At 37.8% G+C, this 72,089-nt stretch overlaps 2 protein-coding genes across 3 annotated transcripts; one reads left to right on the top strand and one right to left on the bottom strand.

Moving 5' to 3' along the window:
- Positions 1 to 23,955: 23,955 nt before the first annotated feature.
- Positions 23,956 to 43,703, top strand: fancl (FA complementation group L). Of its 2 annotated transcripts, XM_056236951.1 has the most exons (14): positions 23,956 to 24,202; positions 24,358 to 24,416; positions 24,870 to 24,930; positions 25,265 to 25,321; positions 25,491 to 25,588; positions 28,592 to 28,688; positions 33,943 to 34,011; positions 39,262 to 39,412; positions 39,549 to 39,632; positions 41,162 to 41,207; positions 41,535 to 41,616; positions 43,096 to 43,212; positions 43,350 to 43,421; positions 43,566 to 43,703. In XM_056236951.1, exons 1-14 carry the CDS (start codon positions 24,116 to 24,118, stop codon positions 43,599 to 43,601), a joined length of 1,116 nt encoding a protein of 371 aa, XP_056092926.1. In that variant the 5' UTR covers positions 23,956 to 24,115; the 3' UTR covers positions 43,602 to 43,703. The 2 variants fall into 2 exon arrangements, 1 of the variants encoding a protein (XP_056092926.1); XR_008804066.1 differs by lacking the exons at positions 43,096 to 43,212; positions 43,350 to 43,421; positions 43,566 to 43,703 and having other exon boundaries at positions 39,549 to 40,304; positions 41,535 to 41,573.
- vrk2 (VRK serine/threonine kinase 2) lies at positions 43,447 to 63,634 on the bottom strand. Its single transcript, XM_056236950.1, has 13 exons — positions 63,253 to 63,634; positions 62,956 to 63,011; positions 62,804 to 62,873; positions 62,132 to 62,219; positions 61,422 to 61,530; positions 60,752 to 60,844; positions 58,865 to 58,997; positions 52,746 to 52,866; positions 52,337 to 52,395; positions 47,403 to 47,560; positions 44,851 to 44,994; positions 44,156 to 44,314; positions 43,447 to 43,958 (listed from the first exon to the last, which is right to left on the bottom strand). The coding sequence occupies exons 1-13, from the start codon at positions 63,377 to 63,379 to the stop codon at positions 43,629 to 43,631; spliced, it is 1,647 nt and encodes a 548-aa protein (XP_056092925.1). The 5' UTR covers positions 63,380 to 63,634; the 3' UTR covers positions 43,447 to 43,628.
- Between the last annotated feature and the right edge of the window lie 8,455 nt (positions 63,635 to 72,089).

Here is a 72,089-nt window from a genome sequence, read left to right as displayed (position 1 = left end):
ACAGTTTTCCTTTTTCCCAAAAGCCACACTGGTTTAATCCGTGCTTTTAACATGCTCTTGCCAAGGAATATTTTACAGTCCGCATGTTGACTTAATTAAATATAAAATCGACTTAAAAATATCTCCTCTACAAGAAAAATGCAAAACAAATCTGATTTAGGTATATGCCGACAGGGCTCAAACAACGAGCAAAAGGTTGAAGGAATAGTTTACATGTAACTTACTCACCCTCATGTTGTTCCAAACTAGAATGATCTCTCCCTCTCCCATTTCTCTCTCCCGGGAAATACAAAATGATATATTTTGTAGATTATCATGGCTGCTCTTTTCCATACAATGGAAGAGAAATTGAAATATCAGCAGTGAAAATATTTGGGTGAAACAGGCAGGAAGCATAGACCAAAACAGTGGTGTTCGCTTAACAATTCTCTGGTGATGACGCATTTGAACTGTTTATCACCTGAGAACATGCCACCTGAAAGGCATAAGTAGTCCAATTACCCATAACTCAAAATGAATTATTGAAAATGTTTTGGTGTTCGGCTAAATTTTGGTCCCTTTGTATGAGGGACAGACTGAATTTCAAGTTCATATTTATTTATTATAATGTTCCTCTCAAATCTCATTTGTGTGATTTAAATATGCACATTTAAAAAATTGGAACATCACGACGTTCAGTGGCGAGATACTTAGGAAGCAATGACATTTGGCATCATCTACATCTTGACGACATCTTGACACATCTTTTTATGTGCCCAATTTGAATATAATACGTGAATGAGATTTGAAAGCAGTTGTGAAGGGGAGTTGCGGCAGTTGCGAATCTTTTCCTCAGACAAAGCCGTCATGTGGCTAAAGAAATATTTTAATAATAATATAACACATGCACAGTATGGATTACTTTTATTATGCTTTTTTGTAATTTTTGGAGCCTGACTGGTCACCATTCACTAACATTGCATTGAAAAAAGCAGCATTCACATTCAGTTAAACTTTCCTTTTGACATGAGGATGAGTGAACAATCGCAAAATGTTAACATTTAGATGAACTATCCATTTAGCATGTCAAACCATTTGATAAATTGCAAAGCTACATCATCCTAAAGAAAGAACAGAAAGATCAGATGCGTGAGTGAGTGAGTGAGTGAGTGAGTGAGTGAGTGAGTGAGTGAGTGAGTGAGTGAGTGAGTGAGTGAGTGAGTGAGTGAGGGACAAGAGTGAGGACAAGGAGTGAGCAGAGAGAGGGAGAGAGAGAGAGGAAAGAAGAAAACTTTCATATCCCCCTCCTCTCTTCTCAGAGTCTCAGAGTGCCCTGACAGGGAAACAGATGGCAATTTAAGCAGAGAATTTATGAGCGCCACAATCTTAATGTTGCATAAAGAAAAGAAAAAGACTCGCATCAAGCCCACTGACAAATGTACTCGCTAATATTAATGCACTCCTCATTCATCCAATATGCTTCCTAATTGCTTTTCTGTACACAGTAATATGGCACCTGCTGCTCAGCCCTTGCTCCGGCGTTCAGGAACCAGGCAAGGCATGGGCCGCCACTGGCCCTCGCTCTGTGATGGATGCATGGCCGTGCATCATGCACTGAGCCTGTCAGGCAGCATAATTAAAATTTTAGACTTACAGCAGAGAGAAAGAGAGAGACAGAGAGAGAGAGAGAGAGAGAGAGAGGGGGGGGGGGGGGGGGTGGGGGGGTGGTAAACAATCAGACAGAAAACACGGCCACTGCTCAAAGGCATCTTAACAGTCAGTTCACACAGTCTGAACAGCTTTAGAATAGTGACTGACACACACAGAGAGAGAGAGAAGTTCATACAAGATTCAATACATGAACAACCACAATAATCTATCTAGATATGAAATAGCATACAGACTAGTCAATTTGATGACCAAACAATACTATTAAAGGATGTCAGCTCAAATGGATCAAAAGGGATATATTATTACTGTTGATAATCATCATTAGTTGTGAACTTCACAAAACCTGTCAAGAACATGTATTGGTCATACAACATTTCACCCCTAAATCAAAAGAAAGAAATTTAAAATAATATTTTGTTGAGAAAAAGAATACACATGATAAAAAAAAGAAGTAGGCCTGTGATATTCTAATGACAATTACGTATATATTTTTGATCATTAAATTGTATAATATAGCTTAAATTGTATACGATAGTATTTGTTGTGCTGCTCATGATTCATTTTTGTGAGATTATATCAGACCCTGTTAGCTGCTGTAGTAATTGTGTCCTAAAAATGTTTTCAATGTTTTTTGAATCAAGTATATATGATCCATTCTTGGAATCAGTTTACATCAGTTAATTGTTATTCAAGTAAAGAAATCCATGATTGCTCCCTCACTCTCTATTTTAAAATGTACACTCACTTTATACCTCATTCATGTGTTCCTGTATGCTGAATAAGTGTTTGAGTGTGGAATTACACCTTGCACAGAGTCATTTGGGATAATGTAGATCCTCCCTATAGCTCTTGTCATTAACTCTATAACAGCTGCTGTTAAATGCACTAAATTGTACTATAATGAGCAAGTGAATTGCAAGCAATTACAGAGTTAAATTGAATAAATCCTTAGAGCAATAAATTGTCCTTTCTCTTTATTTCAGATATAATTGATGCATATTCATATGGAGACCCACACATATAACTCTCAGGGAAACAATGCTGTCTTCCATTCAGACAGATTCAGTAACACTTTGATCTAGTATTAACACCAAATAGATAATGGTATATTAAAACAAATATATACACAGCACTTACTAATTTGTCATTAATATTTTAAACAAATAGGGCTTCAACACACATTCTTAAAGTAGGTAATAAAATGCATTTATTGGATTTAATATTAAAATAAAATAGTTTAGAGTTAATTCATTTTTATTTATCTTTGTAAAAATAATTTCTGCAAATATATTATATTTAACATTTTATTTTTATGTGACTAGTTTACATATGACAAATGTGCTCTGTTTCTAACTAAACTGCTAGTGTGAAAGCCATCACAATTAAATTGGAGGTTTTTTTGGCGCTTACCTCATATGACTGTGCAGGCCAAGTTTCTCAACACCGAATTTCTGTTGTTGTCCAATACTTTCAAAACAAGTATTGGTTTACAACCAACAATTCTTGCGCATTTCAAACTCTTCTTCCCAATTCATCATGTTTAAAACTCTCACACATGCGCGCACACACAGGGCTCTAACTGTGTTCCCTGGCTCTGGTTCCGTGTCAGGGACTAACTCTGTTATGTGTGTAATGGGGAGTGTTGTGCACCTGAAGGCACTTGTCAACACAGGATCCCAGGAGCTGGCAGCAGCCGGGGGCCCCAGCGCCACACATCTGCTGTACCCACTTCCCACTGTAAAAAGTGCTACACCCACAAAGTAGGTTTTATATATTTTAAATATTTGTAATCTAGTTTATTTTATTGGTTTTATACAAAAAAGTATCAAAATACTTCCTCTTTACTTAAAATATATCAGTTTTTATATAATAATATATTTTAAATAAAACCCATGCAATTTATTTGGGTAGTTATTTGTATGTGGTTGTTGTGTACAATAAATGTTATAAAAGTGAGTTGACAATGCACAATTTATTTGAGCAGCTGTCGATGTGACAGGTGTGTTCATCAAACGTAAATATTTTAAATTTTATTAGTTGGCATTATCCCTTTTTCACTGGCGGGGACTCCAGGCAGATGCAATATCTTCCTCGGCACTTCAACTGTTTGGTCGCTGCAGCGGATCTGAATTTCAGGGTCTGATTAACACGGTAAGTTGAGCAAATTTAGCCGAATGACTGGTGATGTAAACTAAAGTCACGCAAAATCGCTTACTCCACTAGGGAGCTGAGGTTAGGTTTGCTAATTGTATAGCTAGCTATCCTGCACACATGGTAAGCTAAGATGGCTGCACAGTGTGGTCGATCGGCAGACAACAGCAGTGTTTAAAAACACATACAAGTTACGTATGTAATAATTAGTTGCACAAATGTCCTCAGTTATATTTTTAGATTGCACAGATTAAATTTTGGGATCATATGCGATCGAAACGGTCGCAATTTCGAGCCTTCAGGCAATAGTTGTGCGGGCAAATAAGGGAAAGTAAGATGTGGTGTTTTATGGACAACACTTTGTTTTGTGTGTTGTGTGTCTTTGACAGGACTCCGAGATTATGTTATTATACTTTTGCATTACTAAAGCAGATGCACAGATTAGACTGTAGAGATGTATGTTTAGTAGTCTGTCTGATTTTAGAGATTTGATCCACGTTATTTTAATGCTGCATAGTCAATTAATGACAGATTTTTGGTCTAGATTTTTAAACTATTTCTAACCTATTACTTAAAGAAGTTACATTTACAACTGATTTTTTAACCTTATTTCTAACATCTAACATTTTCCTGGTCTTTAGATACCCAAGCACTTTTGTTACCTGGGGTCTTCGAGCTTCACATCCAGGTAAGACAAACTTCAGAATAGATTCAATTACAATTTGATCAGATTATACGTGTTCTGTAAGTCCAATAGACGTTCAGGGAACCTCCATACAAGGTTAAAAACTAGTTCAGATGTGGACATATTTTATGTAATTTAATGTCTCATTTAGACAATTTAAACTGTTTCTGGACCAAATAAACACTTTCAGGATGCATTAAATTAAAACTCATGTTTATTTCAACGTAATTTCTAATTGCAAAGCAACTCACAGACAGTGTGTGTTTGTCCAAAAATCATGAAATCATTACTGTCTACTTAGGGCAGGCAGCTTAAGGTCCCTGGTTCGAATCTGATTTCTCTCACGATCCAAATATATAAACTACAGATGCTAAGCTGTCTAAAGGTGTCAGTGCGTGTTTGTCCAAAAATCATGAAAAGAAACTTCACTGTCTGTGAATTGCTTTGCAATTACACATGGAAATTACATTGAAATAAATGTGAGTTTTAATTTAATATATCCTGAGAGTGTTTATTTGGTCTAGAATAAGTATAAATTGTCCAAATGAGACCTTAAATGATGTTGAAAATTGTCCACATTGTCCACATCTGAACTAGTTTCATTACAGAACACCTCAAAAAAAGTCGTAAAAACTTTCATTCTGGCTCCTCAGTGGACGTCTTTTCAATGTACGTCATTGTGACAAAGACGTTGAAAAGATGTCTTTTGGACATAATTTTGCTTAGTGGGTTTATTAATATTGTGATGATATGGGGTGATTACGTTTGCTCTTGAAAGATATTTAAACTCTGTAGCTTAATTAACAGTAATGTGATGACCAATCAGGTACAGGCAAGGACAATTGCATTTGTTTTATTGTAATGAATGCTTTGAACCAGAAAAATACAACACTAATGCTAGAGTAGATCATGATATTTTAGTACCCACACTCTATGGCATTGTCATGGTAGACTTCACTCTGGTCACATGTTCTAGTCACAGTATCCATCTTGTATCCACCACCTTTAGCAACAAAAGTACAATTTGGACTTTGTGTCTTATCTCTTCTACCTGTCTGCTATATTCATCTCATTTCCTATTTGTCTGACCAAACTCTTGTTTCTTTTTTGTCTCCACCAATAGAGTCGGGCTGAAACAGAGGTGCACGCTGAGCTTGGGAGTTGCCCACTGAAAATGTACATGTGCCATCACCCCGACACGATTGGGATTATCATATAAGGACAGCCCGTGGTCAGAGGTGTGCCAAACCTGTCGAAAGCATGCTGCCTCCTGTTTGAACTTACCTATGCTCTCGACTTCAAGTATCCCTCAAAACTGGTGTATACTTGAGATATATCAGAGGCTTTTTGTAGGATTGGACCCTGTGCGTCCTAAACCATCATCATGTCATTTTTGACATTGCAGTTCCAGTGTGATACAATGTGATGTTATGGCTCACATTTACCTTGATCCAAACATTTCAGATTGGGCAGTTTGGATATTTCACTGTACTGTTCAGAACAGGTTGAAAATACACTTCTACAGTGTTTGTTTTATATTAGAGTGTACATGTGCGGCCACATTTATCTGCTGTTTTGTAGTCACTGTTAAAAGTGACACTGGTTGACATTGAATAAATTGAATATTGTCTTCAATCTATCTTCTCATCTTTTTCTTGTTCAATTGAATTTGTAATTGTTATTGACAATTAAAAAATATATATTAAAATGTTTATTCACATATGATTAATTTAATTTTACTAAGAAAATAAAGTTCATAAAACCTAATTAAAATGAGTACAGGTTACTTGTAGCAACCCATAAATAAGTTACCTGTACCAAGAAAAGTAGGTTTATCTAACGGAGTAATACTAGTACTATTAGTTAACTCAACTTGATTTTATTGCGTTTGTATAAAGTAATGTTAAAGTGTTCAATATACTTAAAAAAGGCTGCAAGTTGAATCAACATAAAACATCCAATGCAGCCACTTGCCTCACTTTTTATAAGTTAGATCTAGGTATTACTTTTTACAGTGCAGTGGGCACACGTATCAAACACACAATTCGTTCAGACACAAAACAAGTGCACAAATAACCTCTCGTTTGGCATGAACTGCAGGTGAATTTACTCCAAAAAAAAATGGTAACACTTTAGAATACTGTTCCTTCATTTTTTGAATATCTACACAGGAACAAATGAGTAACGCACTATTAACATTCTATTAACTACTATTAACTAACAATAAACTCTAATTAACAAATTAGTAGCCTAAGTAATAGCGCTCAGTCGGATGTGGTAGTTCACTATTAGCTAATCAGTAACTAATATGTTTCATACATCACTGAAGACTACTAAGAACTACTATATACAGGTTCTAATGGTAACCTATTAGTAATGACTCTCAAGTCTTACTACATCTTTATAAAGGAACTACTAATTATTTGGATAGGTATTCTAAAGTGAAGATCATGGGAACACACTAGTAATGACTAAAGTGTTACCAAATCCATCGGAAGGAATTACTATTCAAAATCTTACAAAATCTATATTTTTGTAATAGTAGTTACTGATTAGCTAAAAGTGAACTACCACATTCGACTGAGCGCTATTACTTAGTCATTTGTTAATCAGAGTTTCTTGTTAGTTAATAGTAGTTACTAGAATGTTTATAGTGCGTTACTCATTTGTTATTGTGTAGTTATTCATTAATAAAGGAACAGTATTATAAAGTGTTACCATAATAATTACTAAACTAAAATATATATTAATATAAATGTTTTTTTTACTAAACGAAAGGTCACAAAATGATGGGAAAAAAAACACACACAAATATCACTTTATCCATAGAGTAGCAGGGTTGCTGAATAACGATTTGCATCTCATAAGCCTTCTTGTTTTTGTTTTTGCTCCGAGTGTGTAACAAGGACGTAGCTCTTTCCTCAGCCCATGCGTACAGACCACCGCACATACAGCATTTAACACAGCATGGGCACGAGTTTGCACATCTCAACACCTTACATTACCGCTCTCATCTGCAGCTGCAAGTTCCAGCCCACTTCTGCTCGTGCACATCCCAGATAACTCTCTCTCCTTCAATGTCACCACAATTACACAACACAGGCGCGGGCCCAGGTCCGGTTTTTGTAGGCGTGAGGTAATAATTGGGTTGTATTTTATGGTTTGTGTATTTTAAGATTGTGAGAAATAGCTCCGCTGAATAAATCATTCATACGTTTGGAGTGATTACCGGAGCGAGAAGAGGGGGGAAGCTGGATCGCCCAAGATAGATTACCCATAATGCATTTCAAGAAGGCAACTAATTAGCAGAAGAAAGGTCAAGTAAAACCAGAAAGTGATTAGAGAGAGGAGACAGAAAAAGAGAGAACGAGAGAGAGATGTTCGCATCTCACATACGTTTAGTCACTTTTGGAATGTGGCCAATTTTTTTTTTCCTCCGCCTCAATAACTGAAAGCAGTCGCTTCAATATTTAATGAAATGCTTATGTTGTGGCACCTGGACACATCCGCATCCACAGCGACCCGCTGCCTCCCAAGTGGGTCATTACTGTAGCCATTTGCAAAGGGCACGGGCCTCTCTCCGCTAGCAATGATGCCAGTCTTCGGGAATCTGCTGCAAAACAGCAGGGGACGTGGGGGGCGGTGCCGTGCCCATCTACCGGGAGGACAGAGTACCGCTGCAGAGAAAAAAAAAAAGCAACAACAACAGTCCAATGTTGCACCCAGAGCAAAGCTACTCCCACTGAGCCTTGCAACGCTACAGCCCGCAGCCAGGCTTCTGCTGCCTTCCACGCCCAGAGATTACAGCGCTCTGCCAGCGCAGACACGGCACACGCATTTCTTCTGGTGCATCTCTCCTGTCAACAGCGAAAACACAGCTTTGCGCTGGTACCATCCGCTAAGCGCCCCCCCTCCCCCTTAATGATCCAATGCATCAATACCTTCAGCCATCAACGGAGAGCAGATGTCCTCCGTTACCGTATCCTTGGCCGGGATTGGGAGCGCTGCTTTAAAAAGCATTAGTCTCTGGGTCCAGGATGGCTGTCTCACCGTGGCCCGCCACCCGCTTCCACTGGCAGGTGATCCCGGGGCCTAATGGAATTTAATTACTTCAGCCACATTAATCATGGCTACAGTGGAGCAGCCACTATTTCATCTACACTCTTAGGGGTTATTAGTACAAATACACTGTCAAACTGCATTGTGGAAGTGGCATTTTAGGTGTCATCGCCTGTACATTTATTAAAATCTATATCAATATCTTTCAGCGGACACTGCTCTCCCCACCCCCCCCCTCCCCGGTCGTCTCCAGTGCACATTAGGGTTTCAGACAAACTTTCTTGGCATGAAGTGACATCGGGTCTGAAAACTTTTCCTTCATTAATTCTTTCCTGCCACTCCTGCCCGTCGTTGGGCGATTGATTGGAAGTGGCTGGCAAGGACAGTGGAGCAGCGCTTCAAGACAACACTCTGAAATAGAGACTTCATGGCTTGACTCAATGGAGGTGTTTAAAACATTACTCAAATCATTATATTATTAATGGACCGATAGACACAAGTGTTTCTTTTTTTCTCACAGCAGTATGGTTAATGTTTTATAGATGACACCTGGTGATGTACTCTATACCTGGTTAAATAATCTCTTTTTACTAAACCATAGCAATACAATCAATCAAAAATTATAAAACATTACTTATTTACAACAATGGTATAGTTAATTTTTCATCTATGTTTTTAACATTTGAAATAGTATGTCTAAAAACAAACGTCTATGCATATATATGCGCATATACTGAAGTTCACACACTAAATTGTTTTCAGATAGTGTCTGGGGAAAAAAATGTTAGCCATTCTCAAAAATCGTCTACTTTTGAAGAATGAAACTCTAAAAAAAATTACTATGGCTATAGGATTAGGAAGAAAATAATCACTTTCTCCCCACAAAATTCAGTGTTTTACTACAGCTCTAAATACTGCATAGTAGCATCAACTTTACCACCTTACCACTGGTTTATATGTAACCAGTACATATTTCTTCACAAAAATAGCACTTTAAACACAAATTTATTTCTAAAACCATTCAACCAAGGACCATGTGCCGGTTTGTTCTGTCTTTAATTATTATTTCTAGCCTTGAAATAAAAATCAATAAGTTGATTCCCTGAGCCCTCATTATCCTGTTTCATGCATTTCACAGTAAAATAAAAAGCCACAATAGTAATATGTGGAATTTGAGCCCTGTTGCTCTGAGAGCTCGAAGGTCAGGGAAATTAATTTTACTGACTGTGGAGGTGAGGAAGAAAAAAAAAGGTGAAACCACAGTAAAAACTCCTGCTATACAAAACGTTTTTCAACAGCAGGTAATTCAGCATTCGCTGTTCAATACGTTTCAACATCTTCCTAATGCAAGCCTCGCATGAGGATTCGAACACGCAGTGACAGCTGAATTCGATGAGAGACCTGCAATGAGAACTTCACTTCCTTAAAAAAACTCCTTTAAAGACATACCATCTCTATTCCTGAAGAATTTTAAACTGCCTATTTTGTAGACATGCTCCAAATAATAAATATATCAATAGATATCACAGCAAAAAGTCCACTCAGGCAATTAAAATCAGGCTTGAATCAGGCAATACATTAGTTCTAAAACATGCGCGCATTCAAAGCCAATGACGAGAAACTGCCTAAAGCTCTACTTTGATGAGGATGCACCTATCAATAAAAACATAATATGATCTGGATCAGAGCGCTTGTCAGCCCGCTCGCAACCAGTCTAGAAGCCTATAGCACCACAGCAAAAGAAAGGCAGCGCTTTTAACAAAGGCATTTGAACAGTGAGCTCTGGGCTATTTAGATTACTATTCGATTACTAGAGACTATGCATGCGCATGCGTTGTTGTGTTCATGAGGCTCAGGTAGCCAGAGAGGCAGCTGGGCCGCAACAGAGGATTCTGGGTGTGAGAATGCGAGCGGTGGAACCCTCTGGATCCCTGCCACTCATCTGGCCACCTTCCTAAGCAGGGCAGAAAATCAAACAAGTAGGAAAGAATTAAATAAAAGCAAGAAGAAAAATGATTTCTTATAAATAGCAGGCTTCGCCAGAAGGCATAGGAAATGAGAGCAGCGAGGCGCAGGAGAGGAGCTTGAGCTTGACACGGGTCTTAAAATTGAGAGGGGGCGGAATCAGAGACCTATTGCGCAAAATGGCTCCAACCAAAGCAAGGATTAGTGTTCCTGCCTCCACAGCCAAGATTCTCCAGAACAACTAATCACCTTCAAGTTCTCTTCTCTTTTTTTCCCTTTTCCTTCTCACTGTCTCTCGCTCTCTTTCTCGCTCCCTCTCTATCCTCTTTAAAGTATCATTTCACCCCTCACAGCCATTATGGCTAAAATTAAGCAGAGAGTGTTCTGCCAGCGCCGATTAGACACATCCCTGGATCCGTGCTGAGGAGAAGGTGTCATGTCAGTTACAGCGAAGAGAAGAAACGTGCTTCTCCGCGACGGTCTACACGGGTGCACTGAGAAAAGCCACGTACATCTGTGGCACACAGCGAACAGGCTTGTGGCAAGAATAGCTTCGATTCAGTTCAGAGGGCTAAAATATCAGCCGGCAATTAGAAACGAGGAGGAAAGGCGTACAAAAAAGCTTGTGGAACGTTTTGTGCGAATGTGCTAATAGACTTCAGCGTGTTTTGAGTGTTATACAACTCAAAAATAAAGACAGATAATCTACTTTCAAGTGAGCTTAATTAAAGTTATCCTGCAAAGATAAAAAAAAAAAAATGTGCATGTGTTTACAGTCGATTGAATATTCTAGCAGCTGGATTTCACTTGAAGAAATTTACTACAAAGCAACGGTTTTCATATCAGTCAAAAGCATGCAGCGATCAATTAGCTTAATGCAAAGAAACAAACACGCGCTTCTTTGTTGTTGCTTTAAAAATACTAAATGCCGACATCAGCAAATCTCACATTCACACTTTAACCCAGTTACTACACACACAAAAAAACGAAGAAAAAGCTAAAGTTTCATAATTAGTTATCAGAGGGATGCGCACAGGAACACATGTTTACTCAATTTATAATCAGACAGAGTGTTTGTAAACCTGTTTAATGTGACATTCTGCGAGAGATCTGCATCTCACAAGCACGGCTGCACCCGCAAAGGGCAGCGATGATATTGATAAAACAGCCGTTTCATAATCACAGTGATCTGGAGAACTGCACTGCCACAGGAAGTTTAAATGAGGCTCAGATAGGTCACCTTCAACTTTAAGAGTTTTGTCTGACCTTTAGTTCTTTAATGTCGAGCCGCTGGTTTCAGGCTTGAAGGGAAAAGGATAGGAGTATGATTTCTCTCCAGTCCTATTCAGAGACAGATGAAATGGGCCCTGCATACTTGCAAATGACTGGGAAATATGCAAGTAATTTACCGTTAAATTCCATAACAGGAAAACCTAATTGTACAGCATGTCCAGCCTAATTGAATTGTTCTACAAGTGCATTACTGTTATGGAAATAATACTGACAGGAGCGATAAGAGATTGAACGCGAGACATTGAATGGAGAATAAAACTATTAGACTAAAATAGTAAAGAAAAAAAAGGACACAAAGTGATTTTGTAAAATGTGTAAAATGGGATTTTAATGAATAAATGTTCAAATAAAAAATAAATAATAGTAGTAACAATAATAATAATAATCTTGATTATGCATTAAAAAAAATGCATCTAAATTAGAAGCATTAAATATTACAATACAACTCATCTTATATGATGTATATTTTTTGTTTCAACTAATGTTTTTATGAGTCACATTTAATTTTTTAAATGCTATGTTTTTAATGTAAATAAATAACATGCTCATTTGTCTAAAACCAAAAAAAAGGTTTAATGCACCCACAAAAATGACCTCTTGCTTGCCCAGACTGGAAAGGCCGCCCTCTGCTGGTCAGAGACTGAAGTGCAATTGACCCCTCTGCAGTTTTCCTGCAGTTGACTGTCAACTCACATAAGAAGAAAACAGGCTGTCAATTTCTTTAAAAAAAAAAAGTGTTTGCATATGAGATGCAGGTTGCGCTGAGCAACCACATATAAAGAAAATGTGCATACATGCACCAAACACATTCAGCCCATTTATAGATGCTGCAATGTCTTTTTCACAAACAGAAAAGTACACACAGATACATGCATACGTGTACATGTGTGCATTTATACACTTACAATGCAAAAGTAAGTATTTCCTGTATTCTGTCAAAATACTCTTAGTTGGAAGCAAGAAGCAGAAAAATCTTGCCATAATAATTCTGCTGTGAATATTAGCCTTCGTTTGATTGATGCAAAGCACATGTGCAGTTATATTGAAAAAGCTCATGAGTGATAATGGCGAATCTGGAATGTAATATCACCAGCGTTTCCAAGATCTGCTAAATCTACATTAATGTTACGCTGACTTAAAAAAAAAAAACTAATTAAATCACATCACTCTTAAACACCGGAACAGCCTAAATATAATGGACCTAATGATCACAGGCTACACTATCTCTTGACAGCAGGTTGTTTCAGCAATGATAGGTTAATGTCATTTCTCTTTTGTTTTCATTCAGTCATCACAGAGGAGATGTCCTTCCGTGATGACACGCTGATGGTGAGCAACTTCATTTCAGCCCCGGAATATCTCACACATGTGACAACACCTTCCTTTGTCGCCAAGAGTGTTGAACTGCTTTGAACTGCCGACTGACAGAATAGGGAAGCCATTCCAAATGCAAATGTAAATTATTGTTACTTACACGTTTAACCCTCTAGACGCTGTTCTGTCCTAGTATGTGGAGGAATTCTGAAATCATGTTGCCCTCTTTTGGCTGGCATGTGCGACTGCAGATTCTTTCCTGACATAATTACAACTGCTTGTGAAGGATAAAGCTTCGATATCATGATACGACGCTGAAAAATGTCAAATATCAATGTGAAATATTTGAAATTTCCCTCAAATATGACAATGTTACAAATATAAAGGTATGAACTTGCGTTTATGTAGTATAGTACAAAAACATAACTGGATTTGAGTGGTAGATAAGATTCAAATGAAATGACCTGTAAAGAAACCCTGTGAATGAAAACCTGTAAAAGTCAAGCAACCCTTCAAAAAAAGCATCATGGGTAAAATAGCGACCCAAGACACACTAGGCCAAACTTCCCTGTAAAGGTCTATTAATCAATATTTCATTCTCATACTAACTCTATTCCCAACACATTTCCTCCTGTGCTTTCATTGCTACCGTCTCATATCATACTCACTCGCTTTCTCCGCCTTCTCTCTCCCTCACTCCTCCTCAGACCTGCGGGTCACTCCAGCAGGAACAGGAAGTATCCGTCCTCCTTTCCAAAGCTCACCCCTCCGTCAGTTTCCCCAGCGTTCTCCCAGCATTCCAGTCTTTGATTTCCCACTTGTCTACAAAGATAAGAAACAAACCCCAGCAATGGGAACTTTCAGTGAATATCTTTTTCAGCCTCCACACCTACTATCTGTTTTGCTTTCTCTTTTTTTTCCTCCCTCGTTCATCTCTGAGCTCGGGGAAAGTGAAGAGGTGGGTAGTTTATTCAGTAATATTCAGAATGGTTGATCTAAATAAAGATGCTTTTCTAATGGTCAATAACAGAGGGAGGATTACTGATCTGATTTAAACAGCTAAACAATGCTGAGTGGAAAGGAGGAGCAGAAAAGGGGACTTTTGTAGTGACAGATGCACTATCGAGAATTCCGGTGGCTCATATTTCAAGCTGGTGAAATAGACTTGTTTAAATGGCCTGTACTGCCCAATATATAGCGGTAAATAAACGATAAGAGCTTGCCGATAAGCAACCAGCCCCACGCTCTCTCCTCACAGTTGAATCGATACAGCCTGTGCAGCATATCATTCATCTCATAAGTATAATGAGTACTTGTGTTATTAATCTCATCTTTATACTGAGGTAATATGATAGTTAATTCAGCTCAGTTGAAATGAATGGAAATAAGATAATCACAAACGCATCGCTTAGTAAAATCAATCCGGGCGAGGTATTCTAATAACAATACGTATAGGCAACAAGCGCTAATTCCATCATGCGTAGAAACCAATATTTCACTCCGTTCATCTGACTAATGCATAAATGGAATATTTCACACTCTTTTCTTCAGTGAAAACAATATAGATTTTGATTTGCTTGCGAACAATTTTAATAAAAAGCTATTGATGGGATATTGATTGGTTAGCTCACGGCACAGCTCGTGGGCCCAGTGTGCAACAATCATTATGCGCCAAGCTTTTGGGTTCATTTCAACTCATATGGTCAATAAAGACTCCATATGCTCTCGGCCCTTTGAACATGTCGGGATGCTTTTTCTACAGCATCCTCTAAATCAGAGTCAAATTTAGCATAGTTCCAACATCTGACTGACCATGAATCAAGATATGCTAATACAAAAACATGCTGACCAAATTGATACTTTATATCAATATAATATAATACAGGAACAAAAGAGTCATTATGTATTGGCGGTACACTATGATATCCACCATCACTGAAACTTTAGAAGTACACAAGTAAATCAAATTTAAAACTGGCCAGTGTTAAGTCTTTTTTTAGCTTAAATTTTCCAGGAATCACTTTTATGCTGTAGTTTCAAAATTTGTGGCATCCCTCAAGGCTCCCTGAGTGCTCCCTCCAGTCTGTACCTTCCTTTAAGAATGTGATCTCTGAACTCCAAGATCTTATTTATCCCCGTGTCACTTTGTAAAATCTTTATTCGTGTGAACATATCTTTTAAATGTGAGAGGCACTGGAGTAACGGCAATAAAAGGCTGGAGAGGGATCAATGCTGAACGCATTACGCCTCGGCGCATAGACTTGGCTTTAATAATCAAAAAATTGATCCATTAAGCTCAACCTAATTCTTTGCCAAACCGGTAGAGGTGCTCAGTTTTTAACACATGGTTATGTGAAGAATTGCAATTTTTCACAGAGACTCTGGTCTAATGACACAATATTGAAGATGAAATGGGCTCATCACAATATATATATATATATATATATATATATATATATATATAATATTCTGTCAATCGATAAAAATAAAAAATAAAAAACAATCGCAATCAATCGTACATTTTTCTATAATTAATAATAATAAATAAATAAATAAAATATAATTAATCACACCAAACATTATAGTTTATATATATATTCCAAACTTAATCTTTAGTTATAAAGTTATTATTTCCTAACATGCAGATAAAATGCCCATATATAGGGGCCAGCATGCTGCTAGGGCATAATAGGGGTCCTATTATGCCCTTTTAGGAAGTCTTGATTTTGTTTTTGGGGTGTACTAGAATGTTTTCATGCTTGATTGTTCAAAAAACGTATTATTTTTCACATATTTTACATTATTACAGCTCCTCTCTCCCCAGTCTGGTTTGAACACGCAGATTTCGATGAAGCCCCTCCTTCCGAAATATGAAATTGTGCTGTGATTGGTTAGCTGGCCCAGTGTGTTGTGATTAGCAGCACTTAGCAAATGTTTGGGAAATGTCCAAATGGTCCAAATCTCCATTCTCCGAGTTATTCTCTAGTGTAAATATGAATAAGGATGACGTCAATTTCAAACCAATTTGAGACGAATTCAGACCCTGACAATGTTAGCGAACAAGAGGATCGTGCAGAACGGATTTCATGCACAGACTTTGCAGGCACGGATTTCACAGGACGTTTCAGACAGAGTAGTATGTTTTTTTGTAATTTTCTCATACATTATAGATACAATGTTATCCACCATTTAATCATGATATTTGTCGGAAAACTAAGGTAATACAAACTGTAATCGATCTCAAAGCATGGTTAATTTTCCAAAGGGGCGCTGAACAGCCTTTCGAAAGCAAGAGCTTACAAAAGCAATAGAAAACAAGCTGTTCTCCATAAAATGTGCAGCGCACATAAACGTTGAGGTTATAATGTCCAGGAACAGTGTTTAAAAAACGTTTTAACCATCTAAGTTTTTCAGCCTTCGGAAGGTCAAACAAATGAGTTTTGGAAATGCTGTGGAAAAAACATTGTCTCTTTGACAGTGACAACACTGTCTTTTCAAATGCAGCTCAACCAGGCCTTGTCCCCTTTTTTGCGTATAAGTCTAAGTGGAAAAGCATAATAGGACCCCTTTAAATGTTTTAAACTTCTTAAAGGTCACAAATCCTGGGTATAAAATAACTAAATAATAATACAAATTATGAAAATTGCTACTTTAAAGGATATTCAAAATAACAAAAAAATTGACTAACAACATACAGCTGATGGATAATGTAAATGAATTTTGTTTAATGACCTTGAAGGAGATATACTGTAAAGTTACAACTGAACTGCAACTGCTGAGAGCCATCATTCATGTAAAGAGCAAAGACTGTTGTTCTTGTAACTTTTTTTTTTCCTGAAGTGACCTAACATTTACCGAGCCCTTCTCACATGACTGTGATTGTTCTCCACACACACTTCAAATGTTACCGGATGTGCCCGATTCAAAGCTGTAAGTGAGAGTTCCACTTTTGACACTAGGATTTACCAAAAGAGATGAAACCATATCCATGCCACTCTGATGAGCTGCAGCATGTGTGTCTATTCCACGGTGTAGGAGCAAACAGCAAAGTTGGGCCGCTGCTGCAACTCAACACCAGTGATATCGATCGGCTTTCTAAGCCTCCGCCAACCTGGTCAAACCCGAGTCCTTTCTGATATTTACCCACCAAAGTATTCCCTTCTGCTAGCGCTGCCAACCCACAAGACATGGAGGGAGAAAAAAAGTCAATTATATACAACGTGCTTGGTTTCCCCTCAAGGATGGAATCCACCCTTTCTAATCCGATCAATTCATGTCAGACAGGAGGCTGGATTCAGCGCTATCTCTGAAGTCCTGTAATCCAGGCTAAGTCTTCACACTGCCTACCTCACCTCCACAAGAAAAGGGTTTGGTCCAGAGCGTGATACAGCAAATTAGTCATAGTGTACATTCAGACACTGCAGTGGATGGGTGCCAGTGTGCTAACAGCTAAGCATAACTAGATATGCAATTCAACTAATTCCTATTATAGTCAATACTACAGTTGGCAGAAACAATATAGGGGGGACTTGGGCTAACTGTCACACCTTTTATGAATATTTCAATATTTGTTTTATTAAATCATTTTAGAAGCCTTTAAATCATTTTTGAACGCCATTTTTTTATATAGCAGGGATTCATAAAACAGTACCACATAATAAATATATACAATCATTGTTTTAGCCACAAATACTGTAATTAATAAATTGTAAACGTACGTATTGCCTCAATTTTCCCTTAAAAATGTACCTTCACTATATACTTGACTCTTGTCTGAAGGAGTGTTTTTATGTACTTCTTTAAACAACAACTAAAGCATTTGGTTAACATTATTCACACATAAAGATAATTTAAGAGGGTTTTGAAATGTGCGACAACTAGGTCCTGTCTGCCCTTTTGTACAGTAGATATTCTTCGAGGTATAACCTTTGAAAAAAACACACGTTTGACTTATCCACTGGCGAACTATATCCAAGCAGTATATAACTTTGAAGTATTTGGCTGATGGTGAGACATGGGAAGGTGTCCCATTACAGACATGCAAAGGCTAACGGCCAGTGCACTCGGTAAATGAGCAGGAACGAGGAGAGAGTGCTGGGACACTTTCATTTCCACTGACATATTGTGCTTCATGTACAGTCTGAATGGCTCCATAAAGAAAGTGTAATGATGGTCCAGGACCCTGGCCAAATAGCTGACATGCACGGCTTCCCTGGTCAGCTCAGCACCGGGTTTGATCCGTCTCATTACACCAGTCATTCAAATAATGGGCAGCTATGGGAGCTCTGGTAAAGCTGCAACTAATACACATGCCAAAGTCTACATCATAGTGGTTCACTCTCTATGTCTGCTTAGTATGCACAGGTGTTCAAGGCTGAGAAAGTAAACATATAAATCTTTTTTTATAACATACTATAATACGATAGATATTAAAACTATTTCTAAATTATATAATTTACAAAAAAAATTACTATTTTCTCTAATATAGATTATCTAAAAAGTAAATTAAATAATGTTATATATAATACTAATAAATACTACTATACTGATAATAACACCAACAAATAAAACAAATATAATAATTTTCAAAAATGCACAAATGCTAAATAAAACAAATTCACAAACGCATTAATCATGATCTAATATGTTTTAGATCATATTTTCAAACCATTTCGTAAAAACAGCATTAAAGCTTGTCTACCGAGATCGGAACGGAACAATAGCTCCTTATTCTCTTTCAGATGAATGCATGGCAAGGAGAGAGAGGCGCGATAAATCGGCCACCCCTGCTCTTGTCTCGCTTCAAAAGAATCTGTTAGAGAGAGAGAGGGAGAGGGAGAAAAAAAGCAGGGAGCAAGACCCACACGATGTAGTTCCAGCCAATTGCATTCCAGAGAAGTGACCATGGCTGGAGATAAACAATGCACAATAGATCACGCTCCTCAAAAGGTATAAAAGAAAGGCAGATGCCGCAGCAATAAGGCAGTAGCAGGGGGAAAGAAATAATCCGCGTTTCTCCAGCAATTCCGAAAAGCATCATTGTTTAAATCCTTTTTTTCAGGATTGCCATTAACCCTGTGCAGTGTACGCTGTAACAATCTGCATGTGACGGGAAAGAGGAACACCTCTCTCTCTCTCTCTCCCTATGTGAGGTTGCCAGGCTCACCCTCTTCCAAACCACAGCCAGAGCCAAAAATCGCTTTAAATTGTTCCTCACTGTCGCAAACAAAAAAAAGCATTTAACACTCACCCATTGTGCGGGGACTGATCTCTCAACCACTCTAGCACCCCGTCAACACAAGCCCAGATATCCTTCCACAGATATGTAAACAGCCCACTAAGATTTCTTTGTTTGGATTTTGAAGCTGGGTAGGTTTGCCTTTGCTGCGCTTGCTTTTACAGCTTAGAAGCAGGTGGATGACAAAACATCAATCTCTCCAGGCACAATGTGTAGCACGTACGCTTGACACTCTACACAAGCAATATACAATCACACACTCCAATACAGGGCTCTCAGCTGTAATGATATGTGTTTGCTTAAAGGCAGCTTTACTGAATATTTGAGCATTTTTGGACAAAGAAAACACTATACTGTTTGTGCATTATACTGAAAAGTTTAATGAAAGTGGAATCTGCATCCACAATATCAGAGTATGGCAGAAAGTGACAAGGGCATGGGAAAGTTATATTTCACATTATATATATCCACACTATATTAATGAAAGATATTCTATAGTCTGTTTGAGCAAAAATATGATCAGGAGGAATGGTTGGAGTGTTGCCACAAAGGAAACCTGTCAGAAAACAACTGAAATGCAGGGGATTGAGGCTAGGTGCCACACCATTTACTCCAGTGAAAATTTCTCAGAATTAGTTTCCGTATAACACCATAATCCTGGCTACAAGTTGGAGCTAAACTCTGCAGGACAGTGGCCCTCCAGGACCGAGTTTGGACACCGCTGCCTTAGGATTTCACATGGAAGACTTTAATGTAGTTAAATTAATAATCTAACATATCTGTTTTATAGGCAAAAACACATTTATACTTTTTTTTAAATCATATTTCAGCCCCTCAGAAAAAAAAAAAAAAAAAACTATTGACCACACAGTTCTTGAAACTTTTGGAAACACAAAATGAATCGCGATTATTTTAATAAACAAACATTCCCAGTTTTTGAAAAAGAAAAGAAAACAAGCATGCGTCATATTACAGAAGAAATACATAAAATGTCTTGGGCCTTCGAAAAATGAGTCCATCAAATCAAAAAGGTTAAAAACCACTGCCTTAACCGGCGATACACTTTGCAACAGCAACATTAGTAACAGGAAATTAGCAAGTTAAAAAATGTGAAATACAAAACTGTTCATGAATCAGCAAAATGCAAAAGGTAACATACAAAAACATCGAATGATTTCCACAAATATAGTAATTACTACAGTACTACAGGTCCTTCTCAAAAAATTAGCATATTGTGATAAAGTTCATTATTTTCCATAATGTAATGATAAAAAATAAACTTTCACATATTTTAGATTCATTGCACACCAACTGAAATATTTCAGGTCTTTTATTGTTTTAATACTGGTGATTTTGGCATACAGCTCATGAAAACCCAAAATTCCTGTCTCAAAAAATTAGCATATTTCATCCGACCAATAAAAGAAGTGTTTTTAATACCAAAAAAAAAAAGTCAACCTTCAAATAATTATGTTCAGTTATGCACTCAATAGTCAATACTTGGTCGGGAATCCTTTTGCAGAAATGACTGCTTCAATGCGGCGTGGCATGGAGGCAATCAGCCTGTGGCACTGCTGAGGTGTTATGGAGGCCCAGGATGCTTCGATAGCGGCCTTAAAGCTCATCCAGAGTGTTGGGTCTTGCATCTCTGAACTTTCTCTTCACAATATCCCACAGATTCTCTATGGGGTTCAGGTCAGGAGAGCTGGCAGGCCAATTGTGCACAGTAATACCATGGTCAGTAAACCATTTACCAGTGGTTTTGGCACTGTGAGCAGGTGCCAGGTCGTGCTGAAAAATGAAATCTTCATCTCCATAAAGCTTTTCAGCAGATGGAAGCATGAAGTGCTCCAAAATCTCCTGATAGCTAGCTGCATTGACCCTGCCCTTGATAAAACACAGTGCACCAACACCAGCAGCTGACATGGCACCCCAGACCATCACTGACTGTGGGTACTTGACACTGAACTTCAGGCATTTTGGCATTTCCTTCTCCCCAGTCTTCCTCCAGACTCTGGCACCTTGATTTCCGAATGACATGCAAAACTGAGCAACAGTCCAGTGCTGCTTCTGTGTAGCCCAGGTCAGGCGCTTCTGCCGCTGTTTCTGGTTCAAAAGTGGCTTGACCTGGGGAATGCGGCACCTGTAGCCCATTTCCTGCACACGCCTGTGCACGGTGGCTCTGGATGTTTCTACTCCAGACTCAGTCCACTGCTTCCGCAGGTCCCCCAAGGTCTGGAATCGGTCCTTCTCCACAATCTTCCTCAGGGTCCGGTCACCTCTTCTCGTTGTGCAGCGTATTTTGCCACACTTATTCCTTCCCACAGACTTCCCACTGAGGTGCCTTGATACAGCACTCTGGGAACAGCCTATTTGTTCAGAAATGTCTTTCTGTCTGTCTTACCCTCTTGCTTGAGGGTGTCAATGATGGCCTTCAGGTCGGCAGTCTTACCCATGATTGCGGTGTTGAGTAATGAAACAGGCTGGGAGTTTTTAAAAGCCTCAGGAATCTTTTGCAGGTGTTTAGAGTTAATTAGTTGATTCAGATGATTAGGTTAATAGCTCGTTTAGAGACCCTTTTCATGATATGCTAATTTTTTGAGATAGGAATTTTGGGTTTTCATGAGCTGTATGCCAAAATCATCAGTATTAAAACAATAAAAGACCTGAAATATTTCAGTTGGTGTGCAATGAATCTAAAATATATGAAAGTTTAATTTTTATCATTACATTATGGAAAATAATGAACTTTATCACAATATGCTAATTTTTTGAGAAGGACCTGTATATGACTTTATAGCATTTAAAACATGTGACAACCTGCCCCTACCTGAAAATATAATTGTCAAGAAGCAGGGCACCTACAGAGGAAACCACTGGAGCTCCGAGCATCACTTTGAGCACAGAGTAAGTCATGATCTCCTGTTTTAATGTTACAACAAATTCACAACTTGTTTGACACAAACAATGACAACTTGACTGCTGTTAGAGAATGTTTCCCAGATAGGCTAATCAGCATCAGTTTTTCACGTGTCTGTAGCCTAACTAGTTTTACAGCCTGTTCACTGACAACACCTGCTCAGAACAAGTAGCAGTGTTGCCAACTTAGCGCCTTTTCGCTATTTTTAGCGACTTTTCAGACCCCTTTAGCGACATTTTTTCAAAAAAGCGACTAGCGACAATTTTAGCGACTTTTTGGACAAACCTCAGTAACCTCCAAATGTTGCCAGTACTGTCCTGCGAGCGCGAGGTCTTGCTTTCTCCCTGTCGTCACTCTCTCTCGCTGCGTCTCCCCTGTTCAGTGAATGGCTGAGAGGAGCGCACGGCCGCTGACAGACGCGAATGAGCAGTGTTTTTCCATGGACTTATCACTTATCTGCTTTTCTTTTGTTATATTTAAAGAATTTAGTTTGACCATTTTAATTTTTATTTATTTTCTTGTGCTTATTACTTGTAACACTCACTATCACAGAGCTTAGTTCATCCGGTTCCCTAACTCTCTCAATTCAGATAATGTTCCACATAGGCCAATAAAAAATGTAATCATTCACTATATTATAGCTACTCGTTCTATTGTCTGACAAAAAAAAAAGGAAATGAAAACAGCTTTATTTGACATTCGGCTATATTATGTTAAATAGAGCAATAATTTAGAGAGAAAACGCACTAGGCTGACAGAACGCAAGTACGACGCGATGACGTCATTAATATGCTAATTGACGTATGACGTCATCTAGCGACATTTAGCGACTTTTAGGGAAGGCCTTAGCTACTTTCCTTTGAAAATAGTTGGCAACACTGACAAGTAGTCTAGGCCAGAGTCAAAAAATGTTTTCATAGTCATATTTTCGTTATCACACGATGACATTATAAACAGTTAAAAAATACCTTCATTAGTGCACTCTCGTCTAATGTATGCCAATGGGGTTTATTGTGTTGTTCTTTTTTTTTTTCTTTTTTTTTTATTGAATACAAAATTAGGCCTATACATACAACCAAGGCAAATGTAGGCCTATTCTTTCTACAGTGCATAAGAATATCGAATGAAAGGCTCAACACAGTTTAACAAAACATACAAATTTGAAAGCATATCTTTTGTGTTCACTTGTTCCAACAGATAGGCTACAACAAAATGACGATACTGGAATTGTAGTTGAGAGAAAGAAAAGTCATTTAAAAAAAAGTGTTTTACTGCGGCAAAATGCTGCTACTACAATGACGATGCGTCAGGCAAGTGTACAAAAGTTTTGACCTACCTGTTACGCTTTCACTCGTTTGGCCGCTCTCTTTAATTGAAGGAAGCTAATATAAACATCCATCAAGTGATTAAGTAATCCTAAACTTCCTAGGCTACAGTGGGCAATACAACTTTTACTTTACAAGATGTTGAGAAATTCTGTACGTGTACATAGCAGAAAATGTAACACTGATTTGTTTTTTTTCAAATCCTAACTGTTCAAAGACAAAAAGCCTTATTTGGTTAAATTCGTTTGCAAATGTGTTCAAATAAAGTTTGGTCATTCAAACTTTTATGACGTCATTGACGTTTGAGTTTTTTTGCGGGAAGTTACTTTCGCTTTGCCTGCAGTGCATCACAACAACAACAGCGGAAGAAGCTCATGATATCAGCGATTGACTGTTATCTGCACAAAAAGCTTCTGTTTGTGTTTATATGATTAAGTTTACTATCGAGACAGACATCTAAGTGTTTAGCTAGCGGTTTATAGTCATCCTGTGCTTTGACGTATTTATTTTTCATCATGAGCTGTTTGCTGATGAGAGAAAGCCCTATGATCATTGCGCTTAATAAGGAGAAGACAGTCTATGACGGGTTCATCACAGTGCTGGTAAGGAAAGTTTCACATCTCAAAGCTTCACAGTCTTTAACTAAGTGTGAATATACGTTTACAGTGTGAATATGTTATGCCATGTGAATCGCATAACAGCAGTTGAACCGATTGTCACAAGTGTCACATTTTTCTTATTATTTAATCTTTGACAGGAAAAAGACTTCAGGATAAGAATATCTCTACCCCCTGATCATCAGATGAAACAGGCAAAGTATGATTGTAATAATATGGTTTATTTGATGAGTGTATTATTTATTTATTTATATTTATGTAAATATCATATTTATGTAAATATCCAAGAATACCAAATATGTAAATATCCAAGAATACCAACACAATGTAATATAACAAATGTAAACAACATGTATGTAACACATGTAAATAACATTGGACCAGATACATGATACGGTCATATGTTTTTTTGTAAAAAAAAATATAATAATAATAATTTGTATATATATTCCACATAATAAATATTTTTGATAAAGTGCTTTGACTTAAGTTTTACATTTTTAACAAGGACTTTTTCACGAGCCAGTACAATTGTTAAATCATATATAAACACTAACTTTGCATAAATTATTTTGTTAATATACATGATTTCAAAGGTTTAGGTATTATTATTATTGTCATTTTCTTTGGCTTGTCTTTGACTGTTTTGCAGATTACATTGTTGCTGGCAAATGAAACGGCTACTTCATGGTTATCAACATATTGTGAAGCAGGTACAATAAATCAAAGGCAAATAGTTCGCAGCTATTTCTCATCATTCAAGAAATACGTCTTAATTAACACATAATGTTTGTCGAGGGGAGAAAAAAAATCATTTTCCATCCATGTGCCTCTAGGGTGAAAAGATTAGATTTATGATTTGCCCTGCCTAGATTTATGCAGTACCCCAACTAGTTAAAGTTCATTATTTTCTTATGAATTTAAAATTATTAAAAATTAACTCTAATGGTCACTCTCATTAGTCAAATGACAGGTGCTGGTTTTGCTATTTTGTATGTAGTAGTATAATCAAAACATTTGAATTGCATTATTTATTTATTTTTTCAGAGATTACAGCATTCAACTAATTTGATGGCTTTTATTCTGGAACTCAGAACAGTATTGGTAAGTATTGCTAAAATATTGCATGTTTTATCCCTGGAGTTGAACATTACCATATTCATGTTGACAAATGTTATACATGATGTAATGTTTAGCATCATATTACCATAATAAGAACATGAGTCCCGCAGATTGAATAAATGATTCTCATTATGAACTTGTCTATTATCAGGAAGTGGCGTTGAAGAGTCAACCAGGATGCCAGTCCTTCTCACCACCTCAGTATTATTCCCAGCTGATAACCGAGATGGAGATCTTAGGATGGGATAAGTATGATGTTTCTAGTGGCCTAGTGCTTTTCTCGACTTGCATTCGATTGTGTTCTCTTATAATTGCATATAGGACAAATCCTTTGCATTAATGTAAGGACATAAATGGCACGTACTGTCGTCAACTTTTCATGAAAACATCGTGTCACATTTCTCACTTTGTAACACAAGAGGCTAATGTGGTGTCTGTCAGCCATGTATCAAGCTGTGATTTCACTAGGCTTCTCATTTTCCACTTTCTATTAATGTCCAAAGATATAATTATGATATTAGCAAATGCAAATTGGTCTAATTGGAGACCCACTCTCAAGTTTAATGGAGAAATGTAGGCTGAAAAGTTAGGCTGGAAATAAGGTGCACATTTCAGACCTGAATTGCGGTCAGAAGTATTATGCACAAGCGCTATCTGTAAATGCACTTGAGATTAATTAAGATCCTTAATTCGTGTCTCTGTTAATAGCCTCAAGTCCGGCACAGTTGCGGACCCTGATTGGTTTAGGAAGGGGGAAGTGCCGCAGAACCTGGTCATTTTAATGAGTTTTAGTTGCCTTGAAGAAGCCACATTTACTGTTAATTACTGTATAGATGGGGTCAGGTCTGTTCTCCCCTCTTATCCCCAGAATAGTTCAAAAGAGTCAGATATTTAGGAAATTACAAAACATCAGTCTCCGGCTGCTTTATAGTGCGTTCTAAGTGTGCCATTGAAGTATTGCAGCAAAGCGTTAGGTCATAAGAAAATGAAAGTTGAATATTTTGACTTTGATCCCAGTTTGCTCCCATTTTACTGTGAGATATTGCATTTGGTCTGACATCGTCATCTGAAACTGTTCAGATTTTTTTTTTAGACAATTGGTGCATAGGTGCCATGGTGAGAGGTTGTCACACCTTGCACATGTATGAGAGAGAAGCGCTGGGCTTCTCGCTGTGGTCTTTTAACACCCCGCCAAGATAATGACACCTGAGCAGGTTTCCTATTGGCTGGTCTTCTCACCATCTCACGCCAGCCAGCAGTTATATCTTAAAAATCACGATCCCTGGTGGCACCTGTGAGAATGGAATAACTGTACTATTTTCAGCAGCTGGCTTTTTGCATATCTGGAAAGTTGTGATGAGAAGTCTTCGCAAAAAGTGGCCTTGGCGATATTACAGTTTATGTTTCCCCCCTTACTATTCCGATTTCTTTGTTTTTTTGTTTTTGTACGGCTTTATGCTTTCATCTATGGCCTGTTTGTATGCAAACATGCCAAATGTTCCTTTCGCCATTTATGAGGGGAGCTGATTTTCTAGTTGCAAATGTAATGCTCTCATCAATCCTCCCAGCAAGACATCGAGCCGTCAAGCTGTTTCAATCAACTGAGGTGAACGCCAGCAAGGCCTGATACTGTGGCGGCAGATCCCTGTAGAATGCAGAGTGGCTGAATGAGGTTCCAGCTCTGAAAAGAGATCTCAATTTCGAGGAAATGAATGATTGGTGTGATTTTGTGCCAAAAGCTCATGTAATTGAATGTGATGCAAAAGATTCGTCCCATTGCTTCATGGGTTATGAGAGAAACAGACTGAGCAGCATTAAGATCACTTTGAACAGTAGAACAGAGAAATCAAGCGTGTTTGCAGGTAGATCTGTAAGAACTGCAAACAGTATTTACAAATGGAAAGGCATTTCATTTTTTTTTAAGTTGATAGCTCATGCGCATCACTACTTTTCACTTTAATTTCTAATTAAAATGGGGGGGAAATTGAATAAAAAGTGTGAAATAATTGTGGGCCGTGCACACATGTTTGAGTACATGAGTTAGTAAAAAATATGTTGTGTTAAAGGGTTAGTTCACCCAAAAATGAAATTTCTGTCATTAATTACTCACCCTCATGTCATTCCAAACCCGTAAGACCTTCGTTCATCTTCGGGACACAAATTAAGATATTTTTGACGAAATCCGAGAGCTTTCTGACCCTTAGTATTAGACAACAACGCAATTACCATTTTCAAGCCCCAGAAAGGTAGTAAAGAAGAGTGACATCGTTGAAATAGTCCATGTGACTACAGTGATTCAACCTTAATTTTATGAAGCGGGGAGAATACTTTTTGTGCACAAAAGAAACTAAAATAATGACTTATTTAACAGTTTATTCTCCTCCGTGTCGGTGTCTGATGCTGTTCACGTTGTAAACGCAGTTCAGCGCTTCCTGGTTCTACGTCAGAACACCGGCTCAGTATTGGCTGGCTCCTGCGTCAGCACCACACGCATGCGTTATGATGCTCACGTGAACAGCGTTTTAGACTGACACAGAAGAGAAGAAAATGTTGAAGAAAGTTTTTTTTTGCGCACAAAAAGTATTCTCCTCACTTCATAAACTTAAGGTTGAACCACTGTAGTCACATGGACTATTTCAATGATGACTTTACTACCTTTCTGGGCCTTGAATGTGGTAAGTGCGTTGTTGTCTATAGGGGGTCAGAAAGCTCTCGGATGTCATCAAAAATATCTTAATTTGTGTTCCGAAGATGAACGAAGGTCTTACAGGTTTGGAACGACATGAGGGTGAGTAATTAACGACTGAATTGTAATTTAATGTACAGTGAGTAGAGTATATTCTGCTGTAATAGCAGAAGAGAGTGTGAGAGTTCTTCCAGAGTTGTTATGTGGATTTAAGTGCTGAGGGACAGAATGTGGATATGTGATCCTGCAGTTTCTGCCGATGGGAACACTCAGAGCAAAGTGTGCATGTATAAACTAACCACGGCATGCTGTGTTACACGACTCGTAAATAAGCTGCTGAAATACAAGTGTGTCGTGAAGTGCTGGGATTTTAGCAATAAATCTGTGGTCGCTGTAGTTGATTTTTTAGCACTGTTTGCTGGGAGATTGTATACACATCTGAGGAGCATGAATGACCAAAATCACATATCACTGTTATGTTTTTATTTACAACATATTCACTGTTGATCTGTCTGATGTGTGTTGTATGTGGTCTTATGTGTGATGCTATTGATCTGTCTTGGCAGGCTGCTCTTCATCGATGCAGAGTTCCGCACACTCAAGATGAAGGCAGAGGACTCTGCAGGTCGTCAGCACACTATTACAATCAAGCTCAAGTCTAAGGTGAAGCCAAGGGTCAAGCCCTGTTTTATTCCTTTTTTTGGTAAAACTTTATTTCACTGTGTCCTTGTTACACGTTACATGTACTCAGGGCTTGACATTGACTACCGCCAAATATGGGTGGATTTCAGCAGTAGTGTAACGCAGTCATTCCTACTACCCATTTTAGCGGGTTGAATTATATATATATATAATATATACCTTTTTCAATTGAAGTCTTTAAAAAAGGCATCTGAAATAATAAAGTGCAATGTAGTGTTGTCAGAAATATCCATTTTTCGATACATATCGATAGGCCTACTAAAATATCTGAAAATCTTCCAGTACTCATTTTCCGCAGAATAGAGACACAATACCAGCTGCACTTTCTCGCTCTCATTTCTCCGACAGAGAGTTGACACACAAACCTGCCTCCCCTTACTCAGTCATTTCATTTGCTCCGGATGAACATTGTTGGTGTTGCAGGGCTTGAATTCCGACATGGGATTTCACTGTATCGGTCGAATCTACATGGCTTTTCCCCGCCATAAAGCATTGTTTAGTAATGTCGCTGTAAGTTTGAGATCTGAAATGTTTTTCTGTGGTCCTTTGAACATTCTTTTAACCCTTTAACCTCTAACCCTAACTTTTACTTTACTTTTACATAAACAGCTTCCAGTTCGAGTATCAGTGGTGTGGAACCCGAGGAAACATTTCAGATCTTAAACTTACAGCGTTCTAATTCTTCCAGTCTATTAGCAGCTTCCCTTAAGAGGTCGGACACTGAACGTCTGCCTGCTGAGTTTGACATTACTAAACAATGCTTTATGGCGGGGAAAAGCCATGTAGATTCGACCGATGCAGTAAAATGCTAACCAACCAATGGGCAGAAGTTGACCCCCTAAGACAGCCCCTCCTCATTTGCATAATGAGGCAGAAATGCATACAGAAATGTAAAAACGACAGGCAGAAATAAATAGCATTGAAGAAATAAATAGGGTAAAAAAATACAAAGGAAGAATAAAACAGACACAAATATTATAACATGCACATAAATAAATAAGGTAATTATTACAAAGGTGAATAAATAAAGAAGCTAATTAAGAGATATATACATTTATGTCTCACTGTATAATTTAATTTCTACCTACATTTATTTGTTTATTGTATTTTTTGGGGCAATTAATTGTATGCTTATTTATTTATTGAGCATTTATTTATTTTTGTATTTATTTTTAAATATGGTAGAGCTGGTCCTCCATACTTGTGCACATAAATCCGCCTCTCAGTACTAAATTGAGTTCTTTTTCGCTGCTTATTACACTTAAACAGTCAAATACACACAAAATAATGTCAAAATGCCAGTTTTGGCTAGTATACAGGCCACAGGTTTTATTTTACTATGCAAAAAAAATGATAGAAAAACAAAAAGCTCACAGGAAAAATCCGTTATTAATATTTTGTTGACTCTCTTGATTCTCTCTTGTGTTCATAATTTCTTATGAGCTTGGCCAAAAATTATGTGTGGCACAATTTGGCTTGTTTCATTGCATTATCACAAATAAAACAACTGACTCCAAGCACAACTACAAAATATGCTTTCAAAGTCTTTAACAAATGTTTAATAATATTTGGATAAAGGATGATATCACTTTTGACCTCTACAGTATACATTATATATATACATTTAAAAGTTTGAGTCAGTAAGATTTAAAAAAAATCTTGGGCCAAAAGTAACATAATGCTCACCAAGGCTTTATTATTTATTATTAAAAAAATACAGTAAAAAACAGAAATGTTGTGAAATATTATATTTTATATATATATATATATATATATATATATATATATATATATATATATATTATTACAATTTAAATTGTTAAAATCAAACTGTTATAAATAATTTTAAACTGTAATTTATTCATGTGAAAACAGTTGTGCTGCTTAATATTTTTTGTGGAAACCAATAAGTTTTTCATTAATTTGATGAATAGACATTTCAAAGGAAAAACATTTATTTGAAATAAATATCTGACCCCAAACTTTTGAACTGTAGTTGTAGTTGAACTGTGTGTGTGTGTGTGTGTGTGTGCACGTGCGTTCGTGCGTGTTTGGGACCCCACAAAGATGGCAAATCTAGATCTAGATCCTCAGTCTCTGCTGGACTGCAAAAGGAGCAGAACTTTGGTTTTAGTATCTAACTTTAAGCAGGTGGCACTAATGTGCTGTGACTGTCAGATTATGTTGAGAGATGGAGCCGTGAGATTGTGGCAGGGCCTGAAGGAGAGGCGAGAGAGTGTGCAGGGATGCTGTGGCATAGATAAGACCATGAGTGATCCTTATAAGGTGATTACAGGGGCCACAGAAGAAGCAGAAAATTGTGGCGTGTGAGTAGTTTAGTCTGAGGGTCGGGCTGTGTGAGTGAGCTCTGTTTGGCATTGGAAGTGGAGACATGGCATAGATGCCAGTGGCTCCTTGCGGACACTGCACGGGGTCCTGATGAGATTCAGCAGGGCGTGAGAAGCCCCCTGTGCCCACCTGCCCACCATCCTGCTGGGTGCTAAAAATAGCTGTGATCTACCCACCTCACATCTGCTCATCCTCCCAGAGCCGGGCACCTCTCACAAGGCCCTGCGTCACCCAGCGCCAGCTTACTCAACAGGAGCCAGTAAAGGCATCTCTGCTGCTGGTGTAAATGTGGGTTGTGGGGTCATACTCATAGTTGTTTTATTGGTTGTAGTGTGGAAATATATGTAAGAGAATTTTAAGCTTAAAGAGGATGAATAAGTAAGGCCTTCAGGAGTGGAAAGCTCACCTAGTCTTTCAGCATGGAGAGTGGATATGGTATGTTGAAATAAAAAATAATTTATATTCATTTATTAATTTAAAAACGTATAAATTATTCATAATTAAAATAATTATTAATTTATTAATTACATATACACTTAATATTATTTTAATTGTAATTTTATTAATTTATTATATACAGGGTTCCCGCGGATCCTTAAAAAGTCTTAAAAAGTCTTAAATTAGATTTTTAAAATGTAAGGCCATAAAAAGTCTTATAAAGTCTTATTTTTACTTATGAAAGGTCTTAAATTTTAGATGACACTTTGACTTAGACATATCTAAAAGCTTTCCAAATTAAACCATCTAATTAGCGTACGTATTTTTATTTATTTATTATTCTATCTTTGTGGATTTGGTAGTTCACGTGACATTTCGCGTCACTCGCGAGTCGCGGCAGCATAACTGTCTCCTGCACGCGAGAGGAGAGAAGGAGAAGAAAGGTCGTAAATGTCAGTTCAGTTGTAAGTTCATTCTTTATGTGCGTATGGTGTGCGATGTGTATTGTATTTTATGATATTGTAATCATTGTTTTAACAATGTACGAGGCACTGCGAGCTGACATCGCATTTGTCTCTCGTGCTTTCACTGCGTGATGTGTGCAGTGTAACGGTTATGTCCCCAAGTTAGTTTTTGTCTTATATTTATATCATATTATGTTCTTATATTAGAATATCACATCAGAAAGAGTGCCGTTTTCCCGTGCACAATTCCAATTGTGATATTTATGTTATACAACAGTTAAATTAACAATAAGTTAACATTGAGTTACTTTTTAGACACAATATTGTCAATATTGTTTGTTTTCCCTTTATTTCGCCGACTATAATTTCAAAATGAAACCGTAGCAGAGTCTCAATGCAACCGACAGCGATTATTTCTTGACTGAAATCCGCGTTTTGAACGAATCACTTGCTTCTTTCCCGAATGAATCAGCCGTTTGAACGAATCGGTTGAATGAATGACTCCCTCAACTCACTTATTAAGACAGTGATTTGCCGCTGCGGTTTCATATTTAAAGTACCCTTTAAATAAAATGTTAAAATTAGAAATCATTTCATATTTAAATATTGAATATTGATTTAAAAATATATATCTCATAGCTTTATTTATGCAGTTGTAAATGGAGTGTAAATAAATTAATGCCACTTCTGATGCCGCTTCTGTCACCTCTGCACTGCAAAGATGGATTTTGATTGAATGATTTAATTTGACTGTAACATGAAAATGCCCCTGAAAAAATCAATTTAAGGTGGCAAATATTGCCCCTTAATTAAAATATTAATTTCTGTCACTGCTGTGAACTGACCACTGCATAGAATATGAAAAATATGAATATCTTCGTGAGTCAGCTGTCAACAACAGACCCCAACAGACCTAGACCTAAACAGACCAAACCTATAACACAATCAGTAAAATATCATCTAATTATTATCAACAAAACGTTGAAAATATCAAGATATATTTTTGTCAATACTGCACAGCCCTAATGTACGGTATTAATTTTGATTTCTTCAAGTCTTAAAAAGGTCTTAAAAAGCCTTAAATTTGACTTTCAAAAGTGTGCAGGAACCCTGATATAATTTAAATTAATAGTGTATATAATATACTCTATCGTTCAATGTTTATATAGTATACAGTATACATATGATATCAGTACTTTTTTTTTTTTTTTGAAAGAAGTCTCTTATGCTCACCGAGGCTGCATTTATTTGATTAAAATTAAGGTTTGTATATATATATATATATATATATATATATATATATATATATATATATATATATATATATTACTCCTGTGATGGCAAAGCTGAATTTTCAGCAGCCATTACCAGACTTCAGTTATATTAGTCTTCGTTCTAATATTCTGATTTAGTGCTCAAGAAACATTTCTTATTATCAATGTTAAAAACAGTTGTGCTTCAGCTGAATATTTTTGTGGAAGCCGTGATATATATATATATATATATATATAAGTCTTTGACGAATAGAAAGATCAAAAGAACAGCATTCATTTGAAATAGAAATCTTTTGTAACATTATTAATGTCTTTACTGTCATTTCTTTTAAAAAAAAACTTTTTTTCTTTTTCTTATACTTTCACTTTTTAACAACTAAAACAATCAAATCTAGTTATACATAATCTAAGCATGTTTTCTATACTGTATTTCACTGAATAAGCACAATGAAGGATATTTAATTATATATATATATATATATATAACACAAAACATGAATATATAAATATAAAAACATTAATGCACATTGCATACCTAAATCTTAACTTTTATACTTAAAAAATACCATACCAGACTTCCATTAACATTTTGAGTGATAAAAGCATCTGCTAAATTACTACCTTTTTACCACGTATACTGTTTTAAACCATGATTATCAATGTCTCTCTTTTTTTTTACTCTCTTTTCAGTATCCAGCTGAGGCCCCGGAGTTTGCTGCCGATCTTCCTGTTCCATTGGTCATCACGTGGACCTCTCAGGTGCATAGACCAAAATTACTTAACTTTTTGAACAGAAATATTGTTACTGAAAAGTTGATTTGGCTTTTTATCACATTACCAAAATTGGCCTTTTTTTAAATAGCAATTAAAGTACAATGTTTTTAATTAACAAAGTTTTTTGGCATTTAAAGGTGTGTTTTTGTTGATGAAAGGTGTTCCGTTCCGCTGCCGCTTTGATGTTGCTTCCATAAAAAAACAATAACTCCTCTCACAAAGGCTCAAACAGAGCCAAATAAACCGACAGGACAGCGATCTGGAAAGCTACATATGTTAGCGGGCTCTAATGAGCCTCGACGAGTTTCCTCTTACGTATAACAATTAAAAGCGAGAACGGAGACCCATTTTTCACTGTCGTTTTCTTTTTATCATCGTCCTCTGTTTTCGCCTCCTCCCCTGAAAAACAGGCTCCTCTTCAGTCATACGTTTGCTCCAATTACTTTGAGGTGGATGAAAGCGACTTGGCATATTGCACAGCAGTGGTGTGAGTTAGGGAGGGTTGTGCGTTGTGTTGGGTGAGGGATGGCAGTGGAACATGGCTCTCTGACAGAGAAGACCAGCTCAGCACACAGCAGCCTTCTGTCGGCCGAAGCCCTGCTGCGCTGCTGATGTCTTGATGCATCTCCTCTGTTCAGGGAAGAGAAAGGCCTGTCTGCCTGCCTCTCACGTACATTTGAATGAGTGATGATTACCTGCGCTGAACTGACTGTGTGTGTTTGTGGGAGAGTCAATGAGTTTGTGAGTAATGTATAATATGGATTAGGAGATTTGGCGGGGTGTTCTCTTTGTTCTGTGGCGGACACAGAGCTGCAAGTGTGTCTCAGTGGGATTTACACTCAACCAGCCACCCGGACCCTACTCCTGGAGTGCACAAAGAGAAACAATGCTCTCTGCATTAATTTTTACCCCTATTTCAAAAGAGTAAATACAATGCCGCTCAAAAGTTTGGGGTGGGTAAACTCTTCTAATGCTTTTGGAAAAGCCTTATATGCTTTGCATTTATCTAATCAAAAATAAGTTAGGTATAAAATGTAATTGTAAAATATTTTATTGTTTATTGTTTTCTATTTTAATATAGACAGTCATTATTAAATGCCTTTAATACAGTCACTTTTGATGTTACACTGCATACACAATGTTTATTTTATCAAGCTATTTATAAGATATTGTATTCATAAGAGCTAACAATATTGACATTCTGCTCATTTAATAAGTAATATTATTATAATTATTAGTTTTTTACTACAAAATGATGGAAATTAAAAATGTCAATTATTGCCATTTAATTATTGAATGTATTGACATCGCTAGTTTTATTTTATCGCTAAAGACTGTTCATTTGTTGCCAGAGGTATCAATTTATCAGCTATACTGAGATACCAGAATCAAAATTGTGATATTGATCCAACCCTATACAGTGATAATGAATTATTACCATAATCATGTACAGTTATGTTTATATTGTATTCCAAGGTACTGCACTTCACAGAATGTTAGTACTCACACTGTCCCACTAATGTATTATGTAAATAGTTTAGCCCGGCATTGCTTCTTTATGTAGTGGTTTCTTAACAATCACAATTATAGACCACGGGCATTAATGAATACATACTTTTTTGTGTGCAATTATTGATTTATTTACTTGACACTTGTTCACTAAATGACTGAAAATGCACCATTGAACATTATGAGGATGGACCTAATTGGGAGAGTTAACAGAACAGTAAGCATGCTGTCACCTCACTGGGGAGGAATCCATTGTGCCATTCCACATTTCGGGCACATTTCCAAGAGAAATTCAATTATGAGGACATCTCGCCTGCACCATATATTTAAATAAAAGCATAACTATAATCACACAACCGGCATTAATTGGGAAATAATTGCTGCGTCTTTGCACCTGTGCAATGTTAAATTGTTTGTGCTGTATTGGCACATCGACCCATCATATTTGTTTCATGCTCTCTCTCCTATCAGAGCATCCGGTCCTGTGTGGCTTCAGGGAAAGCTCATTCACATTAACATGTGCTTGCCTTAACCAAGATTTCCCCTAACCAATCCAGATTACTATGCTCTTTTTCTGATTTGGCTGTCTGCACATCCCTTGCCCTAGTGCTACTGTCTAAAAACAGAAGTAATTTGATTTGTTTTGTTATGTTCAATTACCAGCTCTGGGTGTTTCATTCAGCTCTGCCTCTGTGCTCTACAATTTAACATGTATGGAAATGTATCAGAGAATCAGGCACATAATCAACGTCAGCACACACAAATTATGTGACAAAAGAAAAACACATGAGATCTTATCCTCTAAAATGCAGCCAGTCCTGTCCCTCTTAAATCAGCTGAGATTGGCTGTATTATGTGGTTGAGGTATTACAATGGTTCAAAATTATTGTTGACAAATGCGATTTAACATCTTACAATCTAAAATCAATCCCGTTTTCTCTCGGATCACCACAAAAGTACACAGATGACTAATAATACACTGTCTGTGTACATATAGACTTGTTGTTTTTTTTGTAGATCTAATCTATATTTCTCAGGGTGGAGCAGGTTAATCAGCTTTTTCAGAATGTTTACATTATCTTTATATTACGCTGCAGATTTTTTGACTGACTACAGCAAGAGTTTTCAAACTTTCTGATGCCTATGGCCCCCAAATATGATGAAGCCGTCTTTGTGAGGGACCCCCATCTGGAAATATAAAAGATGAGAAAAAATACTTTGTTTAAATAAAATAAAAAATATATACAGTAAAGCAAAACAATAAAAGATATTATATATATATATATATATATATATATATATATATTATTAATGTATAAATATATTAATATTTTATCTTATTTTATTTATTCTAGCCTTTAAAATAAAGGATGGAGTTCGTTTTTTATATTTCTTATTGTTAAAACTGTCAGTGGAATAATTATTACAATTAATCTCAATTAATCTTTTATTTTTGGTGTTTTTAATGAATTAAAAATGTATATTATTGCATATTTGATTTATATCTTAAGTTAACTTTGACAGCCCTAATAAAATTGACAAGATAATTAAATGATATTTTCCATAATTTAAATTGGGATGTAAACCTTCAGCGATGTTTGCAAACTTCATTGCGTACAGTGGCATCATTTGGGATGTTTGAAAGTTTTGATGACACAAATTTCAATTCAGCTGCTGTCATCTCTTTCACACTAAATAAGCCTATTCATCTTAGACAGCACTAAAAAAGCAGAGAGGATCTGGTGTCCAGACTAAAGCGTTCTGATTCTGGGCTGAGATTAAAGACCTTGAGTTGGCAGCTCGGTGGAAAGCGAGGAGTGTGGGTCGGAGGTCAGAGCGGCGTGGGCGACCTGTACGCCCTCACTCTGACAGCGTGGAGTGAAACGGGGCCAAACTCCATCAGCTGTCAATCATCAGCTGTGATTTATGAGCGGTCATACTCAAACCATTAGCTCTGCCTCACCACTGGACAGCTCCAAAGGAAACAGAGGCCTACTGTGTTTGTATATGTTAGAATTAGAGGAAGCCGTTATGCCGAACCGTAGATGGGTCGTCTGTGGTTCTCAGTGATCAAACGCTATCGCTGAATTTCTCTTGTTTGCTGATGTATGAGTTTTGGTCTTTTCCTGTTCAGTCACTTTTTATATTTGATTTGTTCTTGGTTGGTGCTTTAATCAATGGTTTGTTGACAGGTCGTTGATGAAGACTTGGCAAGACTTCAGTGGAAATGTTTCTTTTTTTCCTTTTCCTCCCCGAGTGTTGATGGCAGAGGGCTGAAGAGTTTGTATAAAGCAGTGATATGAAACCAGACATGTGGACAGTATCAACATCTTCCATATGCAGAAGTGTTCAGGAGTTATTAAAGACAGCTCAGCCAATGTCAGAAAAAAAAGAGAGAAAAAAAACAATGTTGTTCCTGCATATCAAGAGTTGCATGAGAATTTAAAAGGATACTATTTCTAGCATCTAGGCACTTCTGAGAGGCACCATGTCCATTCAAACAGATGTTTGTGGATTTTACTGGATTTTACTGTAAATGCAACATGCACATGGTCAATACAATCGTTTTACACCTACTTAAGATCATTTGATTTAAGTTGGCATTTAATGAAATCTATTATATATTTGCTAAATGCATGTTCTATCATCTATTTTCTAAATGCATGATATTGATCTTATTGGTAACAAATCATCCATGCCTGTTTTTTTTGGGGGGTTTTTTGGGTTTTTTTTATCTTATTCTATTTTCTAATCAAAAATCCAGTGGAATGACAGACTTCACTCTGGTGAAGTATGCTGGAGTTCTCCAATCATTTAGTCTGCTTAAACATTGATTGCAAGCTCACATTCAGGTCCAACCAACAACCAATGGATAGAACTAAGTCCCTGGCCTACCTCTTTTTTTCTTCTTGCGTAAGACGTTACACTTGGATGGATGTCGCAATACTAAAGAAAAGATTTGTCACTACCTCCGTTTCATTGCAACTTTAAACTGGAAATCCTGTAATCTACCCACCCTTATGTCGTTCTTTTTTTCCCGCTGTAGAGCAAAACATCAGACCTGTTTTTTCCATACAATGAAAATGTATCATTGGCTATCAAGTTCGGTTGCAATTTTGGTTTACACTGGTTAACAATTTGGTTAAGTCCGCCTAGGACCTCAGTGAGTAGCCATTTTTCCATAATGCCTGATCAAACAAAAATATTTAATAAGTATGAAAAGTGTAACAACGAATCATTTGAACATTTCTATATGGTACAGATTTAGCTAGCAGATTAATTGACTAAAGGTGTGGTCAAATTTACCATTGTTTGGCGAATTTTCGCAGCCGAACTTAAGTCATTTCAATTGAAAAATCCACATGATCTAGAGTTTCGCATGAAGGTGAAAGATTTCCATACACAAATTCCACAACCGGTTCAAGTTGGGCACTCAAATTTACACGTTGACCAACAGAAAGCTGCTTGGTTTGAAAGTGACTTTTGTGTGAGCAACACTATTGACAATAGACAATGGACCTTTTTTGCCTGTGAACGTTCACCAACATGCTAATGGGACCACAACTTAACGGTGTACTTGCAAAGCCTAAACTAACTAAAAAAAATTCCACAATGACAGAATATTCAGTTTTGTTTGAACTGTCCCTTTAAATGAAGTCAAAAACCAACTCTCCTGCAGGAAAAATACATTCGAAACTAATTTATTGCCCTTTCTTCTACACCCAGAGCACCTTGGCCCTTGTCCACAGTCAGTTCCTGATAAACGTTGAGGCTCTGTCCGAGTTCTGGTCGGTTCTGGATGAGATAGATGACCAGACGTGGGTGTTGGAACCAGAAAAACCCACAAAAGCAGACTCCATGAGAAGGATCGCCATCGGTAACATTACATTCATATTACTACATTTGAATCTCATTATTTGCAGATCACCACATTTTCCTGCCATCCATCCAACTATGCCCATCAACAATGATTTCCCGTGATATTAAGCTGCCATATTGCTGTTCTTCCCCAGGAAACAATGTCTCAATAAAGGTACAAATTGACCCCAGACACCCCAAAATGCTGCCGGAGTGCTGTTTGCTCGGGGCTGAGCACGGTAGGCATTTTTCATATCTGCAAATCTCTCTGTTTATCTCCATACAGCTTTTATTACGGTTTCCTGCATGTGAGAGGCAGCTCGTCTGTGAGGAACTCGTGCCTCCCTCTCCTGCTCTTGTTTTTCAATTACCTCCGTACATAAGTGCACATGCTGTAAATGCTTTACTGCATTTAGACAGGACCGTTACAGCTGGAGCGGCTGAGCTGACAGCCCGCAATATGTTTGCGGCGCAATGTGCTTTTAGATTTCGAGTGAGATGGTGCTGGAATGGAGGTCAGTTTGCACTATTTAAGCCGCCGTGATTGTTTCTTTAAATCCAAGGTCATGCTTGGCTGACAATGGCACACAGAACACATTGTCGGTTGCCTAGCAATGTTATTCATTGATATTAAATCCACACTTCAATAGTCAAGACGGTGGCAGTCGCGGACCCTCCGAGCGCGGGGTCAGACAGAAATATTGCTTTTTGCATTTACAAATGACAAACAGAGAGTGCGGCTATCACGTCCCTCCCAGATTGATCTCTCGGGTGGAACAGCCATGATGAGCGCGTTTTATTTGAATTATTTGAATATTTCCCTTTCTGTCAGACTGTTTGTCACCGTAGGAAATGTCCTGTTCTTTCGCCCGCGCTGCTGTGGCATTTCTACGAGAGAATAGAGATTAGAGGTAAGAAATGACGCGGCCGTGCATTGTCTGTCAGCGTTCTGCGATCAGGTGAGGAACGCTGAATGAGAGATGAGGTAGAGTTAATTGAAACTGCTCGGCTACATTAGGGGGGGTGAGTGCAGTTCTTGCCTTCATATACAACTCTCCCTCGGGCTTGTTTTTGCCATGCAGATTGATTGATATGATTTATGTTGATGGCATTTTTGTCCCCCAGTGCTTTGCAAACATTATGAAGTCCAGTGTGTGTATTGCTATTACAAAAACATAAATAAGTGTGTAGGTTTTGATAATGAATAATTGAAGATGTGACAGAACAGATAACAGCTTACTGTAGGGTCATCAACATACCAATACTGTAAAAAAAAAGTAAAACGGTTTGATTCTCTCTCTATATATATATATATATCAAAACTTTTATTTTACAGTATTAGTTTTTTTACAGTATTTTTTTCAGCATTTCATACTTTCATTTAGCAAGGATCATTAAATTGATCAAAAGTTAGTAAAGACATTTATAACGTTTAAAAAAATTCCTTTTCAAATAAATGCTGTTCTTTTGAACTTTCTATTCAAAGAATCCAAAAAAAATTGTATGATGGTTCTGAAGGATCGTGTGACACAGAAGATAAAATAAATGCAGCCTTTGTGAGCATAACATTTTTAAAAATCTAACCGACCCTACACATTTGAACCGTTGTGCATATTTGTGGGAACTAAATTATGTCTATACTACTAAAATTATATAAAGACTTTGTTAGACTTTTTTTTTAAATCAACCTAATACTAAGGCACCTATACTTTTGGCATTCGTTACCACAAATCTGCTAATAATTTGAAGTCTTGCTTATGTTTTTCAGTTGTCACTCCTTTACGGAATAAATTGAATGCCAATATGCATTTATGGTAAGCAAACTTATTTTCCAATTCATTTTTTTTCCCAAGGAGGTTGAAAATGATTAATGAGAAATCAAAGTTGATGTTGCATATTTCGATGCAAATTTGCTATTTCATGTGCACACCGCAGACAGTTTTCAGTTGATGTATGTATTACAGCATAAAATGAATTTGAAACCCCGTGGTGAGAATGTTTTGGCCCAGAACGTTGATTCTCAAAGTGATATCCTGGATTTTTTGGGCAGTAATCACTGAACTGTATTCATTATACCATCATGACTTGACTGTATGTGTTTAATTAGTGCATGAAGGTCTGATTTCCTCCTCTCCTCATAGGAACCCTGACTGCAGTGTCCTACAGAATATGAAGGATGTGTTGGAGATAGAATTTCCATCGCCTACCACCCACGAAAAATCTGTACGTTGCATATTTTCGTCTCATACACTGCCACTTACAATTAGTTCCACAGCACCATCACATTTAAAGCTTGCAGTGTTCTTTTTTTTTCCCCACCTCCTTTTCTCTTTGTTTTTATCATCGGGAGAGGTGGGTACGGATTTCCTTTAATTGGGTTGTTTACAGATAAGATCATTACAATAACAAAGGTGGCAGAATCTTCGGCACTATCAAGAGCTGTTTAATCATAGCTCCGCCATTTATCTTTTTTCCTGTGTGCATTTTTTATGCTTTCTCTCTTTCAGCTCGCAGGTTGAAAGGCCGCAGTGTTTATTCATAGTCTGTACCGCAGATTAATTCTTGACCATCATTAACATTCTGAAGCGAGAAAAGTTTACTTGTCCAGATGTTGAAATTTTTATCTTCCATCCTTTTAATGGATGGCTCAGGGAAAAAAAAAGAAAGGGGAAAAAAACAACTAATTATCTGAACAGCAATATGCAAACACGGACAGTGGAGCAGTGGGGGGGGGGGCGTGTAAAGATTATCTAGCCTGGCTGAGGTGTCTGAGGATTGTGTGAAGTGAGGGTCAAGCACATATAGGGTTGATGAGTCCACCCTGTGGGAACAAATGAGCTGTCGTGCACCAGCAGGCAGAGTGAATCTCAAATACAGAATTTTAGATCAGACTCAGGGATACAAAATATGTGAAGTGATGCTTTTCATTTGTTTTTATAATTCCGTAAGAGTCTTTCCTGTAATCATTAACTGAAAAATGTACTCACCTTTCATGTGATTCCAAACCTGTATGACTTTCTGAGTTACTTCTGTGGAGCACAGCTGGAGACATTTTGATAAATGTACAGTGCTGGTCAGATTGTTGGAATGGACAACAATTTATTAATTAAATAATAAAAAAAGGGGTTCGTGCGATATGTTTTCTGAAGTCAGTAGCTTCATTATTTACTGAAATTTGGCACATTTATGAGAAAAGTAGTCCTGAATGATGAAACATATTTTTTTTTGTGTCAGATATTTTCATTGATTTGGTTGATCCAATTCACAAAAACTGATTCAATCTTAAGTGATTCAATCACAAATTCACATGATCAGCTCAATGACTCTGTGAACCAGTCACAGTATCACCGAGTCAGTGAGTTGACATTGGATGGATGGATTATTTATTTCTGCTTTACTTAAATTACCTACTTTTATTTAAATGTAGCTAACAAACACTGCTTATTAGAGGGGGAAGCATCTATCCCCATTCATTGCAATTGCATATAAGAATAACCAGAAGATTTGTAGCCTAGAAATTTCTCCTTTTGTTCTCCAAGGAAAAATAAAAAATCCTTCAGGTTTAAAACAACACAAATGTGAATAAATGATGACAAAAATGTCATTGCTGGGAGAACTAAGACTTCATTTTTTTTACTTTACTGACAGTTCGAGTTGTACTACATGTGAAAGCTCATCTAATTTTGTGGTTGTGTACTCAAGAGTTTCAGTGTTGAATGTGGCATCTGCTACTCTTATCGACTTGAGTCAGATATTCCAGATCAGGTCTGCAATGATCCGCGCTGTGGCCAGCCTTTCCATCAAGTGTGTCTTTATGAGGTAACCGCTTTAAGATTTAGCAAATCAGTTTAACAGTATTTCAAACAGAACAATCGCAAAACAATTTCCTAAAAATGTCCAATTTGTTAGTGTTTGTATGGTATTTAAATCTTTTATTGATATATTTGTCTTCACAGTGGCTGAGAGGTCTGCCCACCAGTCGCCAAAGCTTCAATATTGTGTTTGGAGAATGTCCTTACTGCAGCAAGGTAATATTCAACTCTATCACACAAATATAGCAAAGAAAAGAACTTTATTAAAATTCACAATTCAGTTTCAATTAAAATATTATTACATTTCTAGTGCAAAAAAAACATGCCAATTTATAAATCCATTCATATATATTCTTTCAGCCCATCACAGTGAAAACGGTCACAGGAAACGCTTAACAACAGTCTGTTCATTCAGAGTAGTGGTCATATGGCGTTACGGCTCCAGTAAGGATAATACCAACAACCAACAACAGTCAATATCGTAACAAGAAGGAAGATCAACATTCTGTGCCATTTTCTTGACTTTCCAAAGCCATCTTTGTGATGGTACCGAGTCCATTCATCTTCCAATCCACAGACATCACTTCCCCAGTGGTCTCCATCATCATCATCATCATCAGTGTCCTCCCATTGGACTGCATAGTCGTCATTTAGTTTTTGAGTATGTTTTTGCTGGTTCTTATAGTGACGGTTTTGTTTCCCCCTCATGGTCAACCAGGTCTTTCCCTTGTAAACATCCGCATTCCTCTTTTCCTGTGTTGTTGGAGCAAATTTGATATTTTCACATTATAAGAACCATAAAGGAGAGGGTTAATATTAGATCTGGTAATACACGTTTGTATCAAACAATAAATATTGCAAAGCATTTTTGTATTTCCTATGACTTTTTGATGTGAATGATTGACTGTGGTCTATTTGTCATTTGGCCTGTGCTCTACTGTTGGTTTTACTTGTTCGTGTTCCTGTCTGTGTCGTGCTCCTGCTCTTGTTCTAGGATGAACTCGTGGAGGGACGGGCTCATCTTCATCACTGAGGTCCTCATCACTGTCATTAGGCATAGACCTTTGCCTAGCACTTCTTTTAGCAGCCATGTCACCTTTGTTTGGTCTCTGTAAAGATGACACCAACAAATAATTCCAATGAGAGTGTATTAAACCACTGAATGATAACACTACATGTATATACCAAGGACTTCCAAATAAGATGATACCTTTGTGAGAGACCCTCTTCCTAATATATGACAACTATACTATCGTTCAAAAGTTTGGGGTCAGTAAAAAGTAATGAAAGTAATGACATTTATAAATGTTCTTATTTCAAATAAATGTTGTTCTTTTGAACTTTTTCACACAATCTGCTAACAATGTACAAACAGAAAAATCTTCCAATTTTATTTCTTATGATATTTTTGAAGTGTGATATTTTAGGTGTTTCACTTTATGAGATTTAGCTTTTAGACAGATAAGTTGTAGTTTTTTTGTTTTTTTTTTGTCAGAAATAATATTTAAAAGTAAAATACAATAGAATTTATAGTAAAATAATGTATTTTTCAGTAAAACAAAATTGACCAAACCTTTAAAAAAATGCACCCCACATCATCTAGCCAACAAGAACCAATATTCCGTTGTCGTTTTTTTTATTATACCTGCTTGTGTGTCTCTCGTTTGGTCTTGCTCCAGACTTTGTTTGGTGTGGACCCACCCAACTCTTCCTCATCATCTTCCTCTACTGACACCACATGCTTTGACCTGGCTGGTTTTTTGTCAGTAGTCTTGGGTTGGCTTGCAGCCTGTGGGAGGTTAAGTTAAATTAGATGACAGGAATTTACTTGCTTTCGTCTCTGAGCATTCACGAGAGAGTGAAAGAGCAATAATGCTCCCTCCCTGACCTGGATCCTGAGAGGAGAGGACCTGCCCTGATTAATGACATCTACTGCTCTCCCTAAGGTGGCAACTGTCCAAACTAAATTTGGCCACAGATCACCAGCGAGGTCAGCTGTAGGCAAAATAAACTCCAGGAGTGTTGGAGTGACACGAGGAGCTGCTGGCCTCACGGTGCCTGACGTGGTTTCAGGAGAGCTGAGACACGAGGGGGACATTGATGGTGTTGTTTTAGCTTTTATTCAAAGGAACTGAAGCTACATCGACTAGAAGGAGATGAACAGAACCACAGAGAAAAATCCAACTACAAAGAAAAGGGGATTCAAATCTTAATGCCCTTGCTGTTGACACTGATGCTTTCCATGTGTGCTAAAGGTAGGGTGGCCAAGGTCAGAGGAAAAAGACTCTGCACACTGCTTTGTAAGAACTCTCCATACATGTAAAACATTAAAATAAATTTGAACGCAGCCATTTCCTGCGCATCAAAAAGGAACACCAATGAAGGAACGATCAATTCCTTTACACTTTGAACTGGCAGCCCCAATCTGGTTTTAGCAACATCAACACACATTTTCCTGTAGTCTTCCTCAACAGAACCATGACCTAATCCATCTCAGGGAAACACATTCTTAGGTTAAACACTAGTCAAGTGCACCAAGGAAGCTCTTACATCCGAGTCAGAAAGTCAACATATTCAAGTCAGAAACAAATAAATAATCGGGGGGGAAAAACAATGAATGACTAGATGTTGCGCAACACTGAAACTTGAATTGTAGAAATTTTCATTTAAGAAAGCATGGTTAAGATAAATTTATAATCATAATTTTATAATTGCAACCAGCATAACTTTTTATAGGCCTTGCAAAAAAGATATATCCTATTACATTTATATATTTCACTATAATTGGTTAGCTTTCATTTTATGAACCAGGGTGGAACAACACTTAATTTCCCACAATGTCACTATTTGCCATTATTTCTAGTACACAAGTAAAGGTGCGTTCACATTTAGCATTGTTCGCCAAATTTTCATAGGCAAAATCCAGTGATTTCAATAGGAATGCAGGTGATCTGGAATTCTGCAAGAGGGCAAAAAATGTCCCAATGCAGATTTCGCATCGGGTTCAAGTTGGTAAAGGCAATTTGCCCTTGATCGACGGAAAGCCACTTGGTTTGAAAGTAACTTCTGTCTGTGCTGTGCTTCAAACATTTTTACACTATTGGCTATGGACAACTATTGACTATGACATTTCATTGCAGGCAAAATTTCACAGAAATCTTTAGTTCATTAATGTGCACATATCTTGCATTATTTAAATCATCATTTGTATGATTCATGCTTTATTTATAAAACACTTGAAAATGCTAAGGTCAATCTAAAACTGTAGAACTGAGATGTTTTCTGCAGGGGGTCAAGTATGCAGAGTGGTTTCAATATCAGGGACACAAGGAGAGTAACTGACACCCTTAGCACTGAGGGTATTTACCAACCCTTCTTCCAAATCACATTGAGCCTTCTCTATTGAACCACAGATCAAATTGCTGGACAGCTCCACATAAAAATGAGAGGCAATTCTAACTGCCGATCTTTTGGCCTCTGCAAAATGTGTGTATTCAACAGCCCCAAATTGGGTTGCTCGGGTATTCGTAAAGTTCAGCGGTTCAAGTTGGCAGTGATCAACTGTGAAGTGATTCCAGAGGAATTAAGGTCTCTCCACTCCAGACCTCTTGAGAGCCAATAAGCCTTTTGGCAAGGTCACCAAAGGTTAACCTACGACACCACGGTCAAGATTCACCAGCTCATTCCATTTAAAGAGGAAAAGTGCCCTTCTTGTCTCTCGCCAGCGTAATAGAGTGCAGGAATTCAGTGTGGTGTATTTTACACAGTTTGATTCTAAATGTGCATATAGACGTTAAAATATAAGTGTCCATGTGATTGCAATAAATAAGAGCGCTTTAATTAAATAGCTCTCTTATATGGTTTTGACACTGCATTGAGCTGTGGCCCCAGGCTAAGAACCTTCGGTAACTCTGAGTCTGTCACCACTGTGTAAATCTCTTCTTTTTTTTCTCGTCCACATCACTTCGGTCCAACTCCAACGCCGCCAATAGGCCAGTCAGACGGCTCTGAGCAGGAGTGGGAGTCAGTATAGCTGGGAAAGGGTCAGAAGAGGGTTCCCAAACCTGAGCATCTCCTTCTCTCTCCCAGACAGATAAATCTGCCGCAGCCCACAGGCTGCTCTGAATGCTCCAGCCCCAGCTCATATGGTCTCTATTAAGACTACCGGGCTGCTGTGCCAAAGCATCTCACACTCACCCTTTGTGTGGTTGGCCTGGCCATATCGAACGCTCTTGGCCTGGAGAAGTCCAATGGGCCCAGTGGCCCAGCCGCTGACAGAATCTTTCTGAAGGCCTGGTAGTCTGGCTTTTCATTGTAGCCGAGGTTTTTCACGCTGGACAGGAACCTGGCTATTTCTGCAAGGGGTCAAAAAGAAAGACATCTGAATATGCTAAACTTAAAGGGATAGTTCACCGAAAAACTGACATTCTGAAGAACATTTCAGTTGTCATTGTTCAAACAATTAAAGTTATATTAATGGGGTCCAAAACTTTCAAGTATCATGAAATTAATCCATACAACTCAATTGGTATACTGTAATTCTTCCAATGCAACACGAACACTTTGTATGATGAAACCGGTCACAATTTAAGCCTTTATTCACTTTTAAATCAAATCAAAACATTGATACACACACACAAACCTCAAACAACAAATAAAATCAAACCTCATTGATTCTCGCACGTCACGTGACCAAACGTCATGACGATTGACTTGGACTATACCATTTGTATGAATTAATTCCACATCATCTTAATGTTTTTGACTTTCACAATATGGACAAAACTAGCTGAAACTTCTTCAAAATATTCTCTTTTGTACTCCACAGAAGAAAGAAGCATGTGCAATACAAGTTTGGAACGACATAAGGGTGAGGAAATGACAGGACAGAATGTTCATTCTTGGGTGGACTATCCCTTTGATACACAGAAACAATTCTGAAAATCCGATGTTAAGCAGGAAACTTTTTTCGAAACCCTTCATCATGTAGAGCAGAGGTCCTCACTGTCTGTTCCATGAGACATAATTACAACGGTAGCACCATTTTACCGTTTCTACAGTTTAAAGTGTTTAAAAATCGCTCAGGTTCATTTGCCGTAAAGGCTCGTACACACCGGGACGAATATCAGCGCGCGTTATTCGGCAGCGTTTTTCAACGCGTTTTTTGTGTTCACACCCAAGCGATTTTCGCTGACGATGAGCTGAGTGAACATGCAAATTCATTCCCTGACATTAGATGGCGCCCATTTGCTCTGCAATACCACTCCATAACATTCTCTTTTATCAAGATTTTTGTAGTCGCTGTCGCGTTTGTCATATAGTACTTTATGTTCCGACACCAACGAGACCAGCAGCTCTACATTCATCTTGCCTTGCATCTTCCTCGTCTTATTTCTTCCCGGCAGTGTAGACGCATCTTGGCGTATATCTTCTTCGCCGTTACGTATGTGTGCTCGGCAAGACCGCGTCAAACAAAAAAAACGAACCCGAGGCGTTTTTTAAAAAATGACGCTTTTACGCGTGGCGTTTTTCGTGTCGGTGTGCACACTCACATTGGCGCCCTTTGTTTAGTCACGAGGCGTTAAACGTCGGCGAATATCGCGCGTGAAATTCGTCCCAGTGTGAACAGGCCTTAAGGGTCTTTCGGCGCTATATCTTTAATATTTGTATCTAGAACCAAACGCGCTTCATTCAATCCCTATCCGTTCTGTGCGCATTGCTTTCCACACTGCTAAAGACTCTAATTCGCCGCATTTAGAGCTGCAGATGACTTGGTTAGTTTAACAACACAGTAGCAAAAACAGTGAACAGCAAAATAGATTAATTCTTTTGCTAAAACTGCAGAAAATGAGAAGAGGACAAACTATTATATTGTGGCCAGCTTAAGGCACACCTGTGCAATAATCTATGGAAGCATATGGGTAGCAATATTCAATTTGAAATGTAATATGCAAAATGACAATGAAATATGTAAAATGGCATTGCATTCTGTATTTAAATTTACATTTTACATTACCATTCTAGCAACGTTTGGTGCAAAATGAAAAGGCAAATGTAAATTATGTAATTTCATTTTCAATTTCATACACTAGTTTTAATATGCATATTGAAACGCTTTATAAGTTGCAAAATTAAAATGAAAATGCATTACAGAAATGATTAGATATGTGTAGCATGTTCAAGCAAAAACTGTGGCAAAATGATCATTCAAATGTTATTTTTCTTAATTGCATTTACACTCACAGTCAAGACACTTGCGATTGCATTTTCATGAAATGTCCCGCAATGAATGTAGCAAAATTCAATGTGCACATTGAAAATGCATTCCGAGCCGATCACGCCCCCTCCTGCCCTGTCAATCACTGCATCAAGGCGGGGCTTAAGCTGTGTTGTTTCTCTCTATGGAACTCCGAGAAGCTGCACAAGCAATAGAGCGACAAAGTGCAAATGCTGCCCCTTTAGAAAGACCATCGTCCAGCTTAAGCATGACGCCTCCGGATCGAAGTGGTGGGACACGGGGTAAGTTGGCAGAAAGAGAAGAGACAAGGGGGTCGGTCGACGGTCGTCAAACGGTTAGACCTAGGGTTGCCAACTTTCACTCGGGGTCTGGACTGTGGAGTGTATTTGACGATCACACTCTTACGTGACCATAGAACGTATGTACGAAAAGTGCTCGTTTTGGCAAAAAAAAAAAAAAAAAAAAATGGGGTGACACCCGGCTTTACCTGCGGCTGCGGTCACACTACCGACCCCTTGTCTCTTCTCTTTCTGCCAACTTACCCCGTGTCCTACCACTTCGATCCGGAGGCGTCATGCTTCCAAGTACCTGGTTCCATAGAGAGAAACAACACAACTTAAGCCCCGCCTTGATGCAGTGATTGACAGGGCAGGAGGGGGCGTGATCGGCTCGGAATGCATTTTCAATGTGCACATTGAATTTTGCTACATTCATTGCGGGACATTTCATGAAAATGCAATCGCAAGTGTCTTGACTGTGAGTGTAAATGCAATTAAGAAAAATAACATTTGAATGATCATTTTGCCACAGTTTTTGCTTGAACATGCTACACATATCTAATCATTTCTGTAATGCATTTTCATTTTCATTTTGCAACTTATAAAGCGTTTCAATATGCATATTAAAACTAGTGTATGAAATTGAAAATGAAATTACATAATTTACATTTGCCTTTTCATTTTGCACCAAACGTTGCTAGAATGGTAATGTAAAATGTAAATTTAAATACAGAATGCAATGCCATTTTACATATTGCATTGTCATTTTGCATATTACATTTCAAATTGAATATTGCTACCCATATGCTTCCATAATAATCATGCTGTCTAATCAGCATCTTGATATGCCACAGTTGTGAGGTGGATGGATTATCTCGGCAAAGGAGAAGTGCTCACTAACACAGATTTAGACCGATTTGTGAACAATATTTGAGAGAAATAGGCCTTTTGTGTACATAGAAAAAGTCTTAGATCTTTGAGTTCAGCTCATGAAAAATGGGGGCAAAAACAAAAGTGTTGCATTAATAATTTTGTTCAGTGTATATTGATGGTTTAAAACACATGAACTATTGATTTGAGACTTAAGTTTGCAATGGAATTAATTTTTGGCTTGGAGTATATTTGAGTTTGTTATACTTTTATGTAATATAATTTTGGTTTTTTTTGTGTAATTTACTTTTTGCTTTATTTTCAATTGTTCTGTGTGACAAAGTTGGGATTGTATTGGGGTTTATAGAGGGTTGGCTGGTTATTAATATCATTAGAGGGGGGATGAGTTTTTGTTCTACAATGTATTTGCTATGATTATATATATTATTGTTATATTGGTTTATTTGTCAATAAATCTTTTTTCTTTTGTGTGAGTACATTGTAGTTAGTTTTTTTTTATCTCCCTTGCTTGAAGGAACAGTTACCTTAGTTACATACTGTAATTGTGAAAATAATGTGTAGATGGCAAGGAAAGACAACTAAAACTTTGAAATTACTAGTTAATTTTGTTTTCTGCTAGTGATGACGGGGCGTTTTGATTATTATGTACATTGTTTGTTTGTTTTTAGTAGACACTTATTTTAAGCAAAATGTAAACATTGTGCAGACTTCCAAGAGGAAAACCCTGAACCCTAATAATAGCCTGAATCTTACCTTTTAATAATCATATCCAATTGGGCTCAACTGATGAATTTGTTTTTCTGTGAAAAATTCTCAGACACCACTGTTTTGGCTCTGAGGTCCCAATATACTCATCTTTGATGACTATTTTAACTGTTTGGGATTTTTTTATGTTTTACAAAGTACTTCTGCCACCCATGGAAATTTATAACCATTCCAAACAAATATTGTCCAGTGGGAAGGAAATCTAGAGACCGGACCTCTTGGAACTTTAATTGAATATCCTTGATGTAGAGTATCCCAAATGTGTCCTTTTTTGGAAACTACACAAGTGAGGGCTACTGTGGAGGTTGACCGTGGTTGAGTATTTGCATAATTTGCAGATAAACACCAACTGAGCTGGTCTGCATGTTTTATGTTGATGCATCCTGCTGTTGACCTAGATGCTTACTGAACACACTCGCAAATGTCCGGCCAAGTGACAACCTGCGTCTGCAGACTTCATTTTCATTCCTAAGGAAACAAAAACCACATCTTCCTAACAAATGGACAGTGGCAGGAGCACAATGTAGAGGGGCCTCTCCGTTCATACGAGAGCACAAATGTGTGTCTAATATGGGCACCTTCCATTCTTCACTGTAATAAATATGCTGGATGCAGTGTTACGCCAGTGCGCGTTCTCTTTGTGGCAGCCTCGCTGAATGTATACCACATGTGCAGCCTTGATGCATGTTAGAGGTCTTATCTTTCTGGTCCAGCTGTAGCCAGCCTCTCAAGGTTGGGAGAATAAGGCCTCATCATAATCATAGATCACAAAGCCCCTTTTCAGAAGACGCACGTGCCCTCGCTCCCTGTGGAGGGGGAAAAGATACTGCAGGGACACTAGAATCCGTTGATGAAGGAGAGGCAAGGAGATTGTGCTTGTGGGGATGGCGAGGAATCTAAGTCCCTGCCCCATACCTTGTTGATCAAAGCAAATGGTCTGCACACTCACGTGCACCTACCCGTGCTGGAGCCAGACATGGACATGTTCAGGACAGAATCTGGCAGGTTGGACATCAGCCTGTGGTCAAGAGATGATAAAGGGGAAGGTTAAACAGAGGTCCTGTTGTAAAAATGCATCTGAAAACACCTCTTTGCTTTCGACTCACAGAATCTTACAATATACGTTTAAAATTTCACTGTGAAGAACTTGTCGTTCTCTCTTCTAATGATCCGCAGATCCTTTTAAAGCGGTGTACTCCACTGCTTAAATTTCCAGACAAGAAAGAAAATATGTGGCCTTATACACCTTTTTAGTTTTAAGGCTTTAATAAAGCAGTTGAGTGAATAATTCAGGCTGAATAAGCACAGAAAGCCTCTGATCAGCAGCCACTGTACACAATTAGACCTATGGTGAAAAGGGGAACGTACTTGGCCTTGGCCTCCTGAACCTCAGCTGGGTTCCTAAGAGATGAGAGCCAGGGAAGAGTTCCACACTGCCAGTGAAGCAAGCAGTAGCCCAACACCTCCAAGTCTCCTCGTCTGGATGCAGCTGTTGGAGAAAGCGAAGATAAGGAAAAGAAGTTAAGTCTTGGTTGAGAAGAGAGTTAAAACTCTTTGATTGAATGACCCGTCCATTGGCTGCTGAAATATGCCCCTATAAAAAAGGCGAAGAATGAGGAGGGGTGATGGAGAGTAGTATTTTGTTTTCTCAGCTGGTGCCCTGGCCTGCCTCACAGGCTAACAGGGCTTTTCTTAGAGGGGCTGAGAGTTGAAAGAGTAGGTCAGTTTCCTCCCACCAGCACTCCTCACATCTCTCTCACACTCCCTCCTCCTTTGTCTGGTCTGGCGACTCGTCCAGGAACCTGATCCTGACGGCCTCTGACATGATCCAGACAGCCTGTGGCCCAGCCCGACACTCTCTCCGACAGAGAGCCAAGCAGTAAAACAAAGAAATAAATGTCTGGGCCCAAATAGTTTCCACATGTTTCTGGATTCCGTGGGGTCTCTACTGGCCTTAAGAGAAGAGCCTGAGAGTGTTTGTATGTGCTCCTTAGACCGCCTCCATCTCCACCTCGGCCGTAACACATTACACAACTGCCATCTAGTGTAAATGTCTTTTGCATACTAAAAACTTCTTACATGGCCACTTTGTCTTTTATTATTCTTACATTTGTTTAATATCCCAATAAAGACTCTACCTCTACCCTGGGCTAGGAATCGATACAATTTCCCAAATCAGTTTGATTCTGTTTCACAAGCTCTTTATTTGATTCAAATTTTTATTTGATTAAATTCGATTCCAATATTGAAAATTGCAGTTCTAATGTACATTTTTTGTACATATTCTTTCATATATAATTCTGTACATTATACTGGGCAGTGTGTCAGATTGATTCAAATCAGTAACTCATCTTCTTGAACTATCCATTCAAAGAACCGGACTCAAAACACAAACAATGGAAATTTAAGCTTTCAAAGGGATAGCGGGCTACACTAAACCGGTTAAGAGTCAATTGTTTCAGAAATCATGCTTCATTTCAGAAATTGGGCTACACAGTGCGTTCTGTATCTTTTTGATTCACTAAAAAGAACGGGCTCACAAGAGTCACTGGTTGCAGGAATCAGGCTACACTTGTTTTTGATTCACTAAAATGAAGCAGCTCACAAAAGTTAGACTACACTGGTCACAGGCATGTTTGTTTTGCGTGCAGCCCATGAGAACAATAAAAGATGTTTAAAAAATAAAATAAAAACTCTATGCAACTGTTCTTAACCTTGGGAGCAGAAGAGATTAATACTTTTGGAATAAGTACAAGGGGTTTCAGTCTTCAAATAAGCCCAAGAGAGTTCTTTCACACTTGCATAAGCTCAATGGGAATATATCCCAGTCTAGTTTTTACATCACCACATCTGCTTATGAGCACTGAGTGTGAAACGGCCTCACTTCAACCAACTGATTAGTCTTATGCCAACCAGACAGACAGCAGTCATATTTAGTTATGAAATATTCGTTTCGGATCCCAGCTATTAAACCAATTACGAATTGACTTTAAACTAAGGACCCTCAATGAATTATGTTTGCCTACATTTAAATCTGAATGGGATGGTTTTGTCAGTTTCACTCGTATATGGGAGTGAACCTCCTGTTAAGCCTGTCCCTTCATGAAAAGCTCCAACCTCATCAATACGCGTAAATTAAGGCACATCATTTGTTCGTGCCTAGAGAGTGTATTAACTCAATACTGTAACTGCAGTCCATCTCCTGAGAAATTACCTATTGACTGCATTCATCAAAAGGGAAAATCTCTGCCTAAATCCATGACCATCATTGATCCTGCCATGCCTATTACAGAGTCAGCCTCCCAGCCCGCTAGCCAGCAACACCATTAGGCCACGTATATAGGTTTTCTTTATTTTTCTTCAACCTTGACCAAACTAATTTAGCAAACACACATTTTAATAGAAAAGATTTTAACATCCCTTACAGGGGACCTTGGAAAAATGCCTCTTAAGTGCCATGTAGAAAGGGTACTATGATTAGGGACCAAAGTGCACAAAATAAGACCATCTCTGTAAACATTTAGTACGACTCTGTAATATGGAGCAGAAGGGGTGGGCTGCCTGGCCTAGTCCTGACACCGATTCACTTATAAAAAGGCCGATCCACAAGAACGATGCATTCTAGGCTGAGCACAACACCTTCCATCAGATAGAAGCTGTTGTTCATAATTATGGCCTATTGTTATTGTGATTATCCAAAGCGCCATGTCAAACTCTTGAACCTCTCCTCCTGAATTTCAGCCAGCTCAATTCAACCCTACAGGTGATAATTAGGCCTTTAGCAAAGGCTTCAGTGGGACACGAAGTGCCCGTCTCTGCACTCCTCACCATGGTTACAAATCAACATCTACACGGGGTGCTAGGGGCCAAAAGAAAAGAAACACTCTGCAATCTCCATTCATCTACAGGGCAGTCAGTGCTAATGACCTACACAACAGCTGTCAGTGTCCTCCGTCAAGACGTCTAGTGCAGTGATGTCGGCTCGGCTGCGGATTGTTTAATAGTGGCGCAAACGAGGTTTGTCAAATTTACGGCCTTGCTGCTTTGAGTTTAGCTTTGGGAGTGGATCGGGACATTGAACTCTCAAATTGGTGTGTCAGTGGTTAGGTGTTTTTATAAACTCTCGAGTGTTACATCACTTGCCATATGCAGTGTGATTTACAAAGTACAACTGGCCATACATTTACAGAGCAGAAAGACGGAATCAGGACCATATGTAGAATCCTGTACATGAAACGTTAACAAATTGTTTCAGGTAAGAGCATGGTCTAAAAGCAGCCAGACCTTGGTCTGAACCTGAGCATGATTTACTTTCCGATGTATCAGACAATGTGTTTTACTGGGTCCATGTTATGAGCTACAGAGATTCATGCACTTTTTTTCCCCTTTTATATCTAAATAGGAATACACATATGCATTCCCACATGCATTCATCCTCCACATATAAAACCATCCTAATGCTATGAAAACACCATACTGTTAAAGAAAAATATGGAGGGAGAAGGTTTCAATCCACATACAGTAAGAAACTCTGGTTTGTCATGCCAGGAGTTTTCAAACTTTTTTATGCCATGGACCCCCAAATATGAGAATCCCCTTAAAAGTCATTAAAAAAATAGATAAATTTAGCTTTATATGTTGATGTACTGTATGCAGCCCTATTTATATAAAGTGAGAAAATTAGGCATGATATTATTAAAAAAAAGTCATTTCCAAAAATAAAATAGAAACAAGTTAAAAAAATTGTTTTATTAAAAACAGTTACTCAAATTAGGGCTGCTCGATTATGGCACACAAAAAAATCATAATCATGCTTATTTTGGTCAATATTGTAATCACGATTATTTAACACGATCATGGGTGGGCCATTTGACCAAAACCTTATACGAGTAATTTATTTAACAATAGTGATATTTATCAAGTATATATTTTCTGGAAATAAGGTTGCTCTGTCGAAATTTCGATACAACAGCAGAATACTAACTAATGTAAGTTCAAAAAAGGTCCTTAAAATTATCGAAAATAAGTAAACCAAAGACAATATAAAAAAATATATAAATTATTAAAGCAACAAATGTCATTGAGTTTAGAACAGTTAGTGATTTTTCTCTTTGTCTTTTGTTCTCTGGTTAACATTAATGACACATACATGCAGAATATATATTAGGCCGCTGTCACTTTAAAGGGGTCATATAATGCAATTTTTGTACAAGCTAATATGATTCTTTAGAGTCTAAATTAAAACTTTGTAATATACTTTAATTAAAAAATCTCATTAGTATTGTAAGAAAACACTTATTTTACCTGGTCAAAAACAGCTCTGTTTTCAGCACGTCGTTTCAGTGCATATGACTTTAAATGATAATGAGCTTTGCTCACCCCGCCTCTCTGTTCTGCGCGTACACCGTTTGTAACACAATAACACAATAACCATAACGCATTGTTCATTATAGACGTGGGATTATGAATTATATTGAGAACGTCGTACATAGAAAACATGCCGTAATGTACCCTGAGTGTAAACCTTAGACGCATTCATTGTGAAGCGTGCATCTAGCGATTTGCAAAGATTAATATAAATATTAAAGGTTAATAAAACGTTACACTCACTTCAGTTATTTTGGAGGTTCAGCAGGAACACGAATAGTTGGTACCGGTCCAGGAGCAGCTTCTTAGCAAAACCAGCTTTATACTGACCCTCCTCGTTTATAAGCAGTCTGGTGTGTGAAATGATTCGCGCAAATATGAAAGCATTGACGTTGCTCGTGGGGAATATTCCCTTCGAAAACAAACACAGCCACTGCGTCTTCAGCGGTTCGGATTTAGGAACATTAAAATGACTGCTGTGTTCCTTATTACACCCAAGAACAGAACACCACTTCGCTTAGACGCCATTCTGCTCATAGACAGTGCTCCAGCATATCAACAATGACCGCGCCGGTCCGCGCAGACTATGATTGACAGCTCGCTCACGAGCGAGGGCGGGTCTGTGTTGAAACACGGCTGTCATTCAACAATCGTGGGAGGGGCTTCCGAGTGTGTGACGTCACAGGCTCGAACGGCTCGATTTGAGGCAGGGGAAAACATATAAGGAGATTAAAACAAAAACACTGGATGGATTTTTATCATTTTATGATGTTTGTGTACAGGCACTGCCAACACACATTTCAGTACAATCAACTTGTAAAAGTGCATGTACCATTATATGACCCCTTTAAGACCTAATGCACGGATCCAATATACTGATAAACATTTTATTTTTCACAACTGTTTACATTCACTTAAGACATAACAAACTGGGTTTACGTGAATACTCACCAAGCCCGGGATTTTGACATACTTTTGCATGTATTTGACTGTTTAGGTGCACACCCAAAGCTTGTTTGTCCGTGTTCCGCTCAGTTTCAGAACATGCGCACAGAAAGCCACCTGAGGAACAGCGGGAGTTCTCTTTCGTGCTTTTAGTAACTCTTGTTAATATCAAGCATGTCCCGTTTTACGAAAGTCATGTTACATGATTTTACTGAAAGGAACACAATGAGGCACAATAATCGCTTTATCTCGATGATCGTATTTTCATAATCGTTGGAAGCCAAAATTAAAGTCGAAACTCTATTTCGATTAATCGCATAGCCCTAACTCAAACTCTAATAGCATAAAATTAAATAAATGTATACATTTAAAATATTATCGTGTTAAACATATTTAATAAATAAATAAACTTTAAAAAATATTTTTCTACTGACTGGGCATCTTGTCTTTTCTCCATGTGCTTTAAAAATTAAAAGGAACAGAAACATGGCTATTAGCAAGCTTTACCACAGTGTATTCAGTATTGAACTCCTGTAATATCCTATGGCCAACACAGGCAGAGATATTGGCTTTGAGTCCCAGTTCAACAAAACATCAAAGCTTTAATTAATAGTAAATGCATACAAGATGCAGGTTATGACTTTGACTAATTATGGATTTCTTGAATTAAGTCTGCCCAAGTAAGCATGGATAGAACAATCAATATCCAATAAAAAGGGCTGTACACAATTTACGAGTTAATGTGTTTCCAATAGTGTGACCCAAAGTTAAGGACATGATACAGACAAGTCCCAGCCACATAAACAGACCCCATTATAAGGCGAGTAATCTGGATAGTGAATTCATACTTTTTGGTGAACCTCTTACTTTAACGTTAATATGAAATGTAAACTATCCCTATTTACTTCCTGGATGCATGTTCCTGGTCTAATTGTCGCTAATACATTGATTCATGTTATTTCAATTCCCTACTTTTTTATCTCACTGAATATTCAGTTTCACTTATATACACGCAAATACTTCAAATTATGAAAGTAAAATGGGTTGCAAATGGCAATTTATGTTGACTTTAACTGGGAAACACAGGACATTTGTGCATAATGGAATATGTTTCTATCTCAGTGATACCTCAGCGTGGTTTAAAAAGATTAAATAAATGACAGATTTCACATTACCTACTCCTTTGTGAGCGTCAATGCTTGTATACTCAATGGTGCCATTGTGTCCTTTCTTGGGGTTCTCTTTGTACTCTTTATGCTCTCCATTAGGACAGTATCTGTATGACAGTCCATAGTCAGCCAAGTACACCTGCAAAAGATAAAGTCAGCATAAATCATCCCAAAGACATTTTCTTTCAAACTGAATCTCTCCTACTGTATATGGTATTTTAGTGCAAAGCACAAGGAAATGGGGTCAAGTTATGACAGCAGACTGAGACTTTAATTGATTATACTCCATTATACTTAAGTTCCAAATGTCATCAATGCTGGCGGGCCATCTTAGTAGACGATCAATGAAAATAATACAAACATTCTATTCAAATAATACAAACATGTGCCACATTTGAGTACACAAAATGAGGTCCCACTTTATATTAGGTGTTTTTAACTACTATGTACTAACAATCATTTGATACAATGAATGCACGCATTGTGTACATACTCGGGCTATATAATGCAGATAAATGACTAAAGAACGCGAAATTAACGTAATTTACGTCACGCAGTTACATGATCTTAGAAGTCCAGGCTTATTGCATCAGAGATGTCAGAGAGAACTGTCTGTTCTTCTCAGTCTGTCTGTTTAGCTTTAAAACATGAGCTCTGTCATATTCTGTGATTGTTTCTGAAGAGTGCGAGCCCTCACACATCGCACTGTGTGAAATACAGACTGAACGGAACGTCAAAACATCCCACCGTTGTATGACCAGATGATACACAAACTACGTTTCTCGGCTGGATAAAGCTAACCAGCTTCTCGCTAGTAAAGTTTTGATGGATGTGGACTGTAATCAAGGTAAAGACAATTGCAGGGACGTACAGGAGTCATACACGCGCGAGTCCGTTATACTGATGCGCAAACAAACCGTGTATGTGTACGCTCGATGCACTGATCTCCCATTGTATTTATGCATAGACATTTCAGTACATTCAAGTTGTTTCCACACACATTCAGGATGTTTGTATCTGTCATGTGTTTGTTTCTGTGTTTAGTAATTTAGAATATATCCATGTTCTGAAGTAGGCATAATGCAGTCAGGTCAAGGCAGTTGGTTTAGTTGTTTTAATTTTTTTGGCATCTCCATGTGGTCCTGTTCAGTATTGCAACTTGACATCTAAAACTAAACAAGCTCTAAAAAGTTTTAAACAAGCTCTTTGATGTTGCACTGTACACATTCTGAACATTCTGAAAAGTTTTGTTCTGTAATGGCTTTTTTTCATGGGTGCTTTTGTGTGAATAATTTTATGAATTATATGGACTCCTTATGTAATGTTTCTCCAATTCTCTAAGTGCCTTTTTTTGGAAAGACACCTATATTTACCTTGAAAAAAGGCTTGCAGAAAATACAGTTTTGTGAGAATCCCCCTTTAATCTAATAGTTTACTTTGCTGGATATAGCAAATGGTGACAAAGTAAACGCTTTAAACAAGATAAATAATGTATGCTTAATTTCACGTTAAGTAAGTGATTGATAGCATTTTTAAATCTTTAAATCTCAGCCCTAGTACATACGTTTTTACATTGTACTTGTATTTTAAAAAACACCTACAAGTAATTTCTGTAGTTACATCTATAATTACACTGTTGACCCTTCTTTTACCCCTTAACCCACCTTTAAACCTGTCCATACCACCAAACATGTCCCTAACCTTACCTGTATCCCACCTTTTTAGCAGCAAAAGTGTTTTGCTATACATCATGAACACAGTAAGTAAATTAACTACTATGTACTTACATAAAAAAATCAGTACAAAGACACCTAATATAAAGTGTGACCCAAAAAGATAACCAATCATTCAAGATGTCCCTTATTGATTGTGGTAATGTGCATACAAACTCACCTTGCTTGGATCTCTGTGTCCCAATAAGAGATTGGCAGCCTTAATGTCAGCATGGACGTACTCATTGTCATGAATATATTCCAGCACATCCAGCTGTTAAGGGCAAAGTGACAGAGGGGAAGGTTAACATGAATAATTTAGTAACCTCATAATGACCTACAGGCAGATGAGCTGGATGCAAGGCAGCCAGACTCCCAGAAAATGCAACAAAAGCTTACTCAAAAAACCAGCATATTATGTAATACTGTAAATAATGTTGCCTTGTCACACTTACCATGTTCAATCAAACCTTAACTGAGGTCGCATATTCAATGGTCACGATTATAGTAGGTTTATAAATTGTAGCAATTTAGTTATCGCTTTTGTTAATTGAAATAAAGCTGAAATAAAATAAAATACAAATATTGAATGAAAAACTTTAAAAAACTTAAATGAAAAATGTTGTATTGCAACTGTGAAAAAAAATAAGAGTAAGTTTAAAATGACAAAAAAATTAATTTAAGCTATATAGAAGAAGAAAAAAAACAAGCACACAACCAAATAACTAAAATATAAAAATGAAAGCAAATTCAAAATATTAAAGAATACTATAATAGTACATAAATATTACTAAAATAACACTGGCAAGCAGCTCTAACTAAATGTTGAATGAAGTTCAGCCACGTCTCACCATGAGGACACCCAACTGTAGCACGACGGGTTTCCTCAGCTGTCCACCATTCTCCATTAACACCTTATGCAGGTCTGTGCCCAGCCGATCCATCACCATAAACCTGTACCTATACAACCAGACAACAACATTTAAATGGACTTAAATATACCAAAAAAGTGAATGAGTGAAATTAATGTTTTTGACGTTAATGTCAAATTTTATGGTATGACAGTGAGTATACTAATGTGACTGTGTAAATATGACACGTAACGATTTTGCTGTTCTGTTTATCAACAGGCAAAGGACTGTTTTATATTATTTACATGAGAGTGACGAAAGCAGAATGTGTCCCACACAAGTCAAGACAAGGAAACAAAGCGCAGTTTCACTGTTTACAGTGGCTGAGCAACAATATAGAATTTATGTGTATATATTGGCTATTTCATGACTTCACATGTGACTCCCCAAATCAGATTCAGAACTATCCGTTTTATACTTATTTTACTGTTTTGAAACTGCTTTTGTATTAACCCCAGACTTACAGTATAATCCATTTGTCATCTTATTTTTTGTCCATCAAAAACAGGCATTTAAATAGGAATTTACACCAATACAAAATTGCATATATATATATATATATATATATATATATACCACTACAGTGAAATGCATTACTCATATCACGGTGGTCATATACGGCCAACCCTAGTCGAACTGAAGCTCCATACCTTGTCCCGTTATTTTCAGCCAGTCCAGACCCCCAGTAAGTTGGGATCCCCAAAAACTCCTGGTGTTTAGACTTCTTCCATTTGTTCACTGTGATATTAGAAAATGTTTTAGCATACATTTGTGCGATTTATAAACATATACAGTTATATGTATACGCATCTCTCAAACACTGATAAAGAAGTACTTCCTCCAGCCTAGCTGGAAGGGAAATCTGTCTTGACTGGCTGTGCACCAGACTGACAGGTGGTCAGGGGCCCTTTGGAGAAACCAGCATCATTATCAGCAATTTGGTCACTCTCTCTGAATTAGAGCTCAAACAAGCTGGGATTGCACTAACGACCACAGAGGTGCATGTTTGCTTTGGTTTATTAATTCGCCTAGCCAGGCTGATTTACATCTATAGCCACTTCATCAGTGACATGCACTTCATGTTTGAGAACTCTCAGATGAAGATGAGGGGTCTTCAGTATTTTCATTCAACACTACTCCAAACACGCACACATGTTTCTCTACATCCTTTGGCAATAATAAAATCAGTGTTTCTGTTTACAGATGTACAGTGTTACAGATTACAGTGTTTTTTTCTTAAAATGTCTTGCATAACAATATAATTACATTACATAATATGGAGAGAATTTAGGTGGAAAAAAAGAAAAGAAAAAGAATCTTACTAGTATCTTGCTTTGCTGCTCGTTGGTAAAATTTCAATTCTGAGAATAAAGGTCCATTTTCATGATATTCCTGAAAATGTATATAGAAATTGTAGACACTTAGCACATGTATTGGGTGATATCTCATCAAACTGTTTCAATATATTTCTTACCACTTTGATCACAAAATCAGTGTCATCTTGAACAGGGACATTCACATCCCGAGAGGCTGTAAAATGTAAACAAATAAAAAATACCATTATTCTAAACATTAAAAAATAACACTACTGTAACTTAATATATTGAACAAAAAAACAAAGCACACCTTTAGAAAATCATTTTAAAATTCAAGGTGCACTAGCAATATAAATGTTCAGGTCTTTGAACTCTTGTGCCACCATGTCTAATGCCATAGATGAAACTGAAATGATGAAGGCATTTCACATTAACACAGAATATAAAGTTATTACCCAAGTAGATCAGTCCAAAACCACCTTTTCCAATGATTTTGCCGATGCGCCAATTTTTCTTTTCTGAATCTGTTAAAATGCATCCGTCTGGAAGTGGACGGGGTAGTGTGTATTTCTTTGGAGCCATGATGTTAAATTGTCATGTAGAAAGTTTCAGAACGAATAATCCTAATGACTGAAGAGAGCAATGTAAAGTTCCTGTCATTCATTTAATGGTTCCTTATTTAACCACTGTTTAACAAACAAACTAGTAATAACAATAACGCCGCCTTATAAAAGCATGTCAACAATCAATAAGAAGTATAATGTTATACAGAGGAAGAATGTTGATAATCACAGTTTCATTTCATCCAGTCAGTGCAGGCTGTCTCACCGCAACAGACTGCAACGAACTTCCTGAAAGTGACTGACACTCCCCTGACATCGGTTCCAAATCTTTACCAACCAATCAAAAACAGAGATGTGTGTGCCCTTCATATTCAACTACCAATAAAATACTTAGAGAGCCGGAACAACACCGTAGCAAGTTTTATCACAGGGCAGCGCGGGCAGCACCGCAGCGCCATAGGCAGCGCCGATCTCATTCAAATAGGATGAGAAGTTCCACTCAATTTCGCGAATCGATTCATTCGAACAGTTTGCTGCAAAGAACTGAATCAAAAGCGGTCACAGTTTGTTGATTCCAACTCATTCAAACAAAGTCATTTATAACCTACAGTGTATTTATAATTTGCATACACAACTAAAATGATTGACATATTTTGGGTTGTGTGGTTTTTGCACATTTAACATCAAATGCTGTTAAAACCAACCTGTATTTAAAGCGGTCATGTCATAATTAAACATATTTATTTCTAGTATGTTTTATTTGTGAACAATATTACTGTACAGCTATTAAAGTGACTTACTTTTCCCTTCGTTGGTTCACTAAATTAGCACTAATTAAATATGTGGCTGAAAAAGGCAGACTGCCTCGCTGTCCTATATGGTCCAATAAGGCAATGCCTTTGCAGGCAGCAGCGTTTGCACAGGAAGGTGACGTTACGAAACTGATGTGGCAGCTTAGCGGTTTAATGGTCTACAGCAAAATAGAGAGTTTGGTGATAACTAAGCGAATATTTAATAAGTACAATAGTAATTTCTCGTAAGAAAATGACATCAAAAGTGGAAACCGGTAAAACTTTTTTTTTTTTGTAGGCCAAAACATGGAAACAAGTGAGCATTTTAGCAGTGGTTTTTACTTTTTTTTAATCGTTTTTTTGTTAAATGGTTTAAATAAGGTCTATGGTTTTATTCTATGACATAAAATACATCAGTAATACCCCACTCGTGATTTTTAAGGTATTACGTGTCTTGGAAAAAGGCGGTTTCTAACAAGTGGCTAAATGAGACTACAGAGTCAGTCGGGGACATTAAACACCATCATGCGCCGAACAGGTGCTCAGTCCGTTTTTACACCCTTATGCTTATTTAATTGTCTTATAAACTGTTCTAACTCAAACTTTCTGGGAAAATAATTTTAGATAAAAACTGAATGAGTTGTCAGAAGCTTAAGGTGATGATACACAGGGCAACTTTTAGGGCAATGTTGCTGGGCAATGTTGCCTTCAACGGGCAACCAGATGGGACACAAGGCCCATGACCGATCTAAATTATCCAGATAGAAATGTATTCCCCATTTTCAATGGGAAAGTGCCCAAGCAACAATTGCTCGGCAAGATTGCCCAGCAACATTGATGGTGACGTTTAAAGTCGTGGGACCGTGGTGTCTGGTGTAGTTCGTTTATAGCCTACCTTTAGCTTTTTACTTCTGGCGACTGCAGGCTTCAAAATTCATAAAATTTGTGTTGATATGTGAAAATTATCTCGATGGACAAAAAGTCTAAGTATCATAAACTTTTGTTGATCACAGAGCTTGTTTTTAGCAATAGGCCTAATCCAAAAGCCTAGTATGGAAAAATGTAATTAAATAAAAAAATACCTGCACCACACTATTGTCACAGAATGGAAAGCACATTATTGTGGGATATCAAAGGCAGAGAAGGATAGATGCTGCCTTCAAAAATTGATTGAAGGTATCTCAGGAGACAGATTCGGACTTGTCTTGATGCATTCCGTGGAATACATCCTCCGAGGGCAGCATTTTTCAGTTTTCGGATGCAGCCCTTTGTCAGTGACCAGTAAACCCAGATCATTTTGGCTGTCTGAAATTGTGAACTCTCTTGAGTAGTATAGTAGTACAGTAAGTATATGTGTATGAATGTAATCTGGACGTACATTCGCTATGTTGTCATTATCATGTGACCTACCAGCGTCAGTTATGTTGCTTCACTGCCATTGACAAATCATATCTCGTGGTCTAAAGTGTCCACCGTGTACACTTCAGAATGGTTTAAAAGTTTAAAACGGTGCCTTCGGAGGATGCATTCCAAGGTAGAAAGGCATCAAGGCATGTCCGAATCCACTGACGCTTCACTTCTTGTCCCCTGATACCTTCATCTGATATTTTTTTTACGGCAGCATAGATATATCCTTCGTTGCCTTTGATATCCCACAATCCTGTTTTACATTCTGTGACAGTTGAGCTAAAAAAAATAGTCTAAAAGTTTAGAATGGTGGTCTGTTGTTGTGTAAATGACCAATGTTTTCCACTTTTGATGTAATTTTTAGCAAGAAATTACTATTGTACTACTTAAATATTTGCTTAGTTATAACCAAACCTCACTCTACTTGCTCTATTTTAGCCTGACTACGTCAGACTTCGTACTTCCGCTCTATTTCAGTTCGCTTCTGTACTCAGTCTGAGACATCGACATGTCTCTCAGTTTTCCTCCGGCCTGAAAACAGCCGGCCAAACAACGAACAGAGGGCGGGCTGAGAGCCGTGACGTAGACGCTAAGCGCCGAGTTTAAGATTGGGGAAATCAAAAACGACCGCGGATATGGAGACACGGGATGCAATTCGCTCTGTTGTGGAGAATATTCCTGGCATTTCCAAACTGAAGGCCGAACAAGAAGAGTGTTTGGTAAACATTTTGAATGGAGGTGATGTTGTGGCCCTCCTCCCGACAGGTTTTGGTAAAAGTTTAATTTATCAAATACTACCGATCGTCAGCGAGAAACTGGGGAGGCCAAAGGCCGGCAAGGCAATAGTTGTGATTGTGTCCCCCTTGGTTGCACTCATGGAGGATCAGGTTAAGGAGGCAGCAAAACTCGGTCAGCCATGTTCACTCCAGTATTTCGCTTGATGGTTTCGTATCATACATGTGTTTACAGTGGAAGTTCGATGCGGCTGAGCTGGCGAATAACACACGTCATAACCAAACGATATGTGATTGGCTTACGGGTAACCAATGATTTTACACTTCAGACAAAGGCACACGGACACCTGAACGGACACCGGCACGGACACGCCACGATCACCGGCACGGTAACGGGCACCGGCACGGACACACCAACATGGACACACCATCACAGACCCCGAAATGGACACGAAACGGACACCGGAATGGACACCGGCACAGACACACCAACATGGGCACACTGGCACAGACACTGGAACGGACAGACCAATATGGACACACCGGCACAGACACAGGCACACGGACACCTGAACGGACACCGGCACGGACACACCATGTTCGCGGGCACCGGCACGGACACACCAACATGGACACACCGGCACGGACGCCGTCACAGACACGGAACGGACACGAAACGGACACCTGCACCGGCATGGACACCGAAACGGACATCAGCACGGACTCCGAAACAGACACTGGCACGGACACACCAACATGGACACACCGGCACAGACACCGGAACGGACAGACACGGACACCGGCACAGACAAACCAACATGACACACCGGCACGGACCCTCGTCACGGGCACCGGAACGGACACCGGAACCGGCACGGACACCGAAATGGACACGGAACAGACACCGGCACGGGCATGGACACAACCACATGGACACACACCGAAACTTACACCGGCATCAGCACGGACACTGGCACGGACACACCAGCACGGAAACCGGAATGGACACCGGCACCGGCATGGACACACCCACATGGACACAGTGGAACGGACACTGGCACGGAAACGGACACCGACACTGGCACAGACACGGACACAAACACAGACAAAAAACGTGAATTTGACTTGGTTTCATGACACTCACCAACAGCAGTTACACAAACAAAACTAGACAAGACACAATGGAAACATGAGGGCACCATGTTTAAGTATTTTAGTATTTAGTATTTAGTATTTTTTTTTCAATACTTTGCATTTTAAAATAAACTTCTGTATGTCTGTTCAGAAGTCGCTATGCAACTAACAGAAGACACAATTTTAAAATTGTGGTGCTTCTAATTAAGTGATAAAAAGCAGTTGCAAATGTTGTACACAATACACATACCCTACTCATATTTGCCACAATAAAATGTGCACTTTATGTTTTTTAATCTAACTTACAGTGGAATGCTTTCCTCGACATCTCGCGATTTCGGAAGTGGGGAACGGAAACTAAAACAAACGTACGATATTTTTTTACATTCCCATTCATCCTGAATGAGTTGTTCAATTTAATTTGTGAATAAATCATTCAGTGTAATTCGTGTGTGAGTAGTTTAGACAAGTTTTTTATTGAAAAGAACCAACTCAAAAGAACTATTTGATTTAAAATCTTACAAAGATATACTTTTCAGTCAGCTAAATCTGATGATAGATGAGGTGCTTTTACACAGGCATGCAACTTTAGATCTTCTGAAAATTCCCTGTCACATTCAGCTTAGAATCACTGGGATATGAGCACATTTGGGCTCTGAGTGGGCTGCAGGACAAATCTCCTTGGCTCTCTTGTAGTCCAGAGTGCAATGACAGCAATCTTGAGGGGCCGTGGCACCATTTTCCATAAATGCCCCTTGTAATGAAGATGGCATAATTGTTGCAATTAGAGAGAGCAGCTTAGGATGGCCTTGCAGTGACCCACCTCAGCCCAGGTCCATATGGTCTGAAATAGATAATGAGTCTCTTAATGTGTTATGTATACTCAATATGGACTGTAAACGGACAGGCTGTAATTTTCACCAAGGCCATCAAGAAGTGACAGATAAGGCCCCTGTGAAACTGTCCCGACAATTTTAGTGAGCCACACTTCTCTTTCTCTCACGTTCTGTCTGTCACTTCCTCAACTGCAGGCACACATGCTCAAAATAAGGTGACAAACATGTCTCTTGACCTTTAAATCATTAAATTAAATTAAATTAGATTCAAATATTATGAACCCTGTATAAAAACTATAATTTTCCAAATATTTTAATTAATAATAAATTATTTGAGTAATGTTTTGGATATTAAAAAAGAAGATTAGCATAGTCCTCTTCATCTTGAGTATGTTTTTGTTTTTTTTTGTTTTTTTTTTTTACAAATTTTACCCCAGATTTAGCATTAATGCAAAGACTAACACTAGAAAAATGCAAAACACCAGACATAATAATGCAAAAAATGCAAAACACAATACGCAATTAATTAGATTCAATTAAAAATGAAAAATATTAAAATGAACAATGTTAACACTTTTATTTTAAAAAATATATAAAGTTGTGGAAAAGTCCTTCCAAGGTCAAAGTTCAGAGGAGGACTTAAGACTTTGTACGGACTCACTCAGGTTGGGCTACTCTGTGGAGACGGTCGACGTCGAAGAGTTCTGGCAGCGGTTAAAGAAACGTCAGGACAAATTAATAGATTCTAAAAGGACAAATCAGGAACGGTTCTTGAGTTGAAGTAGGTGGACATAATGGACGATTCATCCGATGATGGTAATCAAGATATGGAGTTCCAAGAAGTGCGATATAATAAAAGGAAAAAAGGAAGTAACATGGGTGATGAGTTTGAATGTACAAGTAAAATCAGGGATTCAGGGCAAAGGATGATGAGAAATAGTGAGGAAAAGGAAATAAAAGTAATGATCACATTTGTCAAACAAGCAGAGCAATACATGCATCCTGTTAAACTATCAAAAGCGATAGAAAAAGAAGTGGGATCAGTGAAAGGGGCAACATGTATGAGCAATGGAAGAGTCTTGATTAAGTGTAAGGATGAAAATCAGAAAGCAAAGATTCTAAAACTGAAAACACTAGCTGGTGGTAAAATAAGTTGTGCTGGAATAGATATGAAGAAACGTGGTGTTATTTCAGCAGTTCCTTTAAATGTAACTATGGAAGAAATAAAAGGAAACTTGATTGGAGGCAAAGTTGCTTTGGCTAGAAGATTGACGACATGGAAAGATAATGAAAAGTGTGATAGTCTTTCTGTGCTGTTACACTTTGAAGACAGCAATCTACCAGTCAAGGTAAAGCTAGGTTTCATCAGTTATGTGGTACGGGAGTATGTACCCCCTCCTTTGCGTTGTTATAAATGTCAGCGCATAGGTCATACTGCTGCTGTTTGCAAAGGGAAAATGCGTTGTGCAAAATGTGGAGGGGAGCATGAATACGGGAAGTGTCAGGAAGGAGCTGAGATCAAGTGTTGCAACTGTGGGGGAGAACACAGTGCTGCATATGCAGGATGTCCAGTGCAGCAACAGGCTCGTGAAATCCAAAAGGTAAAATCCACCCAGAATGTAACATATGCAGAAGCAGCTCGTAGAGTGAAACATGTAGGCGATACAAGAATACATATTGGACCGGAACAAACCTCTCAGATTGACAAGTCAATGGAACAGCTGAACTTGATAAAGAATGATTCAAATGACAACATTAACATGAACAAAACTGATTTTGTGGCTTTTATCTGTGCAGTGGTGAATGGCACTGGGCAGGTAGGAAGAAGATCTGATAAAATAAAAATTGTGGTAGATTGTGCAAACAAGTTCTTGAACTGCATCGGTATATCAGCAGAACAAATTCACAAGATTCTACAGTCTAAAGAAGGGAGAACAGAAGGTGGTATAACAACAAATTATGATGCATCTCAATGTAATGATATATAACATTATCATGTCTTTCCTGTTGCTTCATTGGAATGCCAGAAGCCTAATAGCTAATGGACAGGAGTTTAAAAAGTATATTGCAGATCTGAATAAATCTCCTGATATCATTTGTATACAAGAAACATGGTTATGCAAGTCATTAGACTTTAGGATGAACGGCTATGAGGTAATAAGGAAGGACAGGATTAATGGTAGAGGTGGGGGATGTGCAACATTCATAAAAGAAAATCTGATATATAGACAAAGAAGTAATGAAGGTAATGCAGAGAGTATATGTATTGAAATAATGGGTACACAGGGGGTAATCAGAGTGTTAAATTTCTATAATCCATGTTCAGAATTAACGATAGATATCCTGAAAAGTGTTATGGGAGAAAAGGCGAATAAAATGATTATATGTGGTGATTTTAATGCTCACAATTGTATTTGGGGTAGCAGGAGTACAGATAAAAATGGAGAAATAATAGAAGAGTTCATGGAAGATAACTCTTTAGTATGTTTAAATGATGGCAATCCAACAAGAATAGATATAGCAAGTGGTAGAATGTCATGTCTGGATATCACAATAGTTTCAGCATCATTAGCTGGTAAATGTGTATGGTCAGTATCTAAAGATAATATAGGAAGTGATCATTTTCCAGTGACTTGTGTAATTCAAAATAAGATTCAACTACAAAAATGTAATTTTGGTGTAAAATGGATATATAAGAAAGCAGATTGGGGAAAACTTCAAATGTTATGTGAAGAACAATTCAAAAATCTCTCAGTAGAGGGTAGTGTTGATGACAGATATAATAAAGTAGTGAATGGCATTTATTTTGCAGCTTCTCAGTCTATCCCACTATCAAGTGGTGTAAATACAAGAAAGAATGTGCCATGGTGGTCAGAGGAGTGCTCGGCAGCAATCAGAGACAGGAATAAAGCATTTCAGTTTTTAAAAAGAACACTCACACCAGAAGCAGTCATAGATTATCAAAGAAAAAGGGCTTATGTTAAAAAGATTATTAAAAGTACAAAAAGGTCAGCATGGCAAAACTTTTGCAATATGATAGGGAGAGAAACTGAAATAAATGCAGTCTGGCGTATGATTAAAAAGATGAATGGAATTGACAGTTTTAAAAAAATACCTGTAATGGAGGAAAATGGGAAGGTAGCTATCACAGATAAAGACAAGGCTACTATGTTGGCTCAAACATTTGCTAAAGCTCATAGCATTGACAATTTAGATGATACATTTTTAACAAGACGTCAGCAAATTAAGAATATTTACGGAGATGTTTGCAAGAAAAAACAAGATTTTAATAATATTTTGGATGATGAGTTTAGTTATTTTGAATTAAAAACAGCAATTAATAACTCAAAGAGTACCACACCAGGAAAAGATTTGATAAGTTATAGAATATTAAAGAAATTATCACCAAAAGCATTAGAAATATTACTGGATTTATATAATTATATATGGAATGAGGGTATCCTTCCTAAACAATGGAAAACGGCAATTGTGCTCCCTCTTGCTAAATCTGGGAAAGATATAACAAAATCTAGTAATTATAGACCCATCGCTCTTACCTCTACACTATGTAAAGTAATGGAAAAAATGATTGTGAGGCGAATGAATTACATTTTAGAGAAAAGAGAATTGTTATCAACATTTCAAAGTGGTTTTAGGAAAAGTAGGTCTACAGCAGATGCTTTAGTATTGTTTGAAAATGAAGTTAAAAAAGCTTTTGTAATGAAAGAGTACATGATTGCAGTCTTCTTTGATATAGAAAAGGCTTATGACACTTTATGGAGGGAAGGTTTGCTAATTAAACTGAATAAAATTGGAATAGGTGGCAA

Source organism: Rhinichthys klamathensis, unplaced genomic scaffold (genome assembly GCF_029890125.1).
Source record: "Rhinichthys klamathensis goyatoka isolate OS25496 unplaced genomic scaffold, OSU_Roscu_1.1 h1tg000474l_1, whole genome shotgun sequence".
Taxonomy (NCBI): Eukaryota; Metazoa; Chordata; class Actinopteri; order Cypriniformes; family Leuciscidae; genus Rhinichthys; species Rhinichthys klamathensis.
Note: the sequence above shows the minus strand (reverse complement) of the source record. Positions and strands in the feature narration are given on the sequence as shown.

What these genes read in the sequence shown, in the direction of transcription:
- fancl (XM_056236951.1), top strand. Translation starts at nt 24,116, where the DNA reads ATGAGCTGTTTGCTGATGAGAGAAAGCCCTATGATCATTGCGCTTAAT. An exon ending in TCATCACGTGGACCTCTCAG is followed by an intron (nt 34,012 to 39,261) that starts GTGCATAGACCA and finishes TTCTACACCCAG; the next exon opens with AGCACCTTGGCCCTTGTCCA. An exon ending in TTTGCTCGGGGCTGAGCACG is followed by an intron (nt 39,633 to 41,161) that starts GTAGGCATTTTT and finishes TATGTTTTTCAG; the next exon opens with TTGTCACTCCTTTACGGAAT.
- vrk2 (XM_056236950.1), bottom strand. Translation starts at nt 63,379, where the DNA reads ATGGCTCCAAAGAAATACACACTACCCCGTCCACTTCCAGACGGATGC. An exon ending in AGCAGCAAAGCAAGATACTA is followed by an intron (nt 62,220 to 62,803) that starts GTAAGATTCTTT and finishes CTAATATCACAG; the next exon opens with TGAACAAATGGAAGAAGTCT. An exon ending in GTTCAGGAGGCCAAGGCCAA is followed by an intron (nt 52,396 to 52,745) that starts GTACGTTCCCCT and finishes TCTTGACCACAG; the next exon opens with GCTGATGTCCAACCTGCCAG.